The following is a 68,836-nucleotide window of genomic DNA, read 5'->3' on the forward strand; positions in this document are numbered from 1 at the left end:
TGTTTTTTGGCTTTTTTTTTTTTTTTTACTAAAACAAGTGCTTCCTCTGAACACATACAAGTTTTCAGAAACAGAATCCTTATTACTGAATTTTCAGATCGTTAGCTAAAGGCTTAGTATATTAACGACGTACACAAGAAGCACACCGACATTACTTTTAACATTAACATTACTTTCATTCTTTTGAGCATTTAAACTCAAGTTTAGCATGGGGCGTGTATCTGCAGGCAGCAAATAAAATCAGAGTCAGCTACACTGAACATATCGTCGCATTTTCCTGTACAACATCAGGTTCTACATTAAGCCGGTCAGAGAGGTTTGTGACAGACAAAGCACAGCCTTGGTTTTTCATGGAAGCGATTGAACTGCCAGGATCGGGGTCCAAACAGTCGCAGCCGAACGGATGCAGAGTCACCTGATTTGTACAGTACTGGAACAGTCAAAGTACATAACTCCTTCCCAGTGCACATACTTTAACTGGAGATATTGCATTGAGTAGCTATTGGGTTTTTTCCCCGCATTGAGCTTTGTAGTTTGGGAAGAAACCCCACATTTAAAAATAGATGGAAACCCCCCCCAGAAACACGAGGTGCTCCAAGCAGCCCTATCCAGAACGTAATGCGAACAAAGCAACTGTTTAGATGCCTACAGGTTAAGTGTTACGAATTCTTCCATTTTAATTGAGTTATAAACAATCTGAGAAATAAACTGTTTCCTAACCCACAACATACGAGAAAAGATGTTGAAATACACTTTCAAGTAGATGATAATGCTTCGTCGTCAGAAAGCTACTGGCTTTAAGTATAGAAAAAGCTATGCCAAATAACATAACAAATAACAGATAACATTAGATGATTCTGTGGTTATGACTGAAAGACAATCAAGGCAGAAACACCATAGAACTTTGAGTCAGCCTCCAAACTTGTTTTCTTGCTATTTGTAAAGTTCATTATTTAAACACAAGATTGTTTTTAATATACATCCTTATACAATGGCTTAAGTTAAGGCATAATCCAGCTGGCTGAAGTTTTCAGTAAAATGTCTCTGTTGCTTTTTATTAGTAACAATGGGTTCAGAGTGCTGCCGGCAAAAGTAACGCAGTCCATCAAAGAGGAGACTGGAAAACAGGTCTCTTTTAGGACTACTGTCTTCCATCGGGGTGGTTGGTAAATTAAATGTAGTGCAGGCCTTTGGACTCAGGAAGCCTTTCGAGAAATTCACCATTAAACAAACTTCTTAGGCAGGGCTTGGGCTTTGACCAGAAGGTAGTAAAACCCTGAAGCCACGGTGTGGTTTTACAGTCTTAGAGAAAGAATTCTATCCACCCAATACGAAACAGATAAAAACAGAGGTTATCATCCAACAAGCACAGAGGAAACTTTTGAAAGACCTGGCCAAAAAGACAACAGCTGAAACTGAACAGACATTAAAAGCGAGCCCTTCAGAATCCAACTCAACACGCCAACCGGAGACTCGTAATTTAAAAGCATCACCTCTGATCATTCACTGCGATGATACGTTTGTAAATGACATTTTGGGCTCTCAGATACTCCAAAGAGCATTTCTTCCATGCAACCTGGAATCACACTCTAGGATCCCAGAATACTTTCATTTTCTATTTCAGTTTTCATGTGAAGTGTTTGAGGCTTTCTGGGATTGCAATTTAAGTGTAGAACAGACAAAAAAAAGCCAAATGTTCTTAGATGGAATCAATAATACGCAAATCACATCATCCCCTCTGCGTACTGAAGTACTCTGTATACTCTGTGTACTGATGCATACAAGACTCAATTATGTTAGACAGGAAAACACACAATTGCAGGAATATAAAGTAAGACCAGCTGCACCTCAGTTTTAAATTCACAAATTTAGTCCTTCACAACATCATGGAGCAAGAGGTGCAAAATAATAGGCTGGATCACAGCCCCATTCCAGAGCCTGACAGGCCACGCTGTGGCTGCTCTCGGGACAAAGACAAACGTGACTGAGGCAGCTGATGAGTGACCAAGCAGCAGGCAGCTTTAAATCACAACTGACTACAGCACCACATGTGCTCCCTTGGGAATGAAACCACCAGATTATTTTCTTCAGAATTAGAAATCGCAATTATATTCCTTAAACAAATAACAAGCAGAAGTTTAAAACCCCGAACATATGAACTTTTACTGCTTTACTTTAGCGTTTTCCCAATGAAAATACTGCCTATGAAGCTCAGTATAGTGCTACTACCTATTTGCTTACCTATTTGTTTTGTATTTTATTTCTAAAACATTAAACATTCTTAATATGGTTTTGCTAGCAGTCAGCGTTCTGCAACAAACACTCTTTATTTTCAGAGACAGCCCCTAGAGTTCATACGAGTGCTTAGAAAGCTTCCTGTAGCTCCGTTCATCCTACCTTTTAAACTAGACTAGCAGCCAACCCGGGTACCTGGAAGTAAAAACAAAGACAGAAACGTTAAGAGATGCATTTAATGCACCATGGTAGTATAAATCCTTTCAGAGGCTGGTAATTTCACCACTCTCTGCATTTCCTGAATGTCAGTTTATAGGAAAGCATTCCCTTGTATCGATGGCTCTGATAACAGGGAAAAGTAAAGGAAAAGGTGACAACAGGGAAAGTGCTAAAAAACGATCACTGCATTGCAGCAGCCGTGTTCAATGCTTCTCCTCCCTGTTAACCTGCGCTATGCTACAGGAGCAGAACAGCCACACAAGCACAGAGTAATGTGTAAATAAAGACTCGTAATACTATCCCGGTATAATGAAAATGGAACAAAGGCATTCATTAATACAACGATCGTTGAATCCACGCGTCAGAACCCTTGTAGAGCACCATATTTCAGAAAGATGTTTGAAGTGTATAGCTGTACCGAAGCTGGAGGCAGAACTTTTGTTGTTGGATTTGAAGATCAGACTCCCAGTGAGGTTCCTCAATGAGCGCAAACACTACTAAACCAGTCCTAAATACATACTGGTTTTACATGGATATGTTTGTGAGGGAAAAGGAGGAGTTCGTATCACATCGTTTATTCCAGCTGTTTTTGCTCTGCATTGAGGCATTTGCTTTCAAGGTCGTCCTTATTTTCACCAGCTGGTTCCTCACTCTGCGCAATAGAAATTTCTGACTGGTCCGTCTTTGCGTCAGCATCAGACAGCTCCTCTGCAGCTGAGGCAGGGCCACGCAGCTCCTTCACATGGAGAGTAGGGTTGGTCATTTGCTCCGTGTCCTGTTGAGAGGCTGGTACGTTGCTATCTTTGGGAGGCTCAGGGCAGTTGACAGGAGCTATCACCAAGGGAGGCTGAGGTAGGTCTTTCTGAAAATGGAAGATCACAGTCAGAAAGATGAACAGCAAGAATTACTGCGTCCAGTTATCAGGAGGGATGGTTCTACAGGATGAAGATTAAAGGTCCATCATCTCCATTATCATCCAACAGCAGTGGACACATGCACACAGTTATCCTGTCTTTGTGTTTTACAGTACACAAGGGGATTTTTCTTCCAGAAATGTGTTTAATTGCTTTCTGCCTAATCGTTCCTTGCCGATTTCAATGCGCTCTGCTGATGATGCAGGAACAGGCAAGCAGCCCTTCGTCGTTCTCTGGTTTTGCCCACCTTTACTATCGGCGTACAACTGGCAAATTTGCCATCACATCTCAGATGACCTCAAATATTTTTCTAACACTGAAATTCATTTGTGCAGAAGAAAGTTACAAAGGCTATCACAAACAGTTGAATAAGAAAATAAAACTCACTGGGGGAAACCTCTAACTTGAAGGGCAAATCTGTCAAGCAATTATTCAAAATCTATAACCATGCATCACGATAGAAATTATTCCTTTTAGAATCAAATTAATTTCACTTGTACCATAGTAAAACAAAGTGATAATTTTTTTTGAACTAAAATTTCTATCTTCATAAGCAGTAGGTGATGAAAAAATATGAAGAAAAATATTTTAAGAATATAATTGATATAATATTATACATAATTATATTTTATATAATACTTGAACAATAATAATGCTTCCAACAGATATCAAACTAGTAAAATTACGTCAGAATCAAGGAGGATAGACAAGGTCTGCTTTACTTTTCACTAGCCAGTTTAAGTGGCCACAAACACTAAAAAAAGAAAACCTCACTGAGGCAGAAAAGTCTGTAAAAAAGCAAACAAGCAAGCAAAACAAAAATCTTTGGTTTCATTTGATAATACTGCAATATTTTACTCAACTTTAAGTCTAGTTAGGTTTTTATAATATTAGTATTTCTTGAAGACACTCATATCAAACTGGTATTCACCGCAAAGCCGCTGCCCGTCCAGAACATTGCAAGCTCCTTTCTCCAAAGGGCGACAGCAAAGCTGGTGAGAAGAGTGCACGGCACCAAGTAGAGGAGAGCGGGCTGGCCCATCTGCATCAGTGCCAAGGCAACAAAGGTCACAAGAAGGCCTATGCCGTACGCTGCAAGGAAACAACACCAGCAAAAACCAGTTATTCCGATACAGCTCTGCTCAAGAACAACTAAATAATCAGCTCAACGAGCGCTCTAACAGAAACTTTTTAACAGTAACATAGAATCATAGCACGGTTTGGGTGGGAAGGGAGCATTAAAGCCCATCCAGTCCAACCCCCCTGCAAGAAGCAGGGACATCTCCAACCAGATCAGGTTGCTCAGAGCCCTGTCCAGCCTAGCCTGGAATGGTACACTGAAATAAAAGCATCTCTCTAACCTTGCTATAAGTCTCCAAGAACCCACTATTTTTTCCAAAAGAATCTCTAAAGCAGTTTTTCATGTAAGTTTTTCATTAGATTAACTCTAAGCACCTTAATTCTTTGCCAGGGTAAATACTTTGTAACAAAGCCAACAGAAATCTGGAAGATCCTATGCATCAGTCATCTTTAAGTCCATGGCATGTAACTCTAAATTCTACAAACTGAAGAAGAAACCTAATTTAGCGGTGTTACAGCCATCACGATACTATTTGTTGCATCATAGGTCATGGATTTTTAGAATACACAAAAAGTTAAGAACAAAGTCAAAGAAGATTCCCTTGAAGCTAAATTCTCATATGCAGTAAACTCAGAGATTAACGAATCGAGAACCCAGAATGAGTAGCTAAGCATGTACAAAGGAGAGACGTAATGGTTACAGTGGCACAATCTAAGGTGCCGAGAAGCTCCCCTTCTACATAGCAGACCAAACGACCAATGACATCAGCTAACTTGGTGACGGAAGGTCTAGCCTCAAAGTACTTTGCTAAAACATTTCTGTTTAATAATAAAAAAGAGAAGAATAAAAAACCCAAGCTATGTAATATGAGATCAATAGCACGCTTCTAAAGGGAGCAGCTCCTGTAGGCAGTGTTCAGGTGTCACTGTTATACGTACCTATTGTGCAGGCTACAAAATAGACTCTGGAGGACTGCACCTGGATATCAAATCGATGGCAATAGGCTACCAGTAAGCCTAGGAAGGAAAGAACAATTACAACATGTTTGCAATCCACTCACATATTAAGATACACAAACAGATTAACATCTACAAACACATAGATCCTCGATACAAAACATCATCCCTTCCCTAAGAAGCAGCTGTAAAAAGAGAGTGTTCACAACAAGATTAAGGGGAAGTTCATCCCTTCCAGCTCCCAGTAAAGACAGTAGAAATTTAATGGCTCTGCCTGTTACAGGCTGGAGGAAGGAGGGGACACGGCTATGGATGTTTTATACAATAATATTAGTTGCTAAATCATCTCTTGAGATTTCTCTACATTTCTTGACATCACTGCATGTGAAACTGAACCATAAGATTAATGTGCATTTCAATTTCTTAGGGAAAAAGTGAATAGTGCAGAAAAAAAAGAACAGAAGAGATATACCAGGTTTATACAAGTCAAATCAAACCTCCCACTTGAAGCGGAAGAGGAATACACTAACAGGACAGTGTAACAAGTAAAATTCTTAACATGCTAAGCAAGAAATACCTGGAACTAAAATGTCTCCAAATCCTAGGAGGGAAAAAGGCCTGTCACACAGGGCCAGCGGTGAGGAGTTCAGTCGCGGAACCTTGAGGACCATGGGGAGCTTGGAATGAGAGACATACGCCTTAGGAAAAGCTGTTTTCTCTATGTACTGACACCATCTGCCACAACTTGTTCTGTGGTGCTAAAACTGCAGACTTCAAATACAGCAAACATCTTTTTTTTTGCATTATAGATCCTTATGTTTGAAATATTGTATTAATATTACTGACAACTAACAACATGTGTTTAGGAAAGGAGTGATGAAATGCTTTCAATTTGATGACCTTCAAAGGTCCCGTCCAACCCAAACTGTTTGATGATTCTAAAAGCAAACAGCCAATACAGCTCTGCATGACAGACCCCTCTAAACACGATATCGAGTCCAGAGTCCTCCCGTGCAACGTGGTATCACCTCTGCTCTAACTGCAGGAACGCAAAACATTTAGGTAAGCTGCCATGTGCATAGGAAACAGCCGCTTATATTTCATTCTACTTGTTGGATAAAAGTATCAAAAGAGTAGAGACTTGAATAATTTTTAAAAGTGATTTTTCAAATCACTTCAAAGACTTTTTTTTCTTTTCCTAAGTGTTCCTATTTATTAAATAATATGCAATGTTGAAGCACAGTATGGCCAGGTTCATTGCAAACATGCACGCTCTTTAATATAGTACAGCTGGCTACTGTCAGACGGTACAGAACCGCTGAACACTGACTTCTGTTTTCTTCTCAACTCCAACTCATGTTTCCTTCCCTTGCCTATAGCCTCAGCTTTTCAATAAAGCAATTATCAAAAGAGAGGAGGGGAAAGGGACAGGCTGATCAGGTAAGTTTGATCTCTTTAGGTAAAGATGGATACGCTTCGTTAGCATAAATCATATTTACGAACATGGTCATATGGTTTTGTGAAGTTGAGCTGACCAGCTTCCTTAGGCTGAAACCCTTTTAAAGACAAAGGCAGACCAAAGCTGTTGTGATGAACCACTAAAAGTCTGCTTTGCCGCCTGTGTTTGGTGTAGCTTTCCAGAGAGCTTGAGAGTGCTTATTTCTACATTAAATTATTTTCAGATTGGCATCTCCGTTTCAGCTTTGTGGTCTTTGAATTCCAGAGCAGTTGAAAGTGCACTAGCTGGAAGCCGGTGCCAGGAGGGGTGCCATGCTGGACCTTGTGCTCACCAACAGGGAGGGGCTGGTGGGGGACGTGAAACTGATGGACAGCCTTGGCTGCAGTGACCATGACGCAGTGGAGTGCAAGATCCACGGGGCGGCAAGGAAACTGCACAGTAAGCTCTCTGCCCTAGATTTCAGGAAGGCGGACTTCGGCCTCTTCAGGAACCTCATGGGCAAAGTGCCATGGGAGGCGGCCCTGGAGGGAAGAGGGGCCCAGGAAAGTTGGTCCATATTTAAGGAGCACCTCCTCCAAGCTCAGCAGAGGTGCATCCCGATGAAGAAAATGTCAGGCAAAAAGGCCAGGTGGCCAGCGTGGATGAGCAAGGAGCTCCTGGACCAACTGAAAGTGAAGAGGAAAGCCTATAGAGGGTGGAAGCTGGGACAGGTAGCCTGGGAGGACTACCGAGTGACTGTGCGAGCGGCCAGGGATAGGGTGAGGAAGGCTAAAGCCCTGATGGAATCGAATCTGGCCAGGGATATAAAAAGTAACAAGAAAAGCTTTTACAGGTATGTAGGGGACAAAAGAAAATCCAAGGAGAATGTAGGCCCCCTCCGGAAGGTAACGGGTGTCGTGGTTACCCGGGATGTGGAGAAGGCTGAGGTACTCAATGACTTTTCTGCCTCAGTCTTCACTGATAAGAACTCTTGTCTCCCCACCCAAGCTGTGGAAGGCACAAGCAGGGACTGCAAGGATGAAGAACCGCCCACAGTGCTCGAAGAGCAGGTTCGAGATCATTTAAGGAACTTGAAGGTGCACAAGTCCATGGGGCCTGATGAGATCCATCCGCGCGTCCTGAGGGAACTGGCGGATGAAGTTGCCAAGCCACTGGCCATCATATTTGAGAAATCGTGGCGGTCTGGTGAGGTCCCCGATGACTGGAAGAGAGGGAACATAACCCCCATTTTTAAAAAGGGGAGTAAGGAAGACCCGGGCAACTACAGGCCGGTCAGCCTCACCTCTGTGCCTGGCAAGGTCATGGAGCAGATTCTCCTGGAAACCATGCTAAGGCACATGGAGAGCAAGGAGGTGGGTGGTGAAAGCCAACATGGCTTCACCAAGGGCAGATCGTGCCTGACCAATTTGGTGGCCTTTTATGACGGGGTAACAGCATCGGTGGACAAGGGACGGGCAACGGATATCATCTACCTGGACTTGTGCAAGGCATTTGACACTGTCCCGCACGACATCCTTCTCTCTAAACTAGAGAGGCATGGGTTTGATGGACGGACCACTCGGTGGATAAGGAGTTGGCTGGATGGCCGCACTCAGAGAGTGGTGGTTAACGGCTCAGTGTCCATGTGGAGACCGGTCGCGAGTGGTGTCCCTCAGGGGTCCGTGTTGGGCCCAGCCCTGTTCAACATCTTTGTCGGCGACATGGACAGTGGGATAGAGTGCACCCTCAGCAAGTTCGCTGATGACACCAAGCTGTGTGGTGCCGTCGACTCGCTGGAAGGGAGGGATGCCATCCAGAGGGACCTGGACAGGCTGGAGAGGTGGGCCCATGCCAACCTCATGAAGTTCAACCAGGCCAAGTGCAAGGTCCTGCATCTGGGTCGTGGCAATCCCAAGCACAAATACAGGCTGGGCGGGGATTGGATCGAGAGCAGCCCTGAGGAGAAAGACCTGGGAGTGTTGGTAGACGAGAGGTTCAACATGAGTGGGCAATGCGCCCTTGCGGCCCAGAAGGCCAACCGCATCCTGGGCTGCATCAAGAGGAGCGTGGCCAGCAGGTCGAGGGAGGTGATTCTGCCCCTCTACTCTGCCCTGGTGAGACCCCACCTGGAGTACTGCGTCCAGTTCTGGAGTCCCCAACACAAGAAGGACATGGACCAGTTGGAAAGGGTCCAGAGGAGGGCCACAAAGATGATCAGAGGGCTGGAGCACCTCTCCTATGAGGACAGGCTGAGAGAGTTGGGGCTGTTCAGCCTGGAGAAGAGGAGGCTCCAGGGAGACCTGATAGCGGTCTTCCAATACCTCAAGGGGGCCTACAGGAAAGATGGGGAGAAGCTGTTCAGTAGGGCCTGTTGTGATAGAACAAGGGGTAATGGGTTTAAATTAGAAGGAGGTAGGTTTAGATTAGATATTAGAAAAAAATTTTTTACAATGAGAGTTGTAGAGCACTGGAACAGGTTGCCCAGAGAGGTGGTGGATGCCCCATCCCTGGAATCGTTCAAGGCCAGGCTGGATGAGGCTCTGAGCAACCTGATCTAGTCAAGGATGTCCCTGCTTCTTGCAGGGGGGTTGGACTAGATGACCGTTGAAGGTCCCTTCCAACTCTAACTATTCTATGATTCTATGATTCTATGTTTTCAGACTCCGTACAGTACCTTTTCATGAGTGGCAGAATCAGATGGGCCGGCAGCCACCTCCACCATTATACTCTCCCCAGTCTAAAGGAAAAAGAGGAAAACTGCAAATCAGCACTTCACGCAGCAGATCTGGGACCACTTAGGAAAACACAGAGAAACAGGTCATTACGCTTGGCTCTGTGAGCGGCAGGCGCTGGAGCAGTACTTTACTTACCTTTGTTAGAAAAGGTGTGATAAATACAAAGAATACATCATATACAAAAAGAACCAGGAGGAGCAAGGTACAACCCTGCAGGGAGACAAGATACTTGGTATTTACATACTATCATTAGTAAACAGCAAAGAATTAATAATTAGCAACTTAAGACTATTCAAGGGAAAAGCTAACAAGGACTAAAATAACTCACCCACGTATTTTTCTTAATTTCTCAACATTTTAGATTGGGTCTTACATGCACCATATAAAAGGAATTGGGTCTTACATGCACCATATAAAAGAAGTCATTCTTGGACAAAAAATTATGTGTTAGTCTCTAAAAGTCTTGATAATGTAAAAATCTGTAAATGGTGACGTTTCAGTTTGTTACAAAACATTAAGAAGTTCTGCATTTGCTCTGGAGAATGCTAGGCATAGCTTGAAATAGTACCCAAATTACTTTGGCCAGTCTGCAGAGAAACAAACTTATAGGTGAAGATAACTCGAAACAGAGTTTGAAAAACTGCTCAAAGGGCAACTAAATTACTAATACTGGTTTTTATCTTAGGATACTGAACAAGTTCTGGAAGATTTGATAAACACACCAGAATGATGCATCAATTCCATATTAAATTTGAAAAAAAACAACTAACCAAAGAAAAATCAACCCCCCCAAAATCCTGCAAGTGAGTGCGTGGTGTGTGATTTAGCAGTAGTCACTCTGCAGAACTTTAAGTTACCAAACACCGTGCATAACCATCACATGCTACTATTGCTCTAGGTTATTCTCATTACACCCCTCTTTTTCAAGCTGCACACGAATGGAAGTGCATTTCCAAGCCAATGTACTCCGTTATAAGTGGCTCCTCTGTTCAACCACAGACAAACATCCCCCTTTTACACCTTTTTAACTTTCATACCTTAAATGTAGGCAGGCGAATTGTTTTCAACATGTAAAGACAGAAAGCGATTCCTAAAGCGTCTTGTAAAACCCAGGCCCACCTAAAGAGAGAGGAGAGTAACATTTTTGCAGGAAACGGTAGGAAAGCCTGACCAAGCCTTATCCTCACTGAGGACCTGCTTGGGACAAAAAAAAACCCCAAAAAACTGTATGAAAAGTTACTTGCTTGAAATCAACATTGTTGTCAGCACAGATTTGCAAATGGGAAGCTGTGCTTGATCGACCTGATAACCTTCTAAAGTGAAACGATTGGGTTGGCAGATGAAGGAAGAACAGTGGGGACGTTGTGTATCTGGAGTTCAGGAAGGCTTTCCACTGAGACTCTCCCGTAAGGTCCTCACAAAGAAACTCCTGAAGCATAAGCTGGATAAGCAGACAGTGAGGTGGACTGAAAACTGCCTGAACGAGCTCAGTGGGTACCAAAATAGGAAGTGCTGGGGTCCTTTGGCCTGTGTACATGTGCACCCTTCTGTACTGAGGGAAGCCTACGGCTGGCGCTGCTTCTTGGTTGTGTTTTGCAAGTCAGGTGGAGCAGTACCAAGGCTCGCTCTTTACTAGAATCGAGGAAAAGTAGGATTTGATAGATGAAACACTAAGGTTTCCCTAAAATTGCTAGGGTCTAGATGCACATGAGAGATTATGCCGTTTTGATCAATACCTGAGCACTTGCTGATGGAGCTTTGTGCAGGAGACACTCAAGTCCACTCCAGCTTTGAGGCAGAAAATGGATTTCCTAGTCCTAAACATCCCAGGTTGGAATAGCTCTATAGTACCTCTATACTCCTCAGACTGACATTCCTCTAAAAGGTGTTTGAGTTGATGCTTCCTGGATTTAGTTGTGTCAGTGAATGAGCCACAGCCTTAACACAGAAAACAGACCCCACAAAGGCAATAACAGGCATTCAAGGCACAGGCAAGGCACACCTTTGGCATCATCAGCAGAAACAGAGTGAGGTAAGGGGTAAAAAAACCCAAACCTCAAAAAACTCAAAAGTGGTAAGAACAGGCTATAATTAGGTACTGCAGCAACACTGGACATAGAGAATTATTTACTCATACCAGCCAGCTGAGAGAAACTAAAGATCTGACAGTCCTCACAGCTCTTATTCTCTCTGAGCAAATGCAGACATCACCATGAAGAAAAACATTAGACAATTTGTGTCCAACTTCCCATACCACTTCTGACAAGCTGTCTTAAGCCACAGAGATCAGAATACTGACCGGGACTCAGAGAAATCAAAGCTTAGCAAGACAGTTTTCTGTAACTTAAACCAGCAAGACAAAGATGAAGTACATAAGGAACAACTGAGAATTTCTGCCCACGTCTCTAGTTTCCTGTCACTTCTAAATTCTGGATGAGTTTAGGCTTCTACAGGCATCAGGTACTTATCCTCTAAAGCACATTACAACCTATAGCACAGAAATGAAAATATACACTTACTGATCTTCGTTTCTGAAGATTCCCCAGACTATGCTGACAGAGATACAAAATACCGCCAACAGCAGCATCCGCACCTGCGGCCGCTTGTGAAAATAAGGCAAGTTGTTGTCTGGGACTCTGCAAATGAAACACATCAAAGCTACAGTTGTGGATGCAGTCACCCTCCTCCTTTATAAACACTACGAAGTACGAAATCACCTTGTAAATCCCACACCTACCCAACATTATAAAAAAATCATTTTGCCTATTAAAAATGTAGAAGTTGCCACATACCTACACTTTCCCAAGGGGAATCTTCGTACAAATGGAGACAGACAGCTGTACAGACCAATTGAGGCAGCCAGGCAGAATATTCCAATGATAACATAGACTGAGAAAGAAAAAGTAGTAAGTCGCAGTAGGATAAGGGAAGAGATGCTTTTTTCATATCCCGGCTGAACAAAGAACAGAAAATCAAAAAGCCTGAACGAGAAGCGACACTTACATTTCACCAGTGAAAGTTCAAATGCTTGTTCACTAGATTTATGCTCTTTAAGAATCTAATCCTAGCTCATTTTGATCAGGTGTACTTTATGCAATAGCTACTTCAACAAAACCAAACCTCTCTGCTAGTATTCTTAGAGCCAGTCACTAAATCATAAGCCTAAAAGGCAACTGGCGGTGAAGTGTTTATCCTGTCATTGTGATTGTACACGAGCATTATAAGGGAACTCTTCATATCACTCAGCAGCAAAACGAATTAATGCAGATGGGATGCATCTTTCCTAACTTCCTCAGAAACACAAAGATGGAAGCTCCAGTGCATGAGGCTCTTGGGTTCTTTTGTCAATCAATTTGATAAGTTACCAGTAGAAACTTACAATCTTTGCAAAGATCCTGGATCCCATAACTTAACTTCAAACTGAACAATAGAAAGACAAGTATAGGTTTGAGAACACCTCTGACAAAATAAGAGGTGAAAGACATTAAGTCTGTATCTACTTAATAGGCTTTAACGTTTGAAAGAAGCTCTACGATCACCTAATCCAACCTCGCTAAAAGCAGGTACAGAAATCTCAGTGGGTTTTCTTACAGGGCTTTAAATGATATTGGGATGAAGAAAAATGGCAGAAGACAGCAATTTCATAATGATTTGCACAGTAAAAGTGTTCTTTACAGGATGGCAGCCATGTGACATTGGAGATGCATTGATGCAAAGACAACTTTAAGAGTACCTAAGTGGTCGTAGAAGAAATAAAGGAGGACCAGCATTGAGCAGCACATCACTACAAATATACAGATCATTATTGGGGTCACATCAACTGTTTCATCGTCATGTTTCTCTGCCCCATCATCACGTTTGTGCTTCATGTACCGCCTGAAAGAGTAACATGGCTATCATCAGTCCATTCCTTCTGCAACAAGACATAAAAGGGCACTGAATCTTCAGTGAGAACTACATAGGGTTGGAAAACACGACACGACACCGACACCTGCACGGATTTCCACTCGAGTCAGTGTAACTCCACATTTTACAGATGTACGAATACCAGATATAACACGACACAAAGTAGTAATTGCTGCATTAGTTTATTAAGAGTACTACTTTTCACTCACTGAGAACTCAACAGAAACCTGAGAATTAATGCAGAACAATTTGCTGACTTCAGAAGAAGTCCCAACGTCAGGTTGTGTATATAAATAAATGTTAGGAATAAGTGTGGCACAGACAACCTCCTCCCCCCAGCTTTACCTACGGGCAAAAAGTAACCATAACATTTCAAGAAAAGATTTCTAATAAACATAGTATGGGTACGCCATCTCAGCAGTTTGGTTTGCACTACACTAGTGAAAACAATTTCTTTTTTGCCCATAAGTTTTTTATGGTGAACTTTTGCAAAAACCCAAAGAGGAAGCCTATCACTATCCAATTTTCCTTCTGAGCTTTTCAAGTGTTTGGCTTTTTGCCAAGGCAAAATACTAAAACACTCTGTGTGCAAATTATACTGTTAATAATTTCATACAGTGACAAAGCCAACACAATGTCACACCAGCATGTTCCCATTCTGGTTATACTGGTAGTGCTGCTCCAAATCTCATCAGCAGCACTACCAGGTGACCTTTAGATAAATACCATAGGTTTTTTTTGTTTCTTTGTTTGGGGTTTTTTTGGTGTTTGTTTTGGTTTTTGGTGGTTTTTTTTTCCTGTGAAAAATACAAGAAAAGTGACACAGCACATTCCAGTTACTCACTTTTTCACATCTCTGCTTCCTGCCCAGTAGCCTCCAATGGCAACAGTCCCCACAGCCATGACAAATATAATCACCATGTTGTAGTCTAGCACGGGCTCATTTGGTGCGTACATCGCCCCTTTCACTGAGCTGCCAAAAGTCTGAGGAGGTAAAAACAAGTTATGAAGTACTTCCAAAAAGCTACCTTAGCAAAGGTTCAGTTATTTAGTTTTCACTAAGCAACCTCAGAATCATGCTTTATTATACTTAAGAGCAATCTACTGACTCTACTACTTGTGGTATTTATTTCCAGCACCAGGGTCCATTTTGATTTATTCTGAAGATGAGAAATAACCTTCCAATTTTTTTTTTTTTTTCCAAAACATAATAATGCAATCTTCATGAGTACAACTGCCTACAGATTCAAAGCTCTTAAGGTGGACTTCAAATACTGCTGAGTAGTGAATCATTTAAATGAGATTATATAGAATCACAGAGTGGTTTGGGTGGGAAGGGACCTGTAAAGCCCACCCAGCCCAACCCCCCTGCCAGAAGCAGGGACATCTCCAACCAGATCAGGTTGCTCAGAGCCCCGGCCAACCTGGCCTGGAACGTTTCCAGGGATGGGGCATCCACCGCCTCTCTGGGCAACCTGGGACAGTGTGCCACCACCCTCGGTGTAAAAAATTTCTTCCATATATCTGATCTGAATCTGCTTGCTTCTGTTTTAAAACCATCACCCCTGGTAATGGCCCTGCTGAAGAGTCTCTCCCCACCTTTCCTGCAGCCCCCTTTGGGCACTGGGAGCCGCTCTCAGGTCTCCCCGGAGCCTCCTCTTCTCCAGGCTGAACAGCCCCAGCTCTCTCAGCCTCACAGGCTCTGATATAAATCAGAGCATTTAGTACCAGGTTTACCTTGCCGATATCTAACATATCAGTATAGCTGAGCAGAGCCACAGGAATATCAATCTCTTCATATTGACTTCTGTTACCCCCAGGAGGAACCTGAAAGACAGTTCAGACCACATAAGAATATATTCATTTCTGCAAATATTCCTACTACTTCAAAAGGGTTAAATTTGCAAGTTCTGATTCTGTTAATTTGGAAAATATTCTAGAAAGAAACATAACGACAGCAAAACCTCAAAGACAAAATGCATGTGGGTTTCACAGAGTCACAGAATCATAGAATGGTTAGGGTTGGAAGGGACCCTCAAAGGTCATCTAGTCCAACACCCCCAGTAAAACATAAGTCATTAAAGACTGGAACAGCAAAATGCAGCAACCAAACTTCAAGCAGTACCTTCTGCACGCCATGGTTTTTATGACTGACGTGTGCTGCTGCCAGCAATGAGCACTGAAGACAAGGCAGTATCTAACACCAGAGGAGTATCAGCAATACAGGAAGACAGAAGGAGACTCACCAGCCTCTCTCTACTAACGATCAGCAGCCCACGAGCTCCGTTTATCTGAGCAAGTCTCACTTTCTCATAGAAGGTGCAGTTCCCTCGCATCACCATGGGGATTTGATTGTTAAAGCCCCCATCAGGTACGTCAGAAGGGGAACACAAAACAGATGCTGTCTGATCCTGCAGTTGCAAGAGTGACTGAAAAGAAAGAAATTCGTTAAATGCATACACATAAAATAAAATTATAAAAGAAGTCAAGAGCAGAAACCACTTAGTTTCTAAAGGGTAATTAGAGCTTTCAAGTAATAGAGAGACATAGTGTTCTCAGAGAAACTTAAAAGCTGAAGTGGTGCTGCCCTCTCTATTTTGTAGAGTCCTGCCTTGCTTTACCTTCTTGTACAGAATTCTGCTGGTAATACAATTTGGGTATTTGCAAGTCACCTGAAAAATGCAGTTATCTAGGAAATAACCGATTCTTGGTGTGAGCTGTGCTAACAAATGCAGGTCACAGCCCCACGCTTGCTAGGAATTGAGCTGATAGGTTTGAGACGCGTCAGGGTAGCTTTAATCTGAAAAGCTGACACACGTAACAGAGTTTGAAATCAGCAGTTTACGTGTAACAAAGGCATTTTTGAATACATTCTTCCGTCACCGCTTGGCTAGGTACTTACAGCTTTACCCAGATCATGTGGCAAATGGGCCCACTGAGAGTTGAAGAGGATACAGTAGTCTTTTCCCTTGCTGCTCCCCTTCTCTGACAGGACGTGGACCATCCCATACTCGCAGCACACCTGAAAACATCACAAAGATTTCACTGCAAGAATTTTAAGTCACGGGAAATAGCAGAAGTGATGGGTGTAACTTGCTGTTGGCTAGCCTCCTTTGGATTTGAACGAAAAACAAAAAAGTCTCCAATGTTTCAGTATCCAAATCAGTGTAATTTGTTATTATTTCCATCATACTTCACAGACTTCAGAGACATTATGCAGATTCCCTCCCACATAGCAACTGGTCAAAGAATCACTTTAAACCTCACTGAACGTTACTGGATGTGTTTAAAAGCAAAGAAACCAACCAAAACACAACCCCAAAGAACAGAAAGAAGCTGGACTACTGCAGAGCAGCTAAGAGAGCCAGAGTAAGAGGCCTGGCCCCTGTCAGCTCCTGACAGTACAGCCTGAAGTAATGATCCATTCAGGGCTCACACAGCTCCAAAACTCAGCCCTGGCCGCCTTTGCTGCAGGCCTGACGAGACCCCACAGCATCGTTATAATTCCAGGCCTGTACTGGGTCTCACTGGGACAGAGTTAATTTTCCTTGTAGCAGCTGCTACAGTGCTGTGTTTTAGATCTGTGACCAAAACCATGCTGGTAAACTCATGTTTTACCTACTGCTGAACAGCATTTGCACGGTGTCAAGGCCTCCATTTCCTCACTCTGTCCCCACAGTGAACAGACTGGGGGGTGCACAAGAGGCTGGGAGGGGACACAACCAGGCAGGTGACTAAACAAAGAAATATTCCAGGCCAGATAACGTCATGCTCAGCAATGAAAAGTGAAACGAGGGGTTTCTTAAGGATGTCAGCCATCTTTTGCTCAGGAACCGGCTGTGGGAGGTGGTGAGCGACTGCCTTTGCATCACTTATTTTCTTTCTTTGTTCTTCTACTTCTCCTTTGCTTATTAAACAATTTTTATCCCAACTCACAAGTTTTCTGGCTTTTACTCCTTTCTTCTTCCCTGTCTCTCTGGGAGGGGGAGGGGAAGTGAGCGAGCAGCTGTGTAGTGCTCAGCTGTCTACAAGGGTGAACTTACAACAAGGTCATACAGGCAGAGTGTGACAGCTTCGCTCCCGTGGTTTGTAGGTAAAATCCCTTAACTTGAATAATGACTCCTGAGCTTTAGCCTCCCTTACCTTGCCGTTCAGCCGCTGGAACAGAGCTGAGTTGCAGTGGAAGAATGATCTGAACTCTAGACCCAAGCCCATTTGTGGAGGAAGTGAGACAGTATTGTGCATATGTGGTGAGGAAAAAAATACGTTTAGCAAAAAACTCCCAACTATTTGCCACGGTGGACTTTTTAAACTCTTCTCTCAGCTACCCAACTGCAGCACCTAAAACCCTTTCAACAAAAGGAAGAAGCACTAAAAGATAATCCATTATTGTTGTCTTGAATTTTACTTTTAAGAGTAACAAGCCAGAGATCCAAGTACAGACAAAGGACCAGAGCAAAAGTGCTTCCTGCTTATCGCTACGAGATCTTCCTAGGCTTAAAAAACCCAAACACCCCCAAACCACTGAGTTGCTCAGTTTTTAACATTATGTGTACAACTGCCTCCAACATCTTCCGTCTGTTTTGCAGGAGCTGGCTACCTGTAACTGAACAGCTTTATGCCTCTGAGAAACAACCAACCTGCGCAGGAAAAGTTTCACATTGATAAGATACAAGCTCCACATCTTTACAGTAAGAGAATAAGTACAGGGGCTGTGGCTACATTCCCACTTGGATAATCATTACTGGAGCGCAGTCACAACCCCCAAATGGCACACTGAAGACAGTAATACACAATTACGCTTCCTGAGCAACTTAACAGCTGTTCTTTAAAGAAATATCAAGGGAGTAAAAGGTTCCTAATGTGAAGCGCTCCCAACGTTTTACAATGTTAGCGGTGGACTTGGCAGTGGTCAACGGCTGGACTTGATGCTCTTAAAGGTCTGTTCCAACCTGAGCAATTCCATGGTTCTATGATGCTTGCCTCTTACAGTACGTATGATCTAGAAAGCACTACGACAAGCTTCAACAAGAAGTGGCTTCCTAGCCTCAAACAGGAGAAGTAAGTTCTCCCAGTTAAGTAGGGAACTATCTTACCTATATGAATAAAGAGAGAGAATTTGTATTTAAACAATTTCAACAACACTGCCGTGCCACAAGCAAGACCACTGCAAAGATGGAAATCTGCTAGAATGATTGTTTTATGAAGATTGTTCTATAATTAACACAAAGTGTTTTGTAGAAAGCTGCAAAACAAGGAGAAGGTTTTCACACAACAGAAGCGTCACGTCTGAGGGCTCAATTTAAGAGGCAAACGAGCCAATCCGATTGTTTTTGCCGTTAGAAGAGCACGCTTGTTTGCTTTGAATCTCAGTAGACCTTTACGTGGTTTATTTAATGCATGAAAAGAGCAGAACATTCCCTAGTTTTTTTTTTTCTGAGAGTTTTTTTGTCATATCGGTGAATTAACGCAGCTCAGAGACAAGCACTGAAGCTTGCAAGTTCAACGATGGCAGAAGGTGGAGAGGAGGGATTAAGTTCACCCGAATTTCAAGAAACTGCCATGTAAGTTACTGAGCCAACCTAGTGGCTCGTTTTTGTTTGTTCCTCCCTGCTTCTGTCCGCCCACCTTCATCCAGAAGTTCAGACAGTCTTCTCAACTCTTCAGACCTGTATCATAGAGCACTCTGATTTTAAATACAGAAACCATCACCTCCATTCAATATTCTGCTGAAAGCCAGTTTGGGGAAAACCAGCTAGACTCAACACTGGGCCGGGCGGGTTAACGGATTTTGTCCAACTCACGGAAGGCAAAAGCAGGGACTGGGAGAAGGAAGAACCACCCACTGTAGCCAGAGAGCAGATTCGGGAACACGTAAGGAACCTGAAGGTGCCCAAGTCCAAGGGACCCGATGAGATGCATCCATGGGTCCTGAGGGAACTGGCGGATGACATTGCAAGCTGCTGGCCATCGTATTTGTGAAGTTGTGGCAGTCTGGTGAGGTTCCTGCTGACTAGAAAAGGGGAAACACGACCCCCATTTTTAAAAAGGGGAACACGGAAAACCCAGGGAACTACAGACCAGTCAGTCCCACCTCTGTGCTTGGCAAGCTCATGGATTAGGTTCTCCTGGAAACCATGCTAAGGCACGTGGAGAGCAAGGAGGTGTGGAGGTGATCCCAGATGAGGGCCCAGGTTTGGGAGAGCCATGCTTCACTAGCTCTTCCTTCTTCCTATATAAAACAGAGTTTAGAAGCAAATGTGGACACTATCTCCCCCTGCTCCAGAGGAGGAAAAAAAAAAACCAAATCCTTTTATCCTATCTCAAGGAGAGAGACAAAGATAGATTCCAAATACTCCCAACAGCACTAAGAGAAGATTAAGCCATTGGTAACGAGTACAGCTGGTGCACAGCGAACGCACACAACAGCTCATGTGAGAGCTGTCAGCTTCGCGCCCCAGAACAACCCCATCCGTCAGCCACTGTGCGTCATGGCGTACAAGTGCATCAGAGCACTCCTGTCTGCTTCAGGCTGAGGACAACGGACTCCCTAAAACCAAACCGACAACTGCAAGGCCAAGAGATGCAGAAGTACTGCAAAGTACGAGGTATTCTCACAAACGTTACACACGCCAGCTCGGCTAACAGAAACACGTTAGCAGCACACAGTAAACAGGCTTTCTGCTGCCACAGCGGGACCGTCTCAGCACTGTGGCAGCCTGCTCAAAGCTTGCTCCCGCTCCTACTCCACCGCCCAAATACACTGAGCAACGTGCTTACAGAAAGGAAGCATGCTGCAACGCGCTGAGCTGAAGCCAAGATCTCCAAGGATCCACCGGTGGACTGTCTCACCTGCTGTCCTTCCACACTGTGATGTCCTCACCTTTTCCAAACAGATGGATCGAACCGGCTCCGTGCCATCCCTTGATCCATTCTCGTAGCTCATGAATGCGTGGGACCTACGCTGGCACTACCAGTCCACTTGAGGCGTTAACAGAGATGCCAAAATGCACAGAGCATTTGTGGAATAAGGAAGGGATGATGCAGGAAAAGACAATGGAGAAAAAGAAAAAAGGGAATGATGCAGAAATAAAAGAGGAGACATAAACTGGCACCGTTCTGTAATTAAAGATCACTGGCAAGGAATCAGTAAAGAGATGGGTATGGAAGAGTGGAAAACGAGACTGTTGTGTTAAGAAGTTACACAAAAAATACTCCAGAAGACACAGTACCCTCCAAATTACCTAACAGACAGGTAAGAACTGTAAATAACACTTCAGCGTTTTCAGAGCACAAAACACCTGCGCTTAAAATATAGAAGCCATGTCCCATGCGATGCAACAGCTAAAACCCCACTCTTTCAGGTAACAGGATGATATGCTTAGTTTGTCACACTCCGAAAAGTTTACCCCACAAAACTCATTAGCACTGTAAGTAACGAGAACGCAGGACTCGCGGCAGGCTATGGGCTCGGGTCCAGCAGCGTCTCCCTTTCTTTCCTGCTGGCTGCTTTCTCAGAGCGAGCCCGTCCGTCGGGGCGAACCCAAAGCCAGGAGCCGCCCCCGCTGCGACGACCACCGCCCCAGCCCCACTGCCGGCCCCCAGGGCCCCGATGGTAAAATACAGCCCTTAAAAGAACTGCGAGGAACAAAAAAAAGCCCTAACCAACCCCAAATATACAAACACTGCTAAACCGCGGAGCGCACACGACACAGACGCGGGCTCCGAGCGATGCTGCCGCCTCTCCCCGAGAAGAGCGGGCCGCAGCCCGGCCACCGGCGCTCGGTCACCGGCACCCGGGGGCGGCTCCTCCGCTGCGGCACCCTCCTGCTACAGCCGGGCAGCCCAGGCTCTGCTCCGCGCCGTCACCAGCCGCGGACGGCGGCTCTGAGGCCGGGAAACACCGAGCGGGGCAGTCAGCGCCGCAGGCCCCACCAGGGCCCTGGGGCCGGGTCGGGCCCGGCTTTGCCCGTGATCGCTCTCCGCCCGGCTCAGCAGGGCTGCCCTCCCCAAGGAGCTCCCCGGGACGGCGCAGCCACCAACCTGCGGCAGAAAATGGAGGAGCAGCCAGACGCGGAGCCGGGCCCGCCGCGCCGCCATCCCGCGCCCGCCGCCCGCTTTGTTTCCGCGACCGGGCCGGGCCGGGTCGGGCCCTTCCGCACCGGGTAACCCAGCAACGCGCCCCGGAAGTCCCGCCCCCGCCGGTCGTGAGCCGCTAATGAGCTCACGCCGAGGTCCGACGTCACTTCTGGCGGCGGCGAATGAAATGGCGAGCGGCGGCGGAGGCGGCGGTGGCGGCGCGAACAAGATGGCGGTGAGGAGCGCGCTTCCCGCGGGGCGCGGCGGTGTGCGGGGCGGCGTGCGGGGCTCCCTCCCCTCCCGGGGGTCGGCGCCGCTCGGGGGCGGGCCCGGCCGCAGCCCCGGGGGGGCTTCACGGCCGCGGTGCCGTGGCCCGCCCGTCCCCGTGGCGCCATGGCGGCCAGCCCCGTCCTCCCTCTCGCTCCCGTTCCGCGGGCAGCGCCGCCCTGGGGCGGTTTCCGCACAAGCGGCGTTGTGCAAAGGAGCGTTCTGAGGCGCCCGGGTGAGCGGGGGGAGGGCTCCCTGACGCTCAGGCTGCCTTTGCTCCGCTCCTGCAGGACAAGGAGAAGAAGAAGAAGGAGAGCATCCTGGATCTCTCCAAGTACATCGACAAAACCATCCGAGTGAAGTTCCAGGGCGGGAGGGAAGGTGAGCCAGCGCGGGGCGCCGGCCCGGGCCGCCTCTGCAGCATGCAGCTGCTTTGCGTTTTGGCATAATTCCTCCCTCTCTGTGGGCTTTTGTCTCCTCTGCTCACCGTGCCAGGAAAGACGATGAGCAGGGGGTGCTTTTATTTGTCGCTGTTTGCTCTTACCGCTGTGAAGCTTCTTTAGGTCTTCCATTAACCTACTGGCTGCAACTTTGCTTTATCCGAGCATCTTTATTTTGTCTTCTTTTATTAGTTGTCTTCAACTGCCTGGCTTCTGTTGTGTTTTTTCCTATTGCAAGGGTGCACTTAAAGCAGCGCAGAAACACTTCTGGCTGTTACGGTGAATGCACCTGTCACCCCTTTGTCATCCCTTAACACGCTGAATCTGCCTGGGCTTCACGGGTTACTGCCGTATGTTTCCACGTGCCTTCTCCTGACTTCCTCCCCTTCTCACTCGCTCCCGTGCCACATCCACGGCAGCCCAGCCTGCCGCAGCTGCGGTGCCGCCCGCGGACCACGCGTTTCTCTGAAAGTTCAGAGCGCGCTGCGAGGGAGAAAAGCTTTTGCAAAGCTTGGTTTGCTTTTCAAAATCCCTTTTAAAGCTCCGCTGGGACCCGATGCTTTCGGAGTTCTGAAAGTTACCTGGACTCCTCACTGAGAAGTGCGGGTTTGGGGTTTTTTTTGGTAGTTTTTGGGTAGTTGACGATTCCATTAAACTGATTGGTTTAGATTGTCTTCTCAAAGAAGTCATGACAGATTCCTTTATGGTCTTCAGACAACACCTGGGATTGTAGGAGTCTCTTCTTTGATTTGGGCTCTGAGCAATGCCAGTAATGCTGGTAATCCACAAGTATTTTTCAAACTGGGGGATCGTTCTGTGTAGTCTTGTGATTTATGTAGTGACTGCTCCTGTGGGATCGTGTTCTGGTTTAGGACAAAGCTCTTGTCTGTCTGCAGTGCGTTCCTGTTAAGGCAGTGGTTACGCTGAGGAGGATACGATTCAGGAGGGCACCCAGATGAGTTTTCTGAGGAAAACACTTCAAAATATTACAGTCTTGGCTCACTTTTTTTTTGCCATAGCCCTTTGCTAAGGGTATTTATTTGGTTTGGGGATTGGTGGGTTTTGGTTTTGTGTGATGGTTTTTTTTGTTTGTTTGTTTTGATTTTTTGGTGATGTGACTTGTATTGATTTGTTATGCTGAAGTATTCTTAAAATTTCCCTGAAACTGACTGAAAACAAAAATGTTAGTGTCTCGAAGAGCATTTTGAAGAACTGGTTGAAAAACCTGTAAGTTTCAGTTGGCACAACACAAACCAAGTTCTTGTGTGTTTGCACTTTTTAAAGAGGGCACTGTTTAATATTTCGGGTCTCATTTGCTTGATAGCGTGGCTTGAAGGAGGGAACAGAGCTGGGGAACCGAATGTGTCCTTCGTGCAGTCTTGTGTTGCTGCGTAGCTGGTTTTGGTCTCTACTCACTGTTTTGTGTTTGGTCTTTGACAGCAAGCGGTGTCTTGAAAGGATTTGACCCTCTCCTGAACCTTGTGCTTGACGGTACCATTGAATATATGCGAGGTAAGTAGCGTACTGTCTTGTAAAGCTTCCCCCACCCTGGATAATTTTCTTAACAAACCAGTATGTCTGTGCCTTCTGAAGCTGATGGAATTGGGTTTCTTTTCCTTATGCTGCCGTTGTAACCGTGCATCTCTGCATTTCAGATCCAGATGATCAATACAAATTGACAGAAGACACGCGTCAGCTGGGACTGGTGGTCTGCAGAGGGACTTCCGTGGTTCTTATTTGTCCGCAGGATGGAATGGAAGCAATTCCAAACCCCTTCATTCAGCAGCAGGATGGCTAATGCTTGCTTGGGATTGTCTCTGAAGACTTCAAGGGTGCAAATCATCGGGGAAAACTATCAGTGTGGGAGAAGCCTCCGGTTTTGAGGGAGGAGTGTGTGTATTTGTTAGTGGCAAAGAATGGTCAACTTTTTTATTTTTGTGGCTTTCCATAAATGATGAGAGGATGGGGCATGGTGTGTACGAAGTAAGTTCTGCCTCTCGCCCAACAAATGTGTAAGTGGCTGTTCAGAGCTGACAGGAGAGAATACACTGTCAGGAATTGTCTGAGCCCCTCATGATCGTGTGAATTTTGAAACAACCACATAAAGTTAAAGAATGCCCTGAATATTTGTTATATTCTTTCCAATTTTAAATACCTTGAAAATGGATCTAATCTAAATTAATCTAAAGCCTACATACATGAGAACATGTTTTTCTTCCTGTTGGATGTCAGTGCTCAGCTGGGAAGCATTGTGTTGCAGTCTTCCTGCTGCTGAGCGGCATGCAGGAAAATGTCTTTCCCCTGTGGTACCTTGTCATCACCTTTACAAGCGGTGGAGCTAAGGAGATCTTTTCTAGCACTTGTTCCAGATCTTGTGGGCTGTGATCTGTGTATTGGACGGCTCCCACGTTCCTCCAGAAGGACTGGAATAACTTCTTGGACGATTCTTGGCCGAGTGACCTGAACCTCATGGAAGGATCTATTCCATACCTGGAATTTTAGGGGAAGAATATTTAAGATCCCAATGTTCAGCTGTGGGCAGTGTCTGGAAATACTGCATATTTTTATATTGTCCACTTGTGGTTCTGCTTGTTATAACTTGATTTGTAAGTAAACATTTTTCTTTTTTATACTGCAGAAATAGCAAGATTTGAGGAGTTTTGGACAAATAAATACAAATTAATCTGTTCCTGAATGTCTGGTTTTTAGTCTGACAGAGCGCTGCGCAGCTGACGCTGCGGTTCTCCACAGCTGGAGATGGAATTTGTTCAGGAGGTGTGCGAGCAGGGCAAAACTGTGAGGGACCGGAGCAGAAGCTGTGCTCCACAGGAAGTTGGTGAGGAATGACTGGGAGCTGCGTTCCCTTTCCTGAGGACGTGGCCGTTTCTGCTAGGAACTCTGAAGGCTGTCCAGTAGAGGTATGTGCCCACCGGCTGTGTGTAACCTGCGTCTGCCACACGCTCCTCCTCAGGGCCCTTTATGGAGGCTGTAGCAGAGGAAATTGTTTTGCCGGCAGTAGCAGTCTTGTCACTAGAGGGTGTCAAGAAAACACGCTGAGGATGGGTTCTTGGTGTTCATTTTGGCAGCAGCACCGTGCTCCCGTTCATAGCCTTTCCTGGGTCAGCTCTGAAACGGATGGGAACCTGAAGTAAATAAATCCCAGTTCAGTGTATCTGACTTCTCCAGGAGGCTACGAAACCAGGGACCAACTGTCTTGTGTGGCATATCACACATGTAAGCTTGAGTGCTTCTGGATTTTCATATCCTGGAGGTTCATCCTTTTGAGTGTTTCACAGAGCCGTCTGTACAATCACGCTCCTTCCAGCCTCGTTTTTTTCCTAACACTACAGAATTTGTTCTCCGTGCAATTGCACCATTCAAAAGAAACTCCTCATTTAGAGTATTTGGAGCAGAATTTGCTCGCCGTTAGTCTGAGCGGGATTTTGAGCTGTCCCTTGGGTGGGAGAGAGACTGCAGGTTGTTGATATCAATAACGTGCTGCATCGCCTCTGCACCCTCCTGTTTTCTGGGTGTAGTGCCAGAAACAGACCCCTTGGAGCTCTCCGGAGCGGATTCCGCGCTCTAGATGTAGAGGGTACAGAGAGATCTGCCTGAAGCAGTGTGTGTCAAGCGCGTAAACCCGGGAGAGGGGCATGTTTCCAGCACTTCCTGCTGTGTTAACAGGTTGCTCACTCTTTGTGACGCGATGCATGGCTGTTCTTGTCTGCAGTGCAGGCTCCTGGGCTGTATTTGGGAGTCAGGTACCTGAAAACAAGAATATGGAAATGATAGCTGAATTTTAAATATGTATATGCTTCTCTACTGCATTTCTTCCTAAATGTGACTCTATAAAACCACTTGTAACAGCAGTTTTGCAGAAGCCTTTTCCGAAAATGCAAGAAGGAACCTCCAGGGGAAAAAAAGGTGCTCCTGATCCAGACAGCCGTATTCTGCGTGCTGAACTCCGCTGAAAAGTGGACTGAGTCTCGCTGGGATGGGCCCTTCAGGATAAGGGCCACTCGTTCAGGGTCACGGTGCGAATCTCTCCACTCAAAAGTTTGGTCTAAACGTGTCGTAGTTCAGCCCTGATCAGGACCAGACTACGCAGTCTCTCTCCTGCTCCCCCCACCCTCCGAGAGAACAGGGGGAGATGATATAAGAAAAACGGCTCAAGGTTTGAGATAAGGACGGGGAGAAATCCTTAAAGTTACAGTCACGGGCAAAACAGACTCGACTTGGGGAAAACTATTCATTTATTTCTAAAATTAGCAGGAGAATGAGACAGGGAACAAGATAACCTCCCCCCACCCCTCCCTCTTCCCGGGCTTAACATTATCTCTACTACCTTCCCCTCCCGAGCGGCACGGGGGGGGAAAAGGGAATGGGGGTTGCGGTCAGTTCATCACGCGTTGTTTTACGCCGCTGTATCATCGTCAGGGGAAGAACTCCTCGCATTCCTCCTCTGCTCCAGCGTGGGGTCCCTCCCACGGGCCACAGTCCTCCGTGAAACTGCTCCGGCGTGGGTCATCTCTTCCACGGGGTGCAGTCCCTCTAGAACAGCTGTCCCAGCGGGCCCTCCACGGGCCACAGCCTCCTTCAGGCCTCCACCTGCTCTGGCGTGGGGTCCTCCACGAGCTGCAGGTGGATCTCTGCCCCTCCGTGGACCTCCATGGGCTGCAGGGGGACAACCCGCTCCACCATGGTCTTCACCACGAGTTGCAGAGGAATCTTGGCCAGGAGCCGCATTACTCCTCCCCCTCCTTCTGAACTGACCTTGGCGTCTGCAGCCGTTCCTCACAACAGGCTGGCAGACGCCTCTCAGGATCCTTTTTACATCTTATTCACTTCTCATCTCCTCTCCACTTCTTGCAGCCGGGCCGGGCCGAGTTGGGCCCAGTCAGCTGCCCGGCGGGAGGCCAGAGGGTGAGGCCTGCAAGGCCCATGAGGCTCGCGCCTCCCCCTCTCTGCCCCCCGCTCAGCTGCTTCACATCTTCTCCCCTCTTTTTCCTGTTTTCCCCTACTTAAATACGTTATCGCAGAGGCGTTATCACGGGACATTCTGCTACCAATTGGCTCGGCCTTGGCCAGCAGCGGGTCCGCCCTAGGCCCGGCCGAGTCCACTGAACAAAGGGGAGCAACTTCTAGCAGTTTCCTACAGAAGCTACCACCTTAGGCCCCCCCTCACTAACAAAACCAGAACAAAACGCTTTGGGGAAATTCACGGTGTGGGCTCAGTAAGCTGTTTGCTCTAGGACTGTTTTAACGCCTTGAGACTGAGGGTGACTGAGTACATGACAACCGTCTGGGTCTCAGTGGGGGCTTACTCCTTCCCCCATCTCTTACTGAAGTGTGAATACATACTAAGTACTGCAAGCAAGCTGCAGTTTGATCTTGAACTGATGAAGGCTGTGGCTTTGGGGAAAATCGATGTGTTTTTTTTCCCCAGAAAGTCTCAAACTTTCCCGTTTTTGATTTGCAGAAGTGAAAAGTATTGTAATGGGTGCTTTCTTCCAAACGGGTTCAGTGTTCTACAACTTCTTAATATTTAGCCAGTGCTTGGGAAGGTTTTGGTTCTTTCTCCTCTTTCCTCCTCGTAGTCCAGGCTCTTTGCTTGGCTAACAGCTCCCCTAATTTGCTGTGACCTTACCTGGCTAAGGTACGTGCCAATTAAATCTGCATTTATTTATTTTTTTCATTATACAGCTCTCCTGCTATTGCTGCTCTGAAAGCAGCAGGAAAGACTGAAGACCAAAGCAGGAGGGTAGAAAACATTCTATTTTTAGTACAAGATTGGCTTATCTTGTATTTATCCTAGCTAGGGGATAATGTTTCCAGAGACCTCACAAGTAAGGACTGCGTACGGGCTGGGTTAATTTTAACTGCCTGGGAGTTAACGAGCATGGAGCCTGCACAAGAACCAGAGGAGCTGGGACTTCAGAAAGAAATTATTGCAGACACGGTTCTTGAGGTTGGAGAGAGACGCTTTCAGGTCAGCCGCAGGGCGCTTTCCCTACACAGCCGTTATTTTGAAGCCATGTTTTTTGGGGGGGCGAGAGAGCGCGCTGAACACCACATAGTGATCAGAGGCGTTGATGCAGCACCTTTTCAGGCGCTGCTTGAGTTCACTCGCACAGCCCAAGTGCTTATAGGTCGAGAAAACGTGACCAGCTTACTGGAAACAGCTGATTTCTTTCAGTTTGAGAGGGTGAAACTGTTGTGTGAGAAATTTCTGGAGAGAGAGCTGCACATTTCCAACTGCCTGGGCCTGATGACCTACTCGCAGCAATTTGCCTTCATGGAGCTGTATGCATCCGCTATGAACGTGGCTCTCACTCACTGGGGGGATGTGATGCACCAGGACGAATTTAAGGCACTACCCAAGGAAACGCTGGTGCAGCTCCTGAAAAGCGACGACCTCTTCGTTTTGCGAGAAGACGTGGTTTTTGACAGCATTATGAGGTGGATCATGGAGGACCCAGCAACAAGAGAGGAGGACTTTCTGGATTTGATGGGCGAAGTCAGAGTCACTTTTCTGAGTCTGTCCTTCCTCGATATCTTGGTGAAACGCAGCAAGCGCCCTGGAGAGACAGATACCTTTTCCAGACTAATAAAGAAGTTAGACAGCTGTCCTCCACCTAGCTGGCAAAATACGGAACTGTGTCCTCGTGCTGGTCGAAGCTATGACACCTTGTATGTCCTGGGAGGAAAGCATGACAAGGAACAGCAGGAGTTATTTCTCTTTCAACCTAAAACAGGGACCTGGCAGGCGTGCTCTCCGCTGCAGCGCAGGAACCTCACCCAGTATGCAGTGGCAGCAGTAGGTAACTTCCAGAGGTGGGGCTGAGCAAACGCAAGTTGAGGAACAGAGACCCCAGTGCAGGGAGTTCAGCTGCTGCTCCTGTCAAACTGCGTTGTCCAGCACTGCTAGAACCTCATTCCCAGTTGTGTTCGTTCAAAGAATGGTTTTGTTTTCCTCAGTCCTGGCAGATTGTTAGACAAGGCTGAATATTTATTTTTATAGAGCAGAAACTACTGAACTCCTTACCCCAGCTTTATCTGGAGGGAGCCTAGTGACTTCACTTTACGCAGTGTATTTTTTTTTTTTTACCTTCTCTTTCCTGGTGGTTTTGGCAAATGGTGGCTTCTGATTGACAGTTGCCATTAACCTAAACTTACTCATGGATGTTGTGAAGTCTTCACACTTGGACATTCTCAAGACAGCTCAATGGCTTCCCTCACTGAGTGGTGGGGATAGGCCTGTTAGTGACAGTGGGGGTTTGGACATGAGACCCTCAGAGATTCTTTCCAACCAGTGTTTCCATGATTCTGCTCTCAAAAATGGGAGCAGACTTGGAAGAACTTCTCTGCATCCTGTAGGCCCAGCACATCTGTGCAGAGGAGTCGTCAAATCCTGCAAACGGACACAAAGAGCAGGAATGTTCTCCGCTCATCTTGCACCTCATCAATTCAGCCGAGGCAGAAATGAGAACCCTGCTTCTCAGGAGCAGTTGTCAGCCTCCATGTAACTGATACTTTTCTCTGCTGTCTTTCCAGGGAGCTTCCTCTTTGTGACAGGAGGATATTTCCGGGATGAGTTTGTGTGGTACAGTGTGGACTGGGTGCTGATCTACAATTGCTTGGACAACAGCTGGCTGGAAGGGCCGGCCATGAAGCAGTCCCGCAACAGCCACTGTGCGGTAGGAACAGGGCTCTACCTCTACGTGCTCGGAGGGAGCACGGATGAAGGCATAATCCCAGCTGTGGAGCGTATGGCTTTGAAGGAGTCGGAGTGGGAAAGCATGAGTCCTATGGCTCAGCCTGTGGAGAGAGGAGACGCAGTCAGTGTGGGAACCAGGATCTACGTGGTCTGTGGCCTGGATGAAAACGGCCACGTGTATGATGGAGTGCAACGGCTGAACACAGAGACGGACAGCTGGGATGTCATCTCATTCTCCCCGCTTCCAAGGTAAGAAATAATGTCAGACCTGGCAGGAGAAGAAACATTCTAGTGCTGGTCCTGCTCCAAGAAGAGGTTCGACTGGAGAAATCCAGAAGTCCCATCCCACCAACACTTCTGTGATTCTTTGTTTAAACAAGACTCTTGACAGGAGGACCAAGGGCACACTGAATGTTTCAGGGGCCGGATCTCTTTACAGATTCTGATGAAGGGTTTCTTCCCTCCCAGGTACGACCTCTGCATCACGTCACTGAATGGTGCTCTGTACACCATCGGAGGGGGAGCTTTTCGATTCGACGTGGAGACAGATGAATGGACCCCGGTGGATGAGGAATGCTTGACCCAGAAGTTCTTCATGGGATGCAGCACTGTGAATGGACAAATTTACCTCCTTGGACAGAGGAAGGGGAACAACACCCTCCCTGTGGTGGTCCTCTTTGATCCCTACATTGACGTGTGCCAGGTCATAGACTACAAACTCCCCTGCCCCCTTCCTATTCATGGGTGTGTCTCTGTGCGAAGATTTGATACCTGGGCATGAGCGACACCAGATCCAGCATAGCCAAAAGGAAAAAGTTATGTGCTTTACGGCTGATGGGAGTGAGATTGCCCCAAGCTTGGCCTGTGAATTTTTTTAATTTTGAAAACAGACCTGCTTTTTCATAACTTGGTCTTTTTTCCTACCTGGCAAATGAACTTAAAGCAAAAGCCAGTGAAACCTTGGTGTCTACGTAAAGGCTGCAGGTCATTTTTGGGAATAGCGGTCAGCGTTGTTATGGTGCATAAACTCCTCAGGGTTGATGCGAAATAAAGGGGTGCTCTGACCCTTAATCTCTGTGGCTCTCTGTCCTTTGAACAGCTGGGAGAAACAGGACAGTCGTGGCATCAGTGTTAGAAAATATGGTAGGAGTAAAATAATAAATCAAATGTGTGTCAAAGGAATCTTCAGCAGGATGTACGGGCCTTTAGTGCTGTAGGACAGAGAAAAAAAACCAACCACGAGCCAGCGCTGCAGCCGAGCCATACCCAGTATCAGTACTAATTTAGCCCAAAATAAGCAAGTTTTCCAGGTTATGTCATTATGGCTAAAACGACCTTTATTCCAGGCTGGAGAGCACCGCGGAGGAGGGAGGCTGCTCTAGAGCTATGCATTCAGGTGTGCGATAACCGTGTGCAGGCTGGGGCACTTCAGAGCCTTGCTCCAGTTTCCTGAGTCCATTCTGGTTCGTTGCTGTGCAGCCCCATGGCCGGTTTGCAGCGAGACCTGTGTCACTCTTTGTCCTTTGCCGGCTCCTCTGCTTCACTTCTGTCACTTTCCTCAGTGTCACTTCTGGCATCTTTTCTTTTCTGCAGGAAAGAAAGACAATTTGCATGAGCTGCAGAACCTCTGTCATGGCACGCGTTAGCGGGGACCAGTCCTGTTTTCATTCATGGCACTGGTGTGTGAACCCGACAGCTAAAATAACAGATCACGTTCTCACAGCCAGCGTTGCAGTTGTCCCTGGACTGAGAGAGTGACTTAAACTGCCAGAGGCTGACACTGTCATGGTTTCTTCTAAATTTTGAACTTTTTTTTTTTTGGTCACCCTAATATGTTCTTGTAACGTGACCTTTTGAAAATGAATTAGCATTTATTCTCCATAGAGTTATTCTGCGTATGTTCCTGTGCTATTTGTTACTGTCAAAGCTCTGGAAGTCAATACGCCTTTGTCCACTGAGAATATTGGCTGGTTTCCTCATTTTGCAATTATTTACAAACTTGATGAGCGTAGGCTCCATCATTTCCCCTAGAAAAAACGTTTTTTTTTCTGTAGCTGCAATGAGGGGGCAGTTCAAGGTAAGCTGAAGGCATAACACCAAACACGGCTGTGGGTTTTTTTTCTGGCCACAGATCCCCAAAGCCTTCAGAAACCCACTCAGATGCTACTGAGATGCCGCCTGCTTGTGTTAGCAAGGCAGGCCAGGGAGCTGGCATCTCTGGTGATGAGGTTTCTTCCAGTGATCCCTGTGCAAACTCTGGGATGCATCAAAAGCCTGTGGAACGCACGCAAAACTCAGAGGTGCAAACACACAGCATGCTATCTACCAGGCCTACTGGTTTCTCCTTCCTTACTCCACTGTGGACATACCAACAGATTCCTGCTCTCCCAGAACGCGCACTGAGAAGCTGTTGGACAGCGAGGAGAAAGGACCAGGGATGGCTCCCATGTCACTGCAAGCTAGAAGGGAGCTGCCGCTCTGATCTCAGTGAGCAAAGGTTTCCACACAACTCCCAACACCCAACTTCAGAAGCTCCTGGGCTGTTTGGTGGGCGGTCTTATTTCTCCCACCCCTTCCCTGTAGGCATGCAGGAGTCACCCCGCATCTCCTGGTCTCTGGCAAGTAGTGGTGGCACAAGAGGAGACAGATTTTTCATACCGCACCACGGAGGATGACACTGAAGATCATCTGGATGATGAGATAGGACCAGAAAATGTGTAACAGCTGCAGGATCATCAGGAAAGTGTTTATCAGGCCGCTTAGGAGGAACAACTGAAACTTTGTCACAAAGTAATAGTATGTGCTGTGGGGAAAAAAGAGAGGGAGACACCAATCAGAAGGCCAAGTACCTTCACAGTCACAAATGTCTTTCTGGGCCACTCCTTGGCTCGTGTGTCCCCAGGGCAGAGCTGAGCTGTGCTAAGACAGCACCATCAGGCTTCACGCGCTGCCCAGCTCTCACAAAGCGTGCCCTAGGTCCCGGAGGACCCGTGAGAAACTCTGAATTAAAATAATCGACAGCGTGTTAGTGCTTGCAGACACGTCAGTTACTGGAAATCTGCGATACTTCCCAGAAGAAGTAGGAACCAGCAGCATTTCTCCTAAAACAAGCCTGGAGAGAAGCAATGGGCAAAAACTAAACCATAAGGGGACCTGGCCACTGGCACTTAAGGATTATAAATGAATTTTTAAATGGATGTTAGGGAAGAGTTGAGAGCACAGATGAGCAGTTGGGAAGGGCATTATTTTTGGCAGAAGTCACAGAAACTCTGTACAATCAGTGATGGGGACAGAAAGGAGGAAAGCACTGGTTTGGACACAGGGTGACAGAACAGAGAGTTCAGTGCAGGAAAGATGTGAGGAATGCGAGTACGAATCCTCCTCCACAAGTTATCCAAGACATGAAGTCTAACTGTGGGATATAGTGTGTATTTGCTCTGCTCTTGCCTTACTAGACATCTGCTTCTTGCTGCTGATGCACCCAGGTGCTGTTCCAGATGGACCTGTGCTCTGAGCTGGGACATCTGTTACCTTCTTTGTTCCTTATGTTACGATACAGGAGGTCAAAATATTGGGGCTTGACTTTTTGCAGCAGAGAGAACTGAAGTCATGGCTATTCTAGTCTCTTTCTCAGGCAAGTTGCCTCAAGCTTTTATTGCTCTTCTCTCTATTTCCTCACCAGAATCTGGGACGACTTCTGCAAAGTCAGCCTCCAAAGACAGGCATCCAAACTAAGCAGCAGTAGGACCTACAGGCTGGAGGAGTCACACCAGGTCTCGAGCAGTAGAGGAGAAGAAGGATTACCTTCAGACAGTGGTGGGCACGGCTTTGGGAGGATGGAGAAAGACAGTCCTAAAACATTCCCAGTGCCACAACAGCTCAGCAGTCAGCTGCTGTGGCTGCATGTAAACACCTCGTTACAGCATGGGAGACAGCCCCTGCCTAAGAGACAGTGAGAGTGTGGGGATGAAGGAGCAGAGGCTGTGGGTCTAGATTAATTAATATAGTTAATTAATTAATTAATATTGTTAAAACCTTGGGGTTTTTTTCTTGGATTCCTCAGTTCCAGTTGATTTAATCTTTGAGCTTACCTCCTGTTCCCTGCCTTTCCTGCCCTCAGTGTGGAGAGTCATCTCTCCAGAAGCTGAAATAGCGCGTAACACCCGTGTTCAGAGAACATGAAAATGGAACTCACATTAGCGGGAAAATGACAAGCCGGGAGACGATGAAAACCACAGTGAAAACAATGAAGGTTGCTTCGCAGACCCGCTTCAGTTTCAGGTAATGGAGCATCTTGGCAAGCTGCAGAGAGACAAACTGCTGTATGGCCCCTGTGCCTGTGCTCTCCTTCCGGGGCTGAGGGATTCCCCATGGCCTGCAAGGGCTACCAGGATTGTGGAGATGTGTCCCAGTCCCTGTGCACTCGCTCCCTTTTCCCTGGGAGCAGTACATCTGATGCTTCCCAGATGCACTGTCACGACAGCGCTCGTGTGGGATGCATTCACACGCCTCACGTAGTACGACACACAGCTCCCAGTGCCACCCACGGACACGAGCACAGATCTGCATTGTTGGGCCAGGGTAACTCACCTCTAAAATATAATCAGAGGCGTCATGGACCAGCATGACCATCATCCCAAAGCGTATCAGGTTGGCACAGTAGGAGACACAGATCAGAGTGATGGTGGCGATGTGGTGGATGATCTGTTCCTTAAAGTCCTGCCATGAGATGAGAGATCATGCGTCAGCCTTACCTTGACCTAGCAGCACCTGTTCCTGGATGATGCTGTCTCAAGAGGCCACGTCAAACACCTCCACGAAGCACCAGTGCTCCCCACCACGCTACAGCTCTCTGTTGCCTTGCACAATCCCAGGAAGAATGCACGTCTTTATGCCCAGTTTATGGAAACCCAGACGAATACCAGCGAGGTACACATAGGTGCAACATGTTAAAAGATGAATTCTATAAATTTTCCATTAATCACTCTGCCCTTAGAAAGTTCCTTTCTTAACACCCCATACTTTCCTCCCAGAGCCCTTCCCTGTGTATTGAAGAGCTTTTGGTAACGACAGTAGATTGCCCGTGGCCTGAGGAGGTCCTGTCCACTGGCCATAACAGAGGCAGCTCTTCAACCTCCCTGTGCCACCTATGGAGAGGGACCAACGGAGATGAGAGGGGAGACCCTTATGGTGGGGGCCAACCAAGCCAGTGGGTTGCTGTTGTGCTGCTGTCACTCACCTTCCTCTTCACGTCAAAGGGCAAGGTGACCACCAGCGCGCAGTAGAAGGAGAGCTCCAGCAGGTAGAACCAGCCAAAGGCGGGCAGGAGAGGCTGCAAGACAAGTGACAGGCAGCGTGACAGCCCTGCCTAGCCCTGGGGCATGGGAGAGGGGAAGGGTCTTCCCAGGCAAAGCCCCATCATTCAACCCATGTTTGGGCTCAGCCATGCCCACATTTTCATGTTCCCTGTGACTGAACTCTGCTGATGCACTGTCAAGCCTGGTCCAAAGCCAGGAGCAGCCCTGGCCAATCCACAGAGGGACTGAGAGGAGCCAGGGTCTGCGCTCTGCAGAGGGTCATAGACTCACAGAATGGTTTGGGTAGGAAGGGCCCTGTAAAGCCCACCCAGTCCAACCCCCCATGCCAGGAGCAGGGACATCTCCAACCAGATCAGGCTGCTCAGAGCCCCGGCCAACCTGGCCTGGAATGTTTCCAGGGATGGGGCATCCACCACCTCTCTGGGCAACCTGGGACAGTGCTCCACCACCTGCAGCGTAAAAAATTTCTTCCTTATATCCAGTCTAACTACCTCCTTCTATTTTAAAACCATTACCCCTTGTCCTGTCACAAGATGATAAGGAAGATGTTTTTCACAATGAGGGTGGTGAAACACTGGCCCAGGTTGCCCAGAGAGGTTGTGCTCTCTCCACCCTTGAAGGTTTTCAAAACTAGACTGGAGAAAGCGCTGGGTAACCAGGTCTGATCTTGCAGTTGAGTGCTGGGAGCAGAAGGTTGAACAAGAGACCTCCTGGTCCCCTTTCCAATACAAATTATTCCTGTGATTCCATGTTCTTGCTGCTTACCTGTTGTGGATATCTCAGCCAGCACACAGTGTGGTCCCAAACCCAGGGCTTCTGCGCAAAGATAAGGCAGCAGTAAGAACCCATAGCCTTCTCACGACACGCACTGCCCACGCGAAGAAGAACTTCAAGAAGTCAGTGTGCCCATGCTAGACCAAATCTGCCTTCAAGCTCTCTCCAAAGTGGTTTCCAAAATGTATTTATCGTGCACAGGACGTCACCCGGAAGGTCTGGATAGGCAGTGGGCAGCAGCCCCAACCAGGACAGAGTCTGCTCGTGTCTGAGCTGCAAGGGCTGTGTGTGGGTATCCATGGGGAATCATACCATGAGCTAAGAGAAGGAGAAAACCATGGTAACATCACCAATACCTAGCCAGCTCGACCCAGGGAAAGGGGGACAGTTCTGCTGGATCAAGACTGGGAACAGTTTTGCTCCATGCCCCTGAATTTGTCCTTCTTTAGCTTTGTCCCACAGTCATGGCCACAGGTGATCTTTGGATGGGCGCTTTGACATGGCTCAGGACCACCCGCCTCGTTTGCCAGGAATGAGGAGCCCTTCACAGCTCTCACCCCACAGCATCACCCTGCTCGGGTACTTACATCGTACAGGAGAGCCAGCCCAGAGAAGAATGAGGTGAAATAGAATGTAAATCTCCAGCTACAACAGAAAAAAACAAGGAATTAAACTTCCTCCAGAGCTGGAATAGCTCCCCACACCGTGCCCAGGATGCTGCCAAGGGGACCAACACTTATTTGGACAGGGATCTGCAGAACCTCAGCTGTTCCCACATGCACGGATGTGCCGTTAAGGCAGCAGGGCACCCACGGCTCGCCCCGGCTCTGCTGTGCTCCACGCCGTGCCCAGACTCCTGGTGCACTCCGTCAGCATTCAGCAGGATGCAGCAGGACTACCAAGACGCCTCTGCCTGTCTCCTTCTGTTACGTAGGTGCTTGTAGGTCACCTCTGCAAAGGTGCACAGCCTGTGGAAGGGACCCCGTTTTTCCCAGTGGTGGCACAGGAATCCCGAGGGTTTTATTAATTTCCCTGGAAATGCTGCAGTGTGGAGCATCATAAGAGGATTCAAGCACTGAACAATTTATTTCTCAGAGGGGGAGAGAGAGCAGATCTCATAGCTGATGGGGTCTTTGTGTACACACAGCACTAAATGCCAGGCTGAGAACCAGGGACAACCTCATCCTTTTTACCGTGACACTTGGTGACTGCTCTCCCCATTCTGACTCCATGTAGTACCGAGATGTACGGGAAGATTCCACATGAGAAAGCAAATACCTTGAGGAAAAGGAATGCTTTAAAGATCTTGGTGCTTTCTGCGGGCTCCTCTGGGAGTGTGTTTGGGGCTAAGGACAGGGCAGGGGACAGTGATAGCGTGCAGACCTTGCTGGAGGTCTCCATCACCAAAAACCTCCGCTTGCTCACCTACCTGGCCTCACAGAACTTCTTCATCAGCCTGGGCCGGTCCTGGGCCCGCCGGTGCCGGAACCAGGTCTTCACCTTTGTGACTGGCAGGTCACTTTGCTTGGCCAGGGAAATCAGGTCCTCCTAGAAAACAGAGCAGGAAAGCAGGACCTTGTCTCCTGGGACCAAGCAATTCAGTCTCTCGCTCACTGCCCCCACCCTCTGAGGGAATGAGGAAAAGATAATATAACCAAAAGCTCGAGGTTTCAGATAAGAACAGGGAGACATCATTCAAATTACCGTTATGGCCAAAACAGACTCGACTGTAGGGAGGTGGAGGTCGGTCTCTCTTCCCAGGTAACTAGTGCTAGGACGAGAGGAAATGGCCTCAAGTTGTGTCAGGGGAGGTTTAGATTGGATATCAGGAAAAATTTCATCACCAAAAGGGTTATCAAGCGTTGGAACAGGTTGCCCAGGGACGTGGTTGTCATGGGGCATGGTTTAGTGGTGGACTTGGCAGTGCTGGGTTAATGGTTGGACTCCATGATCTTAAAGGTCTTTTCCAACCTAAATGATTGTGTGATCCTGAAGCACTTGTAGTTCTGCTAAAAATGAGGAGCCTTATCCGTGGACTCTAACTACCCGCTGTATTTCACACACAGCAGGGCAGGGGCTGCTGGGACTGCAGCTGCTCAACTTGGTGGAAGCTGCTGAAATCTCTGCTTACAGACCTTCCTCCCTGGAAGAGCGGTTAGCAGTAACTGCCTGGTCTGCAAGGCTGGTTTGGTTGAGCTGGGGTATCTGGACAAGAGAAGCTGTTGCTCGCCTGGGCTCTCGGGACACTGGGACAAGAGGGGACGCTCACCTCCTTTGGGGTCCTGCTCAGCAGAAGATAGAAGCCTTCCAGCACGGCATTCGGCTGAACTTTGGGCCTCAGCTTGTCACTCACACCCAACCTCCTGCCCACGGGCAGAGCTACAGTTCTGCAAGAGGAAAGATAGTTCAGCCAGGAGAGGACACGTGTGGCTGCACCACGAGCCAGGGTCAGCCCACAGCAAGGTCCTGCCAGAGCTGTACCCTGCGCACGGATGCGCTGCACCAGGGCGCTCACACACTCGGCCCAAGGGGTCCAGCACCACCCCAGCTACGCACACACAGCCCGAGGGACCTGGTACGGCTTTGGGGGCACACAGTGCCTCTGTCAGCTCAACGCTCTTTCTCAAGAGAGACGCAATAGCACCAACGCAAAGCTGAGGAATGCTGGATGTGCAGTGGAGACAACAATAACAACTACAACTGCAAAGTCAGCAATAATTAATTCTTCTGCTGAGGTCCCAAGACATTCCGCATTTCTCCATGTTGCAGTGCTCACTAGTCCCCTTCACAACATTCCCAAGCAGTCCAGAAGGTGCCGTGAAACCAGTCTGCAAGTGTCTGAGTGTCCCACGTGCTCTGCACCCAGGGTACCTGGCCGCTGGTTGCGCGGGAGCCAAGGACACGGCACGCTGTGCAGGGGATGTGCAGGAAACACTAGCTCTGCAGGAAACCCCAGCAAGGCTCTGGTAGGAGGCACTGGTTTCTAAAATCTTGTTTCTGGGAAGCCAGGCAAGTACAACATCCTTGAGCGAAGATCCTGAATTCCCCGACTGAACTGGGGATCTCTGGTGCCAGGAGGAGAGAGCAGGGCAGAGATGGGCAAGGAGGAGTGGTGTGAGCAGAGCTGTCCCACCAGGAGCTCCAGGAGCCACGGTCATCCCCTCCTTCTACCTCCGTGCTGAGAGTGAAGGCTCACATAGCACCTTTGGGAGCATCCTCTGGGGTCAGGCTGAACCTTGGCTCACCCAGAGGCTCCCAGCCCTGACGTACCCAGCAAATCCCTTCTCCGTGTTGCAAGTTCCCTTTTGGATTCCCTGCAGAGGGACTCTCGGCACATAGCCGAGGTGTGACTGAGGGATGGACTTGTCTTTTCACACCTGCTGGTATAGGTACAGGAGAGAGGGAGGGCAGGGCAAAGAGCTGCCACACCAATACCACTAAAAGCCACAAAAAGCAGAGAGATTCCGTATTCCTGGGGACAATCCCCTGTCCGCTTTGCAGTGGTCAGGAAGCAGGTGAAGATTAGTCTGGAGCAACCCTGCAAGGCACTGGTGGCAACCAGCACAGGAGAAAACAGATGTGCTGCACTCACCTTTCAAAGACGCATCGGACAAGGATCAAGAGCAGGGCACCAGGGATGCAGAGCAAGAGGTCCCGAGGCTGTGGGTAGCGTACATCTGCGGACTCCTTCATGTCTTCCCAGGTAGCTCCAGGTGGCAGCCAGTACTCATGGTTCCAGATGTCCTCTGACAGTCCCATCCTGGTCAAGATGGTGGGCGCAGAAAGTAGAGGCTCTGGTAGGCAGCAAGCAGGAGCAGCAAGGCGCAAAACCCGCTCCTAAACCAAGATTCCCAGCTCAACAGCTCACGATTTGCACTCCCCACCTCTCACTGGATCCCAGGAGCATGACTGCAGACTAGTTGAAATAGCATCACTTGTTCTGACCTGCCCACGAGCCTGGAGGCGGGGTAAAGTGTCCTAGAACAAGAAAGTAACTCAGTGGGTGTCAAGGTGACTAACCTCAGTTACGCTCTGCCACACAGCTGACTGAAGTCCCCACCTGGTGACAGCAACAGCAGGAGCTTCTCTCTTTCCCCTTCTTTCCACCAGTCTTGTCCTTCCCAGGCTGCAAAACCCTCACCTGTGAACCAGCTCTGGCAGAGGGTGTGGACGGAGGTCCCAGGTGAGACTGGCCACAGCCATTGCAGTCAGCCTGCATCATAACCATCATGAGGAATAACTTTCATTTTCGGCCAGTTTTGCCACCTGCCTTTCCCTCCCCCTCTCTGGGGCACCTGAAACAATACACAGCTGCAAAAAATCCCCGTTGGTCTCTCGAGGTACCCTCAGCTTTCTGCAGGTGTGGTGAGGGACCTTTCTGAGTGCCTTTGCTGAGCCGGTAGCAGGTTCTCTCCTCTGCGTGTGCTCGCTGACTCTTCGGGGTAACTCCAGCAGAGTGAGACGCAATTTCCTCACACACAGCCATGGGCACTCTTTCCTATAATATTATGTTCATATATTTCCACAAATCCCATCATTTATTACACTTTGTACCAGTCTGACCAGTCTGGATGTCAGACCACAGACGGCTGGAGCTCCTCACATTCCCACTTGGAACCTTCTTAAATTTTTCTGATAACAAGATGACTTCAGACAAAACAATGGCATTCCACAGTTGGTAGTTGTAACTCCTAGTAGGAGATTCCTCTTGACACTCGAGTGAACCCCACCCAGGTTTGAAGGTTTGCTGGAAGAACATCTTCTCTCCCATTGGCTTGAGGTGGATCCTCTTGGGATGTATGCTCAGCGAGACGCCAGGTATTGGACCCTCTCCAAGCTTTAAAGCAAGGACGTCACACCCGGGCAGCTCACTGAATTTGCTGGCTCTGGCCTGACGTGGTAGCAGTGTCCTTGCCACACGCGACTATTTACGACTCCTGCAGTCCTGCCAGTGTTTCAGACTGGCACTGCCTCTCACGTGGTTTCTCAAGATATCTGCTGGCCTGCTTTACTGCATGTTCACATTAATCCGCCAGTTACAGGTCCTTCCCACCTTCCTTGTTCAGACATGACTTCAGCGTTTTGAACAGTGCCTCGCTGTTCCTCAGGGACTCCCCCACCTGCAGGCACCGCGGCTGTTGTACGCGTGCGAAAGAGAAAAGCTCTGTCTTTCAAAAGCTCCCTGGAGCGTACACGTCTGAATGAAAAAAACATGCTGGATGCACACCTCTGGTGTTTCCCCGAGCGTGTGCAGGGGGAAGGAACAACTGGGCCAAACTGCTTATAAAACAAGAACAGTGCTAGGTGCCCATGGCTACTGCAGCCAGCAGACCCACGTCAGCCACAGTTTTGGGCTAGGATGGCCAGATGCCAGCCTCGGGGCCATGCTTTGCCAGACCTCGACTTACCCACCACGCAGCAGCCTGGGAGCACCAGTAAATGTTCTTTTTTTGTAGCTCACTGGGAGCTGGGACACCTTATCTCCCACATCTGCTTGATAACATTATGGGATGCACGGACTGCGTGATGCACGCCTCTGCTCTGCACTCCCTGCTGTAGTGCCCAGTGCTCATCTGCTCCGCCGCGTTTTCCAGCGGCCAAGCGCCAGTCTCGCTGCAGGTTTTCGACAAGCCCCCGGTGCTGGGGGCTGTGATGCCCCCAGTATGGAGCGGGCAGAGGGAGCTGAGACACTAAATTCATAAATACTATCCCAGCACTCACAGGCTTCCCAACACTGGAGCAGACGTAAAGAGCAACGGCGGAGCAATGTGGGGAGGAAGCTGATTACATACCGACCTTTAAGCCTTGGCAAGTTGATGGCAGGAAAACAAATCTGGCAGTTCATCTGCCCCAGTGACTCACCGCTGCCGTGCTCAGTTCATCAGTGCTCAGTGGTTCTTAATCAAGTCCAACAGCTCTCCCGAATCCCTCAAGTATCCTTTCACAAGAACCAGATTTGCCTCCTAATGAGCTTATCTCAGTCTTCAGGGGGACAGCGAAGCCCTGAGGATAAAATTCAGGCACAAACACACACCCGCACCGCTCCCCAGCGGAATGTCGCCTTCCATTTAACATATAGCTGCTTCCATCGGTGAACCAATGTTCGGCTCCATCGACAGGGACATCTTTAAGATCCGTTCGACTAGAATACATGGTTTCAATTGTTTCCAAGCAGTCGGCTCCCCGATGTTCCCATCAAGGAATGAGGCCGGATTGATGATGTTTGTGGTCACGATTTCAACATCATCCTGTTCAACCATTATAGCTTGATATTTCAGGAACCTTTGTGGGGAAAGCCAATGCCCTCCTTTTGCTTCAAGGACCGCAGATACAGTCTGGGAAACTAGGACAGTCATTTTCTGGCCTAGAGTGAACTTTCAGGCTTCTTGAATGTTTAGAATGACAGCTGCTACTGCTCTCAGACAGCTGGGCCACTGTCGTAGTTCAGCCCCGATCGGGACCAGACTACACAGTCTCTCTCTCGCTCCCCCCACCCTCCGAGAGAATAGGAGGAGATGATATAAGAAAAACGGCTCGAGGTTTGAGATAAGGACGGGAAGAAATTTGTAAAGTTACCGTTACAGGCAAAACAGACTCGACTTGGGGAAAAACACTCATTTATTTCTAAAACTAGCAGGAGAATGAGACAGGGAACAAGATAACCTCCCCCCACCCCTCCCTCTTCCCGGGCTTAACATTATCTCTACTACCTTCCCCTCCCGAGCGGCATGGAGGGGGGAGTCGGGGGCGGGGGGGGGGAATGGGGGTCGCAGTCAGTTCATCACGCGTTGTTTTATGCCTCTGTGTCATCGTCGGGGGAAGAACTCCTTGCATTCCTCCTCTGCTCCAGCATGGGGTCCCTCCCACAGGCCACAGTCCTCCGTGAAACTGCTCCGGCGTGGGTCATCTCTTCCACGGGGTGCAGTCCCTCTAGAACAGCTGTCCCAGCGGGCCCTCCATGGGGCACAGCCTCCTTCAGGCCTCCACCTGCTCCGGCGTGGGGTCCTCCACGGGCTGCAGGTGGATCTCTGCCCCTCCGTGGACCTCCATGGGCTGCAGGGGGACAACCTGCTCCACCATGGTCGTCACCACGAGTTGCAGAGGAATCTTGGCCAGGAGCCGCATTACTCCTCCCCCTCCTCCTTCACTGACCTTGGCGTCTGCAGCCGTTCCTCACAACAGGCTGGCAGACGCCTCTCAGGATCCTTTTTACATCTTATTCACTTCAACTGCTCAACTCCTCTCCACTTCTTGCAGCCAGGCCGGGCCGAGTTGGGCCCAGTCGGCTGCCCGGCGGGAGGCCAGAGGGTGAGGCCTGCAAGGCCCACGAGGCTCGCGCTTCCCCCTCTCTGCCCCCCGCTCAGCTGCTTCACATCTTCTCCTCCCTCTTTTTCCTGTTTTCCCCTATTTAAATACGTTATCGCAGAGGCGTTATCACGGGACATTCTGCTACCAATTGGCTTGGCCTTGGCCAGCAGTGGGTCCGCCCTAGGCCCGGCCAATTCCACTGAACAAAGGGGAGCGACTTCTAGCAGTTTCCTACAGAAGCTGCCACCTTAGGCCCCCCCCCACTAACAAAACCAGAACAGCCACCCTTTCGCAGCGGCATCCAGCTGTTTGGAGAAGTATGCTACCGCCCGTCTGTATGGTCCCAAATCTTGTGCCAATATTCCTAGTGCCATTCCTTGTTTTTTGTGGGAAAATAGAAAAAATGGCTTACTCACATCAGGAAGTCCCAATGCTGATGCCGACATCAGGGCTTTCTTCAGCTGATGGAAGGCTCGATCTGACTCAGCATCCCACTGGAGATCCTTTTGGTTAGCTGCTATCAGGGAATAGAGTGGCTTAACAAGCAGACCATAATCACATATCCAAAGTTGGCACCACCCCGTCATTCCTAAGAATGTCCGTAGTTCCTTTATAGTTTGTGGTCGGGGGCTTTGGCATATGGCCTCTTTCCGGGCTTGTCCTAGGATCCGTTGTCCGGCACTGATCTCGTACCCCAGGTACGTGACCTGGGGTTGTAACAACGCCTGTGCCTTTTTCTTAGAAACCCGATATCCCTGTAGTCCCAGGAAATTTAACAGACTCACGGTCCAAATGACACAGGATTCTTTGGTTCTGGTTGCAATAAGAAGGTCGTCTACAAATTGTAACACCTTCCCTTCTTCTGATGGTGGTTCCCATGATTCCAAGTCCTTTGCTAGCTGATTCCCCAAAATTGTGGGGCACGCGAAGTGCCTGCTCCGGAGGCTTCTTGCTGTCCTACACAGCTAGCACGCTGGCAGTTACCGTCAACTTGGAAGCAGCCGCGCAGAAGGCAGTCGCCCTGCAACCGGCGAACAGCGCATCATCGCGGCTACACGCGAGCTGGCCGCACTCGGAGCTTTCGCGGCTCTTCTCTCGCTCTTTCCCGCAGAGCTCCGGCGATGCACAACTCGAACCGCGAAAGCCGCAATGAGCTTTGTGCAAGCTGCGCAGAAGAAACAAGGCACTAAACCGGCAAATGTCCAGCTAATCTCCCACGTGAAAAGGGTCAGCAAGGAAAGCTCTTGCTAACAGCCCAGAAGCATTGCGACTCTTCTCTGGATGATTTGCCCACCAACACTTCACATCAGCTCAAGCCGGCTGCCCGGAGGAAAAGCGGCTAGGAAAGATCGCAGAAAACACGGTTGTTGCCGCACGAGAAGTGCCTGCTCCGGAGGCTTCTTGCGAACAGCGCTAAAAGCACGCGAACATCGCGTTTCTGTGCTTTCCTGAACAGCTTGCGCTGGGACAGTTACAGCCGTGTTTTGCAAGCTGTCCGGGGTTCTGAGGCACTAAAAGCGCGGATGTGTGGCCACTGTGCAACACGAGAACCGGCTGCTCTGAAAGCCCTTCCTGCTCTTCCCGTACGCTTTCTAGCAGCTCTACTGACACACACACGTCAGCCTCTTCACTGTCCTACACAGCTAGCACGCTGGCAGTTACCGTCAGCTTGGAACCAGCCGCGCAGAAGGCAGTCGCCCTCCAACCGGCGAACAGTGCACATTCGCGGCTACACGCGAGCTGGCCGCACTCGGAGCTTTCGCGGCTCTTCTCTCGCTCTTTCTCGCAGAGCTCCGGCGATGCACAACTCGAACCGCGAAAGCCGCAATGAGCTTTGTGCAAGCTGCGCAGAAGAAACAAGGCACTAAACCGGCAAATGTCCAGCTAATCTCCAACGTGAAAAGGGTCAGCAAGGAAAGCTCTTGCTAACAGCCCAGAAGCATTGCGACTCTTCTCTGGATGATTTGCCCACCAACACTTCACATCAGCTCAAGCCGGCTGCCCGGAGGAAAAGCGGCTAGGAAAGATCGCAGAAAACACGGTTGTTGCCGCACGAGAAGTGCCTGCTCCGGAGGCTTCTTGCGAACAGCGCTAAAAGCACGCGAACATCGCGTTTCTGTGCTTTCCTGAACAGCTTGCGCTGGGACAGTTACAGCCGTGTTTTGCAAGCTGTCCGGGGTTCTGAGGCACTAAAAGTGCGGATGTGTGGCCACTGTGCAACACGAGAACCGGCTGCTCTGAAAGCCCTTCCTGCTCTTCCCGTACGCTTTCTAGCAGCTCTACTGACACACACACGTCAGCCTCTTCACTGTCCTACACAGCTAGCACGCTGGCAGTTACCGTCAGCTTGGAACCAGCCGCGCAGAAGGCAGTCGCCCTCCAACCGGCGAACAGTGCACATTCGCGGCTACACGCGAGCTGGCCGCACTCGGAGCTTTCGCGGCTCTTCTCTCGCTCTTTCTCGCAGAGCTCCGGCGATGCACAACTCGAACCGCGAAAGCCGCAATGAGCTTTGTGCAAGCTGCGCAGAAGAAACAAGGCACTAAACCGGCAAATGTCCAGCTAATCTCCAACGTGAAAAGGGTCAGCAAGGAAAGCTCTTGCTAACAGCCCAGAAGCATTGCGACTCTTCTCTGGATGATTTGCCCACCAACACTTCACATCAGCTCAAGCCGGCTGCCCGGAGGAAAAGCGGCTAGGAAAGATCGCAGAAAACACGGTTGTTGCCGCACGAGAAGTGCCTGCTCCGGAGGCTTCTTGCGAACAGCGCTAAAAGCACGCGAACATCGCGTTTCTGTGCTTTCCTGAACAGCTTGCGCTGGGACAGTTACAGCCGTGTTTTGCAAGCTGTCCGGGGTTCTGAGGCACTAAAAGTGCGGATGTGTGGCCACTGTGCAACACGAGAACCGGCTGCTCTGAAAGCCCTTCCTGCTCTTCCCGTACGCTTTCTAGCAGCTCTACTGACACACACACGTCAGCCTCTTCACTGTCCTACACAGCTAGCACGCTGGCAGTTACCGTCAGCTTGGAACCAGCCGCGCAGAAGGCAGTCGCCCTCCAACCGGCGAACAGTGCACATTCGCGGCTACACGCGAGCTGGCCGCACTCGGAGCTTTCGCGGCTCTTCTCTCGCTCTTTCCCGCAGAGCTCCGGCGATGCACAACTCGAACCGCGAAAGCCGCAATGAGCTTTGTGCAAGCTGCGCAGAAGAAACAAGGCACTAAACCGGCAAATGTCCAGCTAATCTCCAACGTGAAAAGGGTCAGCAAGGAAAGCTCTTGCTAACAGCCCAGAAGCATTGCGACTCTTCTCTGGATGATTTGCCCACCAACACTTCACATCAGCTCAAGCCGGCTGCCCGGAGGAAAAGCGGCTAGGAAAGATCGCAGAAAACACGGTTGTTGCCGCACGAGAAGTGCCTGCTCCGGAGGCTTCTTGCGAACAGCGCTAAAAGCACGCGAACATCGCGTTTCTGTGCTTTCCTGAACAGCTTGCGCTGGGACAGTTACAGCCGTGTTTTGCAAGCTGTCCGGGGTTCTGAGGCACTAAAAGTGCGGATGTGTGGCCACTGTGCAACACGAGAACCGGCTGCTCTGAAAGCCCTTCCTGCTCTTCCCGTACGCTTTCTAGCAGCTCTACTGACACACACACGTCAGCCTCTTCACTGTCCTACACAGCTAGCACGCTGGCAGTTACCGTCAGCTTGGAACCAGCCGCGCAGAAGGCAGTCGCCCTCCAACCGGCGAACAGTGCACATTCGCGGCTACACGCGAGCTGGCCGCACTCGGAGCTTTCGCGGCTCTTCTCTCGCTCTTTCTCGCAGAGCTCCGGCGATGCACAACTCGAACCGCGAAAGCCGCAATGAGCTTTGTGCAAGCTGCGCAGAAGAAACAAGGCACTAAACCGGCAAATGTCCAGCTAATCTCCAACGTGAAAAGGGTCAGCAAGGAAAGCTCTTGCTAACAGCCCAGAAGCATTGCGACTCTTCTCTGGATGATTTGCCCACCAACACTTCACATCAGCTCAAGCCGGCTGCCCGGAGGAAAAGCGGCTAGGAAAGATCGCAGAAAACACGGTTGTTGCCGCACGAGAAGTGCCTGCTCCGGAGGCTTCTTGCGAACAGCGCTAAAAGCACGCGAACATCGCGTTTCTGTGCTTTCCTGAACAGCTTGCGCTGGGACAGTTACAGCCGTGTTTTGCAAGCTGTCCGGGGTTCTGAGGCACTAAAAGTGCGGATGTGTGGCCACTGTGCAACACGAGAACCGGCTGCTCTGAAAGCCCTTCCTGCTCTTCCCGTACGCTTTCTAGCAGCTCTACGGACACACACACGTCAGCCTCTTCACTGTCCTACACAGCTAGCACGCTGGCAGTTACTGTCAGCTTGGAACCAGCCGCGCAGAAGGCAGTCGCCCTCCAACCGGCGAACAGTGCACATTCGCGGCCACACGCGAGCTGGCCGCACTCGGAGCTTTCGCGGCTCTTCTCTCGCTCTTTCTCGCAGAGCTCCGGCGATGCACAACTCGAACCGCGAAAGCCGCAATGAGCTTTGTGCAAGCTGCGCAGAAGAAACAAGGCACTAAACCGGCAAATGTCCAGCTAATCTCCAACGTGAAAAGGGTCAGCAAGGAAAGCTCTTGCTAACAGCCCAGAAGCATTGCGACTCTTCTCTGGATGATTTGCCCACCAACACTTCACATCAGCTAAAGCCGGCTGCCCGGAGGAAAAGCGGCTAGGAAAGATCGCAGAAAACACGGTTGTTGCCGCACGAGAAGTGCCTGCTCCGGAGGCTTCTTGCGAACAGCGCTAAAAGCACGCGAACATCGCGTTTCTGTGCTTTCCTGAACAGCTTGCGCTGGGACAGTTACAGCCGTGTTTTGCAAGCTGTCCGGGGTTCTGAGGCACTAAAAGTGCGGATGTGTGGCCACTGTGCAACACGAGAACCGGCTGCTCTGAAAGCCCTTCCTGCTCTTCCCGTACGCTTTCTAGCAGCTCTACTGACACACACACGTCAGCCTCTTCACTGTCCTACACAGCTAGCACGCTGGCAGTTACCGTCAGCTTGGAACCAGCCGCGCAGAAGGCAGTCGCCCTCCAACCGGCGAACAGTGCACATTCGCGGCTACACGCGAGCTGGCCGCACTCGGAGCTTTCGCGGCTCTTCTCTCGCTCTTTCTCGCAGAGCTCCGGCGATGCACAACTCGAACCGCGAAAGCCGCAATGAGCTTTGTGCAAGCTGCGCAGAAGAAACAAGGCACTAAACCGGCAAATGTCCAGCTAATCTCCAACGTGAAAAGGGTCAGCAAGGAAAGCTCTTGCTAACAGCCCAGAAGCATTGCGACTCTTCTCTGGATGATTTGCCCACCAACACTTCACATCAGCTCAAGCCGGCTGCCCGGAGGAAAAGCGGCTAGGAAAGATCGCAGAAAACACGGTTGTTGCCGCACGAGAAGTGCCTGCTCCGGAGGCTTCTTGCGAACAGCGCTAAAAGCACGCGAACATCGCGTTTCTGTGCTTTCCTGAACAGCTTGCGCTGGGACAGTTACAGCCGTGTTTTGCAAGCTGTCCGGGGTTCTGAGGCACTAAAAGTGCGGATGTGTGGCCACTGTGCAACACGAGAACCGGCTGCTCTGAAAGCCCTTCCTGCTCTTCCCGTACGCTTTCTAGCAGCTCTACGGACACACACACGTCAGCCTCTTCACTGTCCTACACAGCTAGCACGCTGGCAGTTACTGTCAGCTTGGAACCAGCCGCGCAGAAGGCAGTCGCCCTCCAACCGGCGAACAGTGCACATTCGCGGCCACACGCGAGCTGGCCGCACTCGGAGCTTTCGCGGCTCTTCTCTCGCTCTTTCTCGCAGAGCTCCGGCGATGCACAACTCGAACCGCGAAAGCCGCAATGAGCTTTGTGCAAGCTGCGCAGAAGAAACAAGGCACTAAACCGGCAAATGTCCAGCTAATCTCCAACGTGAAAAGGGTCAGCAAGGAAAGCTCTTGCTAACAGCCCAGAAGCATTGCGACTCTTCTCTGGATGATTTGCCCACCAACACTTCACATCAGCTCAAGCCGGCTGCCCGGAGGAAAAGCGGCTAGGAAAGATCGCAGAAAACACGGTTGTTGCCGCACGAGAAGTGCCTGCTCCGGAGGCTTCTTGCGAACAGCGCTAAAAGCACGCGAACATCGCGTTTCTGTGCTTTCCTGAACAGCTTGCGCTGGGACAGTTACAGCCGTGTTTTGCAAGCTGTCCGGGGTTCTGAGGCACTAAAAGTGCGGATGTGTGGCCACTGTGCAACACGAGAACCGGCTGCTCTGAAAGCCCTTCCTGCTCTTCCCGTACGCTTTCTAGCAGCTCTACTGACACACACACGTCAGCCTCTTCACTGTCCTACACAGCTAGCACGCTGGCAGTTACCGTCAGCTTGGAACCAGCCGCGCAGAAGGCAGTCGCCCTCCAACCGGCGAACAGTGCACATTCGCGGCTACACGCGAGCTGGCCGCACTCGGAGCTTTCGCGGCTCTTCTCTCGCTCTTTCTCGCAGAGCTCCGGCGATGCACAACTCGAACCGCGAAAGCCGCAATGAGCTTTGTGCAAGCTGCGCAGAAGAAACAAGGCACTAAACCGGCAAATGTCCAGCTAATCTCCAACGTGAAAAGGGTCAGCAAGGAAAGCTCTTGCTAACAGCCCAGAAGCATTGCGACTCTTCTCTGGATGATTTGCCCACCAACACTTCACATCAGCTCAAGCCGGCTGCCCGGAGGAAAAGCGGCTAGGAAAGATCGCAGAAAACACGGTTGTTGCCGCACGAGAAGTGCCTGCTCCGGAGGCTTCTTGCGAACAGCGCTAAAAGCACGCGAACATCGCGTTTCTGTGCTTTCCTGAACAGCTTGCGCTGGGACAGTTACAGCCGTGTTTTGCAAGCTGTCCGGGGTTCTGAGGCACTAAAAGTGCGGATGTGTGGCCACTGTGCAACACGAGAACCGGCTGCTCTGAAAGCCCTTCCTGCTCTTCCCGTACGCTTTCTAGCAGCTCTACGGACACACACACGTCAGCCTCTTCACTGTCCTACACAGCTAGCACGCTGGCAGTTACCGTCAGCTTGGAACCAGCCGCGCAGAAGGCAGTCGCCCTCCAACCGGCGAACAGTGCACATTCGCGGCTACACGCGAGCTGGCCGCACTCGGAGCTTTCGCGGCTCTTCTCTCGCTCTTTCCCGCAGAGCTCCGGCGATGCACAACTCGAACCGCGAAAGCCGCAATGAGCTTTGTGCAAGCTGCGCAGAAGAAACAAGGCACTAAACCGGCAAATGTCCAGCTAATCTCCAACGTGAAAAGGGTCAGCAAGGAAAGCTCTTGCTAACAGCCCAGAAGCATTGCGACTCTTCTCTGGATGATTTGCCCACCAACACTTCACATCAGCTCAAGCCGGCTGCCCGGAGGAAAAGCGGCTAGGAAAGATCGCAGAAAACACGGTTGTTGCCGCACGAGAAGTGCCTGCTCCGGAGGCTTCTTGCGAACAGCGCTAAAAGCACGCGAACATCGCGTTTCTGTGCTTTCCTGAACAGCTTGCGCTGGGACAGTTACAGCCGTGTTTTGCAAGCTGTCCGGGGTTCTGAGGCACTAAAAGTGCGGATGTGTGGCCACTGTGCAACACGAGAACCGGCTGCTCTGAAAGCCCTTCCTGCTCTTCCCGTACGCTTTCTAGCAGCTCTACGGACACACACACGTCAGCCTCTTCACTGTCCTACACAGCTAGCACGCTGGCAGTTACCGTCAGCTTGGAACCAGCCGCGCAGAAGGCAGTCGCCCTCCAACCGGCGAACAGCGCACATTCGCGGCTACACGCGAGCTGGCCGCACTCGGAGCTTTCGCGGCTCTTCTCTCGCTCTTTCTCGCAGAGCTCCGGCGATGCACAACTCGAACCGCGAAAGCCGCAATGAGCTTTGTGCAAGCTGCGCAGAAGAAACAAGGCACTAAACCGGCAAATGTCCAGCTAATCTCCAACGTGAAAAGGGTCAGCAAGGAAAGCTCTTGCTAACAGCCCAGAAGCATTGCGACTCTTCTCTGGATGATTTGCCCACCAACACTTCACATCAGCTCAAGCCGGCTGCCCGGAGGAAAAGCGGCTAGGAAAGATCGCAGAAAACACGGTTGTTGCCGCACGAGAAGTGCCTGCTCCGGAGGCTTCTTGCGAACAGCGCTAAAAGCACGCGAACATCGCGTTTCTGTGCTTTCCTGAACAGCTTGCGCTGGGACAGTTACAGCCGTGTTTTGCAAGCTGTCCGGGGTTCTGAGGCACTAAAAGTGCGGATGTGTGGCCACTGTGCAACACGAGAACCGGCTGCTCTGAAAGCCCTTCCTGCTCTTCCCGTACGCTTTCTAGCAGCTCTACGGACACACACACGTCAGCCTCTTCACTGTCCTACACAGCTAGCACGCTGGCAGTTACCGTCAGCTTGGAACCAGCCGCGCAGAAGGCAGTCGCCCTCCAACCGGCGAACAGTGCACATTCGCGGCTACACGCGAGCTGGCCGCACTCGGAGCTTTCGCGGCTCTTCTCTCGCTCTTTCTCGCAGAGCTCCGGCGATGCACAACTCGAACCGCGAAAGCCGCAATGAGCTTTGTGCAAGCTGCGCAGAAGAAACAAGGCACTAAACCGGCAAATGTCCAGCTAATCTCCAACGTGAAAAGGGTCAGCAAGGAAAGCTCTTGCTAACAGCCCAGAAGCATTGCGACTCTTCTCTGGATGATTTGCCCACCAACACTTCACATCAGCTCAAGCCGGCTGCCCGGAGGAAAAGCGGCTAGGAAAGATCGCAGAAAACACGGTTGTTGCCGCACGAGAAGTGCCTGCTCCGGAGGCTTCTTGCGAACAGCGCTAAAAGCACGCGAACATCGCGTTTCTGTGCTTTCCTGAACAGCTTGCGCTGGGACAGTTACAGCCGTGTTTTGCAAGCTGTCCGGGGTTCTGAGGCACTAAAAGTGCGGATGTGTGGCCACTGTGCAACACGAGAACCGGCTGCTCTGAAAGCCCTTCCTGCTCTTCCCGTACGCTTTCTAGCAGCTCTACGGACACACACACGTCAGCCTCTTCACTGTCCTACACAGCTAGCACGCTGGCAGTTACCGTCAGCTTGGAACCAGCCGCGCAGAAGGCAGTCGCCCTCCAACCGGCGAACAGCGCACATTCGCGGCTACACGCGAGCTGGCCGCACTCGGAGCTTTCGCGGCTCTTCTCTCGCTCTTTCTCGCAGAGCTCCGGCGATGCACAACTCGAACCGCGAAAGCCGCAATGAGCTTTGTGCAAGCTGCGCAGAAGAAACAAGGCACTAAACCGGCAAATGTCCAGCTAATCTCCAACGTGAAAAGGGTCAGCAAGGAAAGCTCTTGCTAACAGCCCAGAAGCATTGCGACTCTTCTCTGGATGATTTGCCCACCAACACTTCACATCAGCTCAAGCCGGCTGCCCGGAGGAAAAGCGGCTAGGAAAGATCGCAGAAAACACGGTTGTTGCCGCACGAGAAGTGCCTGCTCCGGAGGCTTCTTGCGAACAGCGCTAAAAGCACGCGAACATCGCGTTTCTGTGCTTTCCTGAACAGCTTGCGCTGGGACAGTTACAGCCGTGTTTTGCAAGCTGTCCGGGGTTCTGAGGCACTAAAAGTGCGGATGTGTGGCCACTGTGCAACACGAGAACCGGCTGCTCTGAAAGCCCTTCCTGCTCTTCCCGTACGCTTTCTAGCAGCTCTACTGACACACACACGTCAGCCTCTTCACTGTCCTACACAGCTAGCACGCTGGCAGTTACCGTCAGCTTGGAAGCAGCCGCGCAGAAGGCACTCGCCCTGCAACCGGCGAACAGCGCACATTCGCGGCTACACGCGAGCTGGCCGCACTCGGAGCTTTCGCGGCTCTTCTCTCGCTCTTTCTCGCAGAGCTCCGGCGATGCACAACTCGAACCGCGAAAGCCGCAATGAGCTTTGTGCAAGCTGCGCAGAAGAAACAAGGCACTAAACCGGCAAATGTCCAGCTAATCTCCAACGTGAAAAGGGTCAGCAAGGAAAGCTCTTGCTAACAGCCCAGAAGCATTGCGACTCTTCTCTGGATGATTTGCCCACCAACACTTCACATCAGCTCAAGCCGGCTGCCCGGAGGAAAAGCGGCTAGGAAAGATCGCAGAAAACACGGTTGTTGCCGCACGAGAAGTGCCTGCTCCGGAGGCTTCTTGCGAACAGCGCTAAAAGCACGCGAACATCGCGTTTCTGTGCTTTCCTGAACAGCTTGCGCTGGGACAGTTACAGCCGTGTTTTGCAAGCTGTCCGGGGTTCTGAGGCACTAAAAGTGCGGATGTGTGGCCACTGTGCAACACGAGAACCGGCTGCTCTGAAAGCCCTTCCTGCTCTTCCCGTACGCTTTCTAGCAGCTCTACTGACACACACACGTCAGCCTCTTCACTGTCCTACACAGCTAGCACGCTGGCAGTTACCGTCAGCTTGGAACCAGCCGCGCAGAAGGCAGTCGCCCTCCAACCGGCGAACAGTGCACATTCGCGGCTACACGCGAGCTGGCCGCACTCGGAGCTTTCGCGGCTCTTCTCTCGCTCTTTCTCGCAGAGCTCCGGCGATGCACAACTCGAACCGCGAAAGCCGCAATGAGCTTTGTGCAAGCTGCGCAGAAGAAACAAGGCACTAAACCGGCAAATGTCCAGCTAATCTCCAACGTGAAAAGGGTCAGCAAGGAAAGCTCTTGCTAACAGCCCAGAAGCATTGCGACTCTTCTCTGGATGATTTGCCCACCAACACTTCACATCAGCTCAAGCCGGCTGCCCGGAGGAAAAGCGGCTAGGAAAGATCGCAGAAAACACGGTTGTTGCCGCACGAGAAGTGCCTGCTCCGGAGGCTTCTTGCGAACAGCGCTAAAAGCACGCGAACATCGCGTTTCTGTGCTTTCCTGAACAGCTTGCGCTGGGACAGTTACAGCCGTGTTTTGCAAGCTGTCCGGGGTTCTGAGGCACTAAAAGTGCGGATGTGTGGCCACTGTGCAACACGAGAACCGGCTGCTCTGAAAGCCCTTCCTGCTCTTCCCGTACGCTTTCTAGCAGCTCTACTGACACACACACGTCAGCCTCTTCACTGTCCTACACAGCTAGCACGCTGGCAGTTACCGTCAGCTTGGAACCAGCCGCGCAGAAGGCAGTCGCCCTCCAACCGGCGAACAGTGCACATTCGCGGCTACACGCGAGCTGGCCGCACTCGGAGCTTTCGCGGCTCTTCTCTCGCTCTTTCTCGCAGAGCTCCGGCGATGCACAACTCGAACCGCGAAAGCCGCAATGAGCTTTGTGCAAGCTGCGCAGAAGAAACAAGGCACTAAACCGGCAAATGTCCAGCTAATCTCCAACGTGAAAAGGGTCAGCAAGGAAAGCTCTTGCTAACAGCCCAGAAGCATTGCGACTCTTCTCTGGATGATTTGCCCACCAACACTTCACATCAGCTCAAGCCGGCTGCCCGGAGGAAAAGCGGCTAGGAAAGATCGCAGAAAACACGGTTGTTGCCGCACGAGAAGTGCCTGCTCCGGAGGCTTCTTGCGAACAGCGCTAAAAGCACGCGAACATCGCGTTTCTGTGCTTTCCTGAACAGCTTGCGCTGGGACAGTTACAGCCGTGTTTTGCAAGCTGTCCGGGGTTCTGAGGCACTAAAAGTGCGGATGTGTGGCCACTGTGCAACACGAGAACCGGCTGCTCTGAAAGCCCTTCCTGCTCTTCCCGTACGCTTTCTAGCAGCTCTACTGACACACACACGTCAGCCTCTTCACTGTCCTACACAGCTAGCACGCTGGCAGTTACCGTCAGCTTGGAACCAGCCGCGCAGAAGGCAGTCGCCCTCCAACCGGCGAACAGTGCACATTCGCGGCTACACGCGAGCTGGCCGCACTCGGAGCTTTCGCGGCTCTTCTCTCGCTCTTTCTCGCAGAGCTCCGGCGATGCACAACTCGAACCGCGAAAGCCGCAATGAGCTTTGTGCAAGCTGCGCAGAAGAAACAAGGCACTAAACCGGCAAATGTCCAGCTAATCTCCAACGTGAAAAGGGTCAGCAAGGAAAGCTCTTGCTAACAGCCCAGAAGCATTGCGACTCTTCTCTGGATGATTTGCCCACCAACACTTCACATCAGCTCAAGCCGGCTGCCCGGAGGAAAAGCGGCTAGGAAAGATCGCAGAAAACACGGTTGTTGCCGCACGAGAAGTGCCTGCTCCGGAGGCTTCTTGCGAACAGCGCTAAAAGCACGCGAACATCGCGTTTCTGTGCTTTCCTGAACAGCTTGCGCTGGGACAGTTACAGCCGTGTTTTGCAAGCTGTCCGGGGTTCTGAGGCACTAAAAGTGCGGATGTGTGGCCACTGTGCAACACGAGAACCGGCTGCTCTGAAAGCCCTTCCTGCTCTTCCCGTACGCTTTCTAGCAGCTCTACTGACACACACACGTCAGCCTCTTCACTGTCCTACACAGCTAGCACGCTGGCAGTTACCGTCAGCTTGGAACCAGCCGCGCAGAAGGCAGTCGCCCTCCAACCGGCGAACAGTGCACATTCGCGGCTACACGCGAGCTGGCCGCACTCGGAGCTTTCGCGGCTCTTCTCTCGCTCTTTCTCGCAGAGCTCCGGCGATGCACAACTCGAACCGCGAAAGCCGCAATGAGCTTTGTGCAAGCTGCGCAGAAGAAACAAGGCACTAAACCGGCAAATGTCCAGCTAATCTCCAACGTGAAAAGGGTCAGCAAGGAAAGCTCTTGCTAACAGCCCAGAAGCATTGCGACTCTTCTCTGGATGATTTGCCCACCAACACTTCACATCAGCTCAAGCCGGCTGCCCGGAGGAAAAGCGGCTAGGAAAGATCGCAGAAAACACGGTTGTTGCCGCACGAGAAGTGCCTGCTCCGGAGGCTTCTTGCGAACAGCGCTAAAAGCACGCGAACATCGCGTTTCTGTGCTTTCCTGAACAGCTTGCGCTGGGACAGTTACAGCCGTGTTTTGCAAGCTGTCCGGGGTTCTGAGGCACTAAAAGTGCGGATGTGTGGCCACTGTGCAACACGAGAACCGGCTGCTCTGAAAGCCCTTCCTGCTCTTCCCGTACGCTTTCTAGCAGCTCTACTGACACACACACGTCAGCCTCTTCACTGTCCTACACAGCTAGCACGCTGGCAGTTACCGTCAGCTTGGAACCAGCCGCGCAGAAGGCAGTCGCCCTCCAACCGGCGAACAGTGCACATTCGCGGCTACACGCGAGCTGGCCGCACTCGGAGCTTTCGCGGCTCTTCTCTCGCTCTTTCTCGCAGAGCTCCGGCGATGCACAACTCGAACCGCGAAAGCCGCAATGAGCTTTGTGCAAGCTGCGCAGAAGAAACAAGGCACTAAACCGGCAAATGTCCAGCTAATCTCCAACGTGAAAAGGGTCAGCAAGGAAAGCTCTTGCTAACAGCCCAGAAGCATTGCGACTCTTCTCTGGATGATTTGCCCACCAACACTTCACATCAGCTCAAGCCGGCTGCCCGGAGGAAAAGCGGCTAGGAAAGATCGCAGAAAACACGGTTGTTGCCGCACGAGAAGTGCCTGCTCCGGAGGCTTCTTGCGAACAGCGCTAAAAGCACGCGAACATCGCGTTTCTGTGCTTTCCTGAACAGCTTGCGCTGGGACAGTTACAGCCGTGTTTTGCAAGCTGTCCGGGGTTCTGAGGCACTAAAAGTGCGGATGTGTGGCCACTGTGCAACACGAGAACCGGCTGCTCTGAAAGCCCTTCCTGCTCTTCCCGTACGCTTTCTAGCAGCTCTACTGACACACACACGTCAGCCTCTTCACTGTCCTACACAGCTAGCACGCTGGCAGTTACCGTCAGCTTGGAACCAGCCGCGCAGAAGGCAGTCGCCCTCCAACCGGCGAACAGTGCACATTCGCGGCTACACGCGAGCTGGCCGCACTCGGAGCTTTCGCGGCTCTTCTCTCGCTCTTTCTCGCAGAGCTCCGGCGATGCACAACTCGAACCGCGAAAGCCGCAATGAGCTTTGTGCAAGCTGCGCAGAAGAAACAAGGCACTAAACCGGCAAATGTCCAGCTAATCTCCAACGTGAAAAGGGTCAGCAAGGAAAGCTCTTGCTAACAGCCCAGAAGCATTGCGACTCTTCTCTGGATGATTTGCCCACCAACACTTCACATCAGCTAAAGCCGGCTGCCCGGAGGAAAAGCGGCTAGGAAAGATCGCAGAAAACACGGTTGTTGCCGCACGAGAAGTGCCTGCTCCGGAGGCTTCTTGCGAACAGCGCTAAAAGCACGCGAACATCGCGTTTCTGTGCTTTCCTGAACAGCTTGCGCTGGGACAGTTACAGCCGTGTTTTGCAAGCTGTCCGGGGTTCTGAGGCACTAAAAGTGCGGATGTGTGGCCACTGTGCAACACGAGAACCGGCTGCTCTGAAAGCCCTTCCTGCTCTTCCCGTACGCTTTCTAGCAGCTCTACTGACACACACACGTCAGCCTCTTCACTGTCCTACACAGCTAGCACGCTGGCAGTTACCGTCAGCTTGGAACCAGCCGCGCAGAAGGCAGTCGCCCTCCAACCGGCGAACAGTGCACATTCGCGGCTACACGCGAGCTGGCCGCACTCGGAGCTTTCGCGGCTCTTCTCTCGCTCTTTCTCGCAGAGCTCCGGCGATGCACAACTCGAACCGCGAAAGCCGCAATGAGCTTTGTGCAAGCTGCGCAGAAGAAACAAGGCACTAAACCGGCAAATGTCCAGCTAATCTCCAACGTGAAAAGGGTCAGCAAGGAAAGCTCTTGCTAACAGCCCAGAAGCATTGCGACTCTTCTCTGGATGATTTGCCCACCAACACTTCACATCAGCTAAAGCCGGCTGCCCGGAGGAAAAGCGGCTAGGAAAGATCGCAGAAAACACGGTTGTTGCCGCACGAGAAGTGCCTGCTCCGGAGGCTTCTTGCGAACAGCGCTAAAAGCACGCGAACATCGCGTTTCTGTGCTTTCCTGAACAGCTTGCGCTGGGACAGTTACAGCCGTGTTTTGCAAGCTGTCCGGGGTTCTGAGGCACTAAAAGTGTGGATGTGTGGCCACTGTGCAACACGAGAACCGGCTGCTCTGAAAGCCCTTCCTGCTCTTCCCGTACGCTTTCTAGCAGCTCTACTGACACACACACGTCAGCCTCTTCACTGTCCTACACAGCTAGCACGCTGGCACTTACCGTCAGCTTGGAACCAGCCGCGCAGAAGGCAGTCGCCCTCCAACCGGCGAACAGTGCACATTCGCGGCTACACGCGAGCTGGCCGCACTCGGAGCTTTCGCGGCTCTTCTCTCGCTCTTTCTCGCAGAGCTCCGGCGATGCACAACTCGAACCGCGAAAGCCGCAATGAGCTTTGTGCAAGCTGCGCAGAAGAAACAAGGCACTAAACCGGCAAATGTCCAGCTAATCTCCAACGTGAAAAGGGTCAGCAAGGAAAGCTCTTGCTAACAGCCCAGAAGCATTGCGACTCTTCTCTGGATGATTTGCCCACCAACACTTCACATCAGCTCAAGCCGGCTGCCCGGAGGAAAAGCGGCTAGGAAAGATCGCAGAAAACACGGTTGTTGCCGCACGAGAAGTGCCTGCTCCGGAGGCTTCTTGCGAACAGCGCTAAAAGCACGCGAACATCGCGTTTCTGTGCTTTCCTGAACAGCTTGCGCTGGGACAGTTACAGCCGTGTTTTGCAAGCTGTCCGGGGTTCTGAGGCACTAAAAGTGCGGATGTGTGGCCACTGTGCAACACGAGAACCGGCTGCTCTGAAAGCCCTTCCTGCTCTTCCCGTACGCTTTCTAGCAGCTCTACTGACACACACGCGTCAGCCTCTTCACTGTCCGACACAGCTAGCACGCTGGCAGTTACCGTCAGCTTGGAACCAGCCGCGCAGAAGGCAGTCGCCCTCCAACCGGCGAACAGCGCACATTCGCGGCTACACGCGAGCTGGCCGCACTCGGAGCTTTCGCGGCTCTTCTCTCGCTCTTTCTCGCAGAGCTCCGGCGATGCACAACTCGAACCGCGAAAGCCGCAATGAGCTTTGTGCAAGCTGCGCAGAAGAAACAAGGCACTAAACCGGCAAATGTCCAGCTAATCTCCAACGTGAAAAGGGTCAGCAAGGAAAGCTCTTGCTAACAGCCCAGAAGCATTGCGACTCTTCTCTGGATGATTTGCCCACCAACACTTCACATCAGCTCAAGCCGGCTGCCCGGAGGAAAAGCGGCTAGGAAAGATCGCAGAAAACACGGTTGTTGCCGCACGAGAAGTGCCTGCTCCGGAGGCTTCTTGCGAACAGCGCTAAAAGCACGCGAACATCGCGTTTCTGTGCTTTCCTGAACAGCTTGCGCTGGGACAGTTACAGCCGTGTTTTGCAAGCTGTCCGGGGTTCTGAGGCACTAAAAGCGCGGATGTGTGGCCACTGTGCAACACGAGAACCGGCTGCTCTGAAAGCCCTTCCTGCTCTTCCCGTACGCTTTCTAGCAGCTCTACTGACACACACGCGTCAGCCTCTTCACTGTCCTACACAGCTAGCACGCTGGCAGTTACCGTCAGCTTGGAACCAGCCGCGCAGAAGGCAGTCGCCCTCCAACCGGCGAACAGCGCACATTCGCGGCTACACGCGAGCTGGCCGCACTCGGAGCTTTCGCGGCTCTTCTCTCGCTCTTTCCCGCAGAGCTCCGGCGATGCACAACTCGAACCGCGAAAGCCGCAATGAGCTTTGTGCAAGCTGCGCAGAAGAAACAAGGCACTAAACCGGCAAATGTCCAGCTAATCTCCAACGTGAAAAGGGTCAGCAAGGAAAGCTCTTGCTAACAGCCCAGAAGCATTGCGACTCTTCTCTGGATGATTTGCCCACCAACACTTCACATCAGCTCAAGCCGGCTGCCCGGAGGAAAAGCGGCTAGGAAAGATCGCAGAAAACACGGTTGTTGCCGCACGAGAAGTGCCTGCTCCGGAGGCTTCTTGCGAACAGCGCTAAAAGCACGCGAACATCGCGTTTCTGTGCTTTCCTGAACAGCTTGCGCTGGGACAGTTACAGCCGTGTTTTGCAAGCTGTCCGGGGTTCTGAGGCACTAAAAGTGCGGATGTGTGGCCACTGTGCAACACGAGAACCGGCTGCTCTGAAAGCCCTTCCTGCTCTTCCCGTACGCTTTCTAGCAGTTCTACGGACACACACACGTCAGCCTCTTCACTGTCCTACACAGCTAGCACGCTGGCACTTACCGTCAGCTTGGAACCAGCCGCGCAGAAGGCAGTCGCCCTCCAACCGGCGAACAGCGCACATTCGCGGCTACACGCGAGCTGGCCGCACTCGGAGCTTTCGCGGCTCTTCTCTCGCTCTTTCTCGCAGAGCTCCGGCGATGCACAACTCGAACCGCGAAAGCCGCAATGAGCTTTGTGCAAGCTGCGCAGAAGAAACAAGGCACTAAACCGGCAAATGTCCAGCTAATCTCCAACGTGAAAAGGGTCAGCAAGGAAAGCTCTTGCTAACAGCCCAGAAGCATTGCGACTCTTCTCTGGATGATTTGCCCACCAACACTTCACATCAGCTCAAGCCGGCTGCCCGGAGGAAAAGCGGCTAGGAAAGATCGCAGAAAACACGGTTGTTGCCGCACGAGAAGTGCCTGCTCCGGAGGCTTCTTGCGAACAGCGCTAAAAGCACGCGAACATCGCGTTTCTGTGCTTTCCTGAACAGCTTGCGCTGGGACAGTTACAGCCGTGTTTTGCAAGCTGTCCGGGGTTCTGAGGCACTAAAAGTGCGGATGTGTGGCCACTGTGCAACACGAGAACCGGCTGCTCTGAAAGCCCTTCCTGCTCTTCCCGTACGCTTTCTAGCAGCTCTACTGACACACACACGTCAGCCTCTTCACTGTCCTACACAGCTAGCACGCTGGCAGTTACCGTCAGCTTGGAACCAGCCGCGCAGAAGGCAGTCGCCCTCCAACCGGCGAACAGTGCACATTCGCGGCTACACGCGAGCTGGCCGCACTCGGAGCTTTCGCGGCTCTTCTCTCGCTCTTTCTCGCAGAGCTCCGGCGATGCACAACTCGAACCGCGAAAGCCGCAATGAGCTTTGTGCAAGCTGCGCAGAAGAAACAAGGCACTAAACCGGCAAATGTCCAGCTAATCTCCAACGTGAAAAGGGTCAGCAAGGAAAGCTCTTGCTAACAGCCCAGAAGCATTGCGACTCTTCTCTGGATGATTTGCCCACCAACACTTCACATCAGCTCAAGCCGGCTGCCCGGAGGAAAAGCGGCTAGGAAAGATCGCAGAAAACACGGTTGTTGCCGCACGAGAAGTGCCTGCTCCGGAGGCTTCTTGCGAACAGCGCTAAAAGCACGCGAACATCGCGTTTCTGTGCTTTCCTGAACAGCTTGCGCTGGGACAGTTACAGCCGTGTTTTGCAAGCTGTCCGGGGTTCTGAGGCACTAAAAGTGCGGATGTGTGGCCACTGTGCAACACGAGAACCGGCTGCTCTGAAAGCCCTTCCTGCTCTTCCCGTACGCTTTCTAGCAGCTCTACTGACACACACACGTCAGCCTCTTCACTGTCCTACACAGCTAGCACGCTGGCAGTTACCGTCAGCTTGGAACCAGCCGCGCAGAAGGCAGTCGCCCTCCAACCGGCGAACAGTGCACATTCGCGGCTACACGCGAGCTGGCCGCACTCGGAGCTTTCGCGGCTCTTCTCTCGCTCTTTCTCGCAGAGCTCCGGCGATGCACAACTCGAACCGCGAAAGCCGCAATGAGCTTTGTGCAAGCTGCGCAGAAGAAACAAGGCACTAAACCGGCAAATGTCCAGCTAATCTCCAACGTGAAAAGGGTCAGCAAGGAAAGCTCTTGCTAACAGCCCAGAAGCATTGCGACTCTTCTCTGGATGATTTGCCCACCAACACTTCACATCAGCTCAAGCCGGCTGCCCGGAGGAAAAGCGGCTAGGAAAGATCGCAGAAAACACGGTTGTTGCCGCACGAGAAGTGCCTGCTCCGGAGGCTTCTTGCGAACAGCGCTAAAAGCACGCGAACATCGCGTTTCTGTGCTTTCCTGAACAGCTTGCGCTGGGACAGTTACAGCCGTGTTTTGCAAGCTGTCCGGGGTTCTGAGGCACTAAAAGTGCGGATGTGTGGCCACTGTGCAACACGAGAACCGGCTGCTCTGAAAGCCCTTCCTGCTCTTCCCGTACGCTTTCTAGCAGCTCTACTGACACACACACGTCAGCCTCTTCACTGTCCGACACAGCTAGCACGCTGGCAGTTACCGTCAGCTTGGAACCAGCCGCGCAGAAGGCAGTCGCCCTCCAACCGGCGAACAGTGCACATTCGCGGCTACACGCGAGCTGGCCGCACTCGGAGCTTTCGCGGCTCTTCTCTCGCTCTTTCTCGCAGAGCTCCGGCGATGCACAACTCGAACCGCGAAAGCCGCAATGAGCTTTGTGCAAGCTGCGCAGAAGAAACAAGGCACTAAACCGGCAAATGTCCAGCTAATCTCCAACGTGAAAAGGGTCAGCAAGGAAAGCTCTTGCTAACAGCCCAGAAGCATTGCGACTCTTCTCTGGATGATTTGCCCACCAACACTTCACATCAGCTCAAGCCGGCTGCCCGGAGGAAAAGCGGCTAGGAAAGATCGCAGAAAACACGGTTGTTGCCGCACGAGAAGTGCCTGCTCCGGAGGCTTCTTGCGAACAGCGCTAAAAGCACGCGAACATCGCGTTTCTGTGCTTTCCTGAACAGCTTGCGCTGGGACAGTTACAGCCGTGTTTTGCAAGCTGTCCGGGGTTCTGAGGCACTAAAAGTGCGGATGTGTGGCCACTGTGCAACACGAGAACCGGCTGCTCTGAAAGCCCTTCCTGCTCTTCCCGTACGCTTTCTAGCAGCTCTACTGACACACACGCGTCAGCCTCTTCACTGTCCGACACAGCTAGCACGCTGGCAGTTACCGTCAGCTTGGAACCAGCCGCGCAGAAGGCAGTCGCCCTCCAACCGGCGAACAGCGCACATTCGCGGCTACACGCGAGCTGGCCGCACTCGGAGCTTTCGCGGCTCTTCTCTCGCTCTTTCTCGCAGAGCTCCGGCGATGCACAACTCGAACCGCGAAAGCCGCAATGAGCTTTGTGCAAGCTGTGCAGAAGAAACAAGGCACTAAACCGGCAAATGTCCAGCTAATCTCCAACGTGAAAAGGGTCAGCAAGGAAAGCTCTTGCTAACAGCCCAGAAGCATTGCGACTCTTCTCTGGATGATTTGCCCACCAACACTTCACATCAGCTCAAGCCGGCTGCCCGGAGGAAAAGCGGCTAGGAAAGATCGCAGAAAACACGGTTGTTGCCGCACGAGAAGTGCCTGCTCCGGAGGCTTCTTGCGAACAGCGCTAAAAGCACGCGAACATCGCGTTTCTGTGCTTTCCTGAACAGCTTGCGCTGGGACAGTTACAGCCGTGTTTTGCAAGCTGTCCGGGGTTCTGAGGCACTAAAAGCGCGGATGTGTGGCCACTGTGCAACACGAGAACCGGCTGCTCTGAAAGCCCTTCCTGCTCTTCCCGTACGCTTTCTAGCAGCTCTACTGACACACACGCGTCAGCCTCTTCACTGTCCTACACAGCTAGCACGCTGGCAGTTACCGTCAGCTTGGAACCAGCCGCGCAGAAGGCAGTCGCCCTCCAACCGGCGAACAGCGCACATTCGCGGCTACACGCGAGCTGGCCGCACTCGGAGCTTTCGCGGCTCTTCTCTCGCTCTTTCCCGCAGAGCTCCGGCGATGCACAACTCGAACCGCGAAAGCCGCAATGAGCTTTGTGCAAGCTGCGCAGAAGAAACAAGGCACTAAACCGGCAAATGTCCAGCTAATCTCCAACGTGAAAAGGGTCAGCAAGGAAAGCTCTTGCTAACAGCCCAGAAGCATTGCGACTCTTCTCTGGATGATTTGCCCACCAACACTTCACATCAGCTCAAGCCGGCTGCCCGGAGGAAAAGCGGCTAGGAAAGATCGCAGAAAACACGGTTGTTGCCGCACGAGAAGTGCCTGCTCCGGAGGCTTCTTGCGAACAGCGCTAAAAGCACGCGAACATCGCGTTTCTGTGCTTTCCTGAACAGCTTGCGCTGGGACAGTTACAGCCGTGTTTTGCAAGCTGTCCGGGGTTCTGAGGCACTAAAAGCGCGGATGTGTGGCCACTGTGCAACACGAGAACCGGCTGCTCTGAAAGCCCTTCCTGCTCTTCCCGTACGCTTTCTAGCAGCTCTACTGACACACACGCGTCAGCCTCTTCACTGTCCTACACAGCTAGCACGCTGGCAGTTACCGTCAGCTTGGAACCAGCCGCGCAGAAGGCAGTCGCCCTCCAACCGGCGAACAGTGCACATTCGCGGCTACACGCGAGCTGGCCGCACTCGGAGCTTTCGCGGCTCTTCTCTCGCTCTTTCCCGCAGAGCTCCGGCGATGCACAACTCGAACCGCGAAAGCCGCAATGAGCTTTGTGCAAGCTGCGCAGAAGAAACAAGGCACTAAACCGGCAAATGTCCAGCTAATCTCCAACGTGAAAAGGGTCAGCAAGGAAAGCTCTTGCTAACAGCCCAGAAGCATTGCGACTCTTCTCTGGATGATTTGCCCACCAACACTTCACATCAGCTCAAGCCGGCTGCCCGGAGGAAAAGCGGCTAGGAAAGATCGCAGAAAACACGGTTGTTGCCGCACGAGAAGTGCCTGCTCCGGAGGCTTCTTGCGAACAGCGCTAAAAGCACGCGAACATCGCGTTTCTGTGCTTTCCTGAACAGCTTGCGCTGGGACAGTTACAGCCGTGTTTTGCAAGCTGTCCGGGGTTCTGAGGCACTAAAAGTGCGGATGTGTGGCCACTGTGCAACACGAGAACCGGCTGCTCTGAAAGCCCTTCCTGCTCTTCCCGTACGCTTTCTAGCAGCTCTACTGACACACACACGTCAGCCTCTTCACTGTCCTACACAGCTAGCACGCTGGCAGTTACCGTCAGCTTGGAACCAGCCGCGCAGAAGGCAGTCGCCCTCCAACCGGCGAACAGTGCACATTCGCGGCTACACGCGAGCTGGCCGCACTCGGAGCTTTCGCGGCTCTTCTCTCGCTCTTTCTCGCAGAGCTCCGGCGATGCACAACTCGAACCGCGAAAGCCGCAATGAGCTTTGTGCAAGCTGCGCAGAAGAAACAAGGCACTAAACCGGCAAATGTCCAGCTAATCTCCAACGTGAAAAGGGTCAGCAAGGAAAGCTCTTGCTAACAGCCCAGAAGCATTGCGACTCTTCTCTGGATGATTTGCCCACCAACACTTCACATCAGCTAAAGCCGGCTGCCCGGAGGAAAAGCGGCTAGGAAAGATCGCAGAAAACACGGTTGTTGCCGCACGAGAAGTGCCTGCTCCGGAGGCTTCTTGCGAACAGCGCTAAAAGCACGCGAACATCGCGTTTCTGTGCTTTCCTGAACAGCTTGCGCTGGGACAGTTACAGCCGTGTTTTGCAAGCTGTCCGGGGTTCTGAGGCACTAAAAGTGCGGATGTGTGGCCACTGTGCAACACGAGAACCGGCTGCTCTGAAAGCCCTTCCTGCTCTTCCCGTACGCTTTCTAGCAGCTCTACTGACACACACACGTCAGCCTCTTCACTGTCCTACACAGCTAGCACGCTGGCAGTTACCGTCAGCTTGGAACCAGCCGCGCAGAAGGCAGTCGCCCTCCAACCGGCGAACAGTGCACATTCGCGGCTACACGCGAGCTGGCCGCACTCGGAGCTTTCGCGGCTCTTCTCTCGCTCTTTCTCGCAGAGCTCCGGCGATGCACAACTCGAACCGCGAAAGCCGCAATGAGCTTTGTGCAAGCTGCGCAGAAGAAACAAGGCACTAAACCGGCAAATGTCCAGCTAATCTCCAACGTGAAAAGGGTCAGCAAGGAAAGCTCTTGCTAACAGCCCAGAAGCATTGCGACTCTTCTCTGGATGATTTGCCCACCAACACTTCACATCAGCTCAAGCCGGCTGCCCGGAGGAAAAGCGGCTAGGAAAGATCGCAGAAAACACGGTTGTTGCCGCACGAGAAGTGCCTGCTCCGGAGGCTTCTTGCGAACAGCGCTAAAAGCACGCGAACATCGCGTTTCTGTGCTTTCCTGAACAGCTTGCGCTGGGACAGTTACAGCCGTGTTTTGCAAGCTGTCCGGGGTTCTGAGGCACTAAAAGTGCGGATGTGTGGCCACTGTGCAACACGAGAACCGGCTGCTCTGAAAGCCCTTCCTGCTCTTCCCGTACGCTTTCTAGCAGTTCTACGGACACACACGCGTCAGCCTCTTCACTGTCCTACACAGCTAGCACGCTGGCAGTTACCGTCAGCTTGGAACCAGCCGCGCAGAAGGCAGTCGCCCTCCAACCGGCGAACAGCGCACATTCGCGGCTACACGCGAGCTGGCCGCACTCGGAGCTTTCGCGGCTCTTCTCTCGCTCTTTCTCGCAGAGCTCCGGCGATGCACAACTCGAACCGCGAAAGCCGCAATGAGCTTTGTGCAAGCTGCGCAGAAGAAACAAGGCACTAAACCGGCAAATGTCCAGCTAATCTCCAACGTGAAAAGGGTCAGCAAGGAAAGCTCTTGCTAACAGCCCAGAAGCATTGCGACTCTTCTCTGGATGATTTGCCCACCAACACTTCACATCAGCTCAAGCCGGCTGCCCGGAGGAAAAGCGGCTAGGAAAGATCGCAGAAAACACGGTTGTTGCCGCACGAGAAGTGCCTGCTCCGGAGGCTTCTTGCGAACAGCGCTAAAAGCACGCGAACATCGCGTTTCTGTGCTTTCCTGAACAGCTTGCGCTGGGACAGTTACAGCCGTGTTTTGCAAGCTGTCCGGGGTTCTGAGGCACTAAAAGTGCGGATGTGTGGCCACTGTGCAACACGAGAACCGGCTGCTCTGAAAGCCCTTCCTGCTCTTCCCGTACGCTTTCTAGCAGCTCTACTGACACACACACGTCAGCCTCTTCACTGTCCTACACAGCTAGCACGCTGGCAGTTACCGTCAGCTTGGAACCAGCCGCGCAGAAGGCAGTCGCCCTCCAACCGGCGAACAGTGCACATTCGCGGCTACACGCGAGCTGGCCGCACTCGGAGCTTTCGCGGCTCTTCTCTCGCTCTTTCTCGCAGAGCTCCGGCGATGCACAACTCGAACCGCGAAAGCCGCAATGAGCTTTGTGCAAGCTGCGCAGAAGAAACAAGGCACTAAACCGGCAAATGTCCAGCTAATCTCCAACGTGAAAAGGGTCAGCAAGGAAAGCTCTTGCTAACAGCCCAGAAGCATTGCGACTCTTCTCTGGATGATTTGCCCACCAACACTTCACATCAGCTCAAGCCGGCTGCCCGGAGGAAAAGCGGCTAGGAAAGATCGCAGAAAACACGGTTGTTGCCGCACGAGAAGTGCCTGCTCCGGAGGCTTCTTGCGAACAGCGCTAAAAGCACGCGAACATCGCGTTTCTGTGCTTTCCTGAACAGCTTGCGCTGGGACAGTTACAGCCGTGTTTTGCAAGCTGTCCGGGGTTCTGAGGCACTAAAAGTGCGGATGTGTGGCCACTGTGCAACACGAGAACCGGCTGCTCTGAAAGCCCTTCCTGCTCTTCCCGTACGCTTTCTAGCAGCTCTACTGACACACACACGTCAGCCTCTTCACTGTCCTACACAGCTAGCACGCTGGCAGTTACCGTCAGCTTGGAACCAGCCGCGCAGAAGGCAGTCGCCCTCCAACCGGCGAACAGTGCACATTCGCGGCTACACGCGAGCTGGCCGCACTCGGAGCTTTCGCGGCTCTTCTCTCGCTCTTTCTCGCAGAGCTCCGGCGATGCACAACTCGAACCGCGAAAGCCGCAATGAGCTTTGTGCAAGCTGCGCAGAAGAAACAAGGCACTAAACCGGCAAATGTCCAGCTAATCTCCAACGTGAAAAGGGTCAGCAAGGAAAGCTCTTGCTAACAGCCCAGAAGCATTGCGACTCTTCTCTGGATGATTTGCCCACCAACACTTCACATCAGCTCAAGCCGGCTGCCCGGAGGAAAAGCGGCTAGGAAAGATCGCAGAAAACACGGTTGTTGCCGCACGAGAAGTGCCTGCTCCGGAGGCTTCTTGCGAACAGCGCTAAAAGCACGCGAACATCGCGTTTCTGTGCTTTCCTGAACAGCTTGCGCTGGGACAGTTACAGCCGTGTTTTGCAAGCTGTCCGGGGTTCTGAGGCACTAAAAGTGCGGATGTGTGGCCACTGTGCAACACGAGAACCGGCTGCTCTGAAAGCCCTTCCTGCTCTTCCCGTACGCTTTCTAGCAGCTCTACTGACACACACACGTCAGCCTCTTCACTGTCCTACACAGCTAGCACGCTGGCAGTTACCGTCAGCTTGGAACCAGCCGCGCAGAAGGCAGTCGCCCTCCAACCGGCGAACAGTGC

The 68,836-nt window shown here is 51.0% G+C and overlaps 4 protein-coding genes across 4 annotated transcripts; 2 read left to right on the plus strand and 2 right to left on the minus strand.

Annotated features, from left to right (window-relative positions):
- Positions 1 to 652: 652 nt before the first annotated feature.
- On the minus strand, positions 653 to 21,624 carry SPPL2B (signal peptide peptidase like 2B). Its single transcript, XM_086767219.1, has 15 exons — positions 21,528 to 21,624; positions 16,387 to 16,506; positions 15,731 to 15,913; positions 15,222 to 15,311; positions 14,329 to 14,468; positions 13,312 to 13,454; positions 12,371 to 12,467; positions 12,098 to 12,214; positions 10,616 to 10,697; positions 9,714 to 9,788; positions 9,518 to 9,580; positions 5,983 to 6,082; positions 5,388 to 5,465; positions 4,300 to 4,460; positions 653 to 3,316 (listed from the first exon to the last, which is right to left on the minus strand). The coding sequence occupies exons 1-15, from the start codon at positions 21,582 to 21,584 to the stop codon at positions 3,029 to 3,031; spliced, it is 1,794 nt and encodes a 597-aa protein (XP_086623345.1). The 5' UTR covers positions 21,585 to 21,624; the 3' UTR covers positions 653 to 3,028.
- A 103-nt stretch (positions 21,625 to 21,727) lies between these two features.
- LSM7 (LSM7 homolog, U6 small nuclear RNA and mRNA degradation associated) lies at positions 21,728 to 24,542 on the plus strand. The gene is made up of 4 exons (XM_086767521.1): positions 21,728 to 21,798; positions 22,121 to 22,211; positions 23,711 to 23,782; positions 23,926 to 24,542. Exons 1-4 carry the CDS (start codon positions 21,751 to 21,753, stop codon positions 24,066 to 24,068), a joined length of 354 nt encoding a protein of 117 aa, XP_086623647.1. The 5' UTR covers positions 21,728 to 21,750; the 3' UTR covers positions 24,069 to 24,542.
- A 3,588-nt stretch (positions 24,543 to 28,130) lies between these two features.
- LOC104484896 (kelch-like protein 23) lies at positions 28,131 to 31,058 on the plus strand. Its single transcript, XM_010127105.2, has 3 exons — positions 28,131 to 29,091; positions 29,825 to 30,236; positions 30,456 to 31,058. The coding sequence occupies exons 1-3, from the start codon at positions 28,170 to 28,172 to the stop codon at positions 30,766 to 30,768; spliced, it is 1,647 nt and encodes a 548-aa protein (XP_010125407.2). The 5' UTR covers positions 28,131 to 28,169; the 3' UTR covers positions 30,769 to 31,058.
- A 99-nt stretch (positions 31,059 to 31,157) lies between these two features.
- LOC104484897 (ceramide synthase 4) lies at positions 31,158 to 40,200 on the minus strand. The gene is made up of 11 exons (XM_010127107.2): positions 40,140 to 40,200; positions 39,672 to 40,057; positions 38,349 to 38,466; positions 37,509 to 37,627; positions 36,667 to 36,724; positions 36,071 to 36,121; positions 35,227 to 35,319; positions 34,578 to 34,706; positions 34,183 to 34,289; positions 32,646 to 32,790; positions 31,158 to 31,574 (listed from the first exon to the last, which is right to left on the minus strand). Exons 2-11 carry the CDS (start codon positions 39,836 to 39,838, stop codon positions 31,497 to 31,499), a joined length of 1,065 nt encoding a protein of 354 aa, XP_010125409.2. The 5' UTR covers positions 39,839 to 40,057; positions 40,140 to 40,200; the 3' UTR covers positions 31,158 to 31,496.
- Positions 40,201 to 68,836: the final 28,636 nt, after the last annotated feature.

This window comes from Chlamydotis macqueenii, chromosome 26 (assembly GCF_036417535.1).
Source record: "Chlamydotis macqueenii isolate bChlMac1 chromosome 26, bChlMac1.mat, whole genome shotgun sequence".
Lineage (NCBI taxonomy): Eukaryota > Metazoa > Chordata > Aves > Otidiformes > Otididae > Chlamydotis > Chlamydotis macqueenii.

Bases quoted from the DNA above. Each gene is read 5' to 3' on its own strand.
- SPPL2B (XM_086767219.1), bottom strand. From the start codon at position 21,584: ATGGCGGCGCGGCGGGCCCGGCTCCGCGTCTGGCTGCTCCTCCATTTT. The intron at 14,469-15,221 runs GTAAACCTGGTA...TTACCTCCTCAG, and splicing joins ATATGTTAGATATCGGCAAG to ACTTTTGGCAGCTCAGTGAA. The intron at 3,317-4,299 runs GTGAATACCAGT...TTCCATTTTCAG, and splicing joins GGACGGGCAGCGGCTTTGCG to AAAGACCTACCTCAGCCTCC.
- LSM7 (XM_086767521.1), top strand. From the start codon at position 21,751: ATGGCGAGCGGCGGCGGAGGCGGCGGTGGCGGCGCGAACAAGATGGCG. The intron at 22,212-23,710 runs GTGAGCCAGCGC...GGTCTTTGACAG, and splicing joins GTTCCAGGGCGGGAGGGAAG to CAAGCGGTGTCTTGAAAGGA. The intron at 23,783-23,925 runs GTAAGTAGCGTA...TCTGCATTTCAG, and splicing joins TACCATTGAATATATGCGAG to ATCCAGATGATCAATACAAA.
- LOC104484896 (XM_010127105.2), top strand. From the start codon at position 28,170: ATGGAGCCTGCACAAGAACCAGAGGAGCTGGGACTTCAGAAAGAAATT. The intron at 29,092-29,824 runs GTAACTTCCAGA...CTGTCTTTCCAG, and splicing joins GTATGCAGTGGCAGCAGTAG to GGAGCTTCCTCTTTGTGACA. The intron at 30,237-30,455 runs GTAAGAAATAAT...CTTCCCTCCCAG, and splicing joins TCATTCTCCCCGCTTCCAAG to GTACGACCTCTGCATCACGT.
- LOC104484897 (XM_010127107.2), bottom strand. From the start codon at position 39,838: ATGGGACTGTCAGAGGACATCTGGAACCATGAGTACTGGCTGCCACCT. The intron at 34,707-35,226 runs GTGAGTGACAGC...ATCTCATGGCAG, and splicing joins CCTTTGACGTGAAGAGGAAG to GACTTTAAGGAACAGATCAT. The intron at 34,290-34,577 runs GTGAGTTACCCT...GTCTCTCTGCAG, and splicing joins CCTCTGATTATATTTTAGAG to CTTGCCAAGATGCTCCATTA.